The sequence below is a fragment of the Notolabrus celidotus genome, chromosome 8 (assembly GCF_009762535.1).
Source record: "Notolabrus celidotus isolate fNotCel1 chromosome 8, fNotCel1.pri, whole genome shotgun sequence".
Lineage (NCBI taxonomy): Eukaryota > Metazoa > Chordata > Actinopteri > Labriformes > Labridae > Notolabrus > Notolabrus celidotus.
The window spans coordinates 27,236,915-27,305,207 of NC_048279.1; the positions used below are offsets into that span (position 1 = coordinate 27,236,915).

The 68,293-nt window shown below is 38.3% G+C and overlaps 11 protein-coding genes and 2 long non-coding RNA genes across 13 annotated transcripts in view; 7 read left to right on the plus strand and 6 right to left on the minus strand.

The window, feature by feature from the left end:
- Positions 1-878: 878 nt before the first annotated feature.
- LOC117818040 lies at positions 879-4,250 on the minus strand. Its single transcript, XM_034690897.1, has 6 exons — positions 4,178-4,250; positions 3,723-4,043; positions 2,445-2,801; positions 2,233-2,355; positions 2,002-2,048; positions 879-1,923 (listed from the first exon to the last, which is right to left on the minus strand). The coding sequence occupies exons 1-6, from the start codon at positions 4,218-4,220 to the stop codon at positions 1,807-1,809; spliced, it is 1,008 nt and encodes a 335-aa protein (XP_034546788.1). The 5' UTR covers positions 4,221-4,250; the 3' UTR covers positions 879-1,806.
- Positions 4,251-5,646: 1,396 nt separating this feature from the next.
- Positions 5,647-7,090, minus strand: LOC117817658. Its single transcript, XM_034690411.1, has 4 exons — positions 6,961-7,090; positions 6,497-6,826; positions 5,903-6,259; positions 5,647-5,651 (listed from the first exon to the last, which is right to left on the minus strand). The coding sequence occupies exons 1-4, from the start codon at positions 7,001-7,003 to the stop codon at positions 5,647-5,649; spliced, it is 735 nt and encodes a 244-aa protein (XP_034546302.1). The 5' UTR covers positions 7,004-7,090.
- A 4,234-nt stretch (positions 7,091-11,324) lies between these two features.
- Positions 11,325-13,388, minus strand: LOC117817662 (the record flags this gene model as incomplete). The annotated part of the gene is made up of 5 exons (XM_034690413.1): positions 11,325-11,918; positions 12,016-12,074; positions 12,170-12,286; positions 12,745-13,101; positions 13,337-13,388. Coding segments are annotated over 5 exons (843 nt in total), but the record flags the coding sequence as incomplete, so codon positions are not given.
- A 5,929-nt stretch (positions 13,389-19,317) lies between these two features.
- Positions 19,318-26,251, minus strand: LOC117817663. Its single transcript, XM_034690414.1, has 5 exons — positions 26,152-26,251; positions 20,838-21,194; positions 20,263-20,379; positions 20,109-20,167; positions 19,318-20,010 (listed from the first exon to the last, which is right to left on the minus strand). Exons 1-5 carry the CDS (start codon positions 26,249-26,251, stop codon positions 19,876-19,878), a joined length of 768 nt encoding a protein of 255 aa, XP_034546305.1. The 3' UTR covers positions 19,318-19,875.
- Positions 26,252-26,470: 219 nt separating this feature from the next.
- Positions 26,471-28,438, minus strand: LOC117818038. Its single transcript, XM_034690896.1, has 6 exons — positions 28,340-28,438; positions 27,871-28,206; positions 27,277-27,633; positions 27,002-27,127; positions 26,721-26,764; positions 26,471-26,638 (listed from the first exon to the last, which is right to left on the minus strand). Exons 1-6 carry the CDS (start codon positions 28,380-28,382, stop codon positions 26,522-26,524), a joined length of 1,023 nt encoding a protein of 340 aa, XP_034546787.1. The 5' UTR covers positions 28,383-28,438; the 3' UTR covers positions 26,471-26,521.
- A 133-nt stretch (positions 28,439-28,571) lies between these two features.
- Positions 28,572-35,060, plus strand: LOC117818043. Its single transcript, XR_004632288.1, has 2 exons — positions 28,572-28,684; positions 34,770-35,060. It is a non-coding gene; the product is annotated as an uncharacterized LOC117818043 (long non-coding RNA).
- Positions 35,061-37,130: 2,070 nt separating this feature from the next.
- Positions 37,131-40,165, plus strand: LOC117818034. The gene is made up of 7 exons (XM_034690892.1): positions 37,131-37,383; positions 37,575-37,913; positions 38,019-38,363; positions 38,967-39,101; positions 39,239-39,303; positions 39,460-39,599; positions 39,743-40,165. The coding sequence occupies exons 1-7, from the start codon at positions 37,341-37,343 to the stop codon at positions 39,810-39,812; spliced, it is 1,137 nt and encodes a 378-aa protein (XP_034546783.1). The 5' UTR covers positions 37,131-37,340; the 3' UTR covers positions 39,813-40,165.
- A 2,125-nt stretch (positions 40,166-42,290) lies between these two features.
- LOC117818036 lies at positions 42,291-46,116 on the plus strand. The gene is made up of 8 exons (XM_034690894.1): positions 42,291-42,332; positions 42,416-42,478; positions 42,998-43,068; positions 43,262-43,600; positions 43,706-44,050; positions 44,657-44,791; positions 44,947-45,011; positions 45,158-46,116. The coding sequence occupies exons 3-8, from the start codon at positions 43,026-43,028 to the stop codon at positions 45,275-45,277; spliced, it is 1,047 nt and encodes a 348-aa protein (XP_034546785.1). The 5' UTR covers positions 42,291-42,332; positions 42,416-42,478; positions 42,998-43,025; the 3' UTR covers positions 45,278-46,116.
- A 2,531-nt stretch (positions 46,117-48,647) lies between these two features.
- LOC117817664 lies at positions 48,648-51,957 on the plus strand. Its single transcript, XM_034690415.1, has 5 exons — positions 48,648-48,717; positions 49,380-49,718; positions 49,808-50,155; positions 50,779-50,881; positions 51,564-51,957. The coding sequence occupies exons 1-4, from the start codon at positions 48,648-48,650 to the stop codon at positions 50,877-50,879; spliced, it is 858 nt and encodes a 285-aa protein (XP_034546306.1). The 3' UTR covers positions 50,880-50,881; positions 51,564-51,957.
- Positions 51,958-52,529: 572 nt separating this feature from the next.
- Positions 52,530-53,601, plus strand: LOC117818051. The gene is made up of 3 exons (XR_004632290.1): positions 52,530-52,581; positions 53,065-53,139; positions 53,495-53,601. It is a non-coding gene; the product is annotated as an uncharacterized LOC117818051 (long non-coding RNA).
- A 1,606-nt stretch (positions 53,602-55,207) lies between these two features.
- LOC117817666 lies at positions 55,208-56,233 on the plus strand. The gene is made up of 3 exons (XM_034690418.1): positions 55,208-55,277; positions 55,448-55,798; positions 55,886-56,233. The coding sequence occupies exons 1-3, from the start codon at positions 55,208-55,210 to the stop codon at positions 56,125-56,127; spliced, it is 663 nt and encodes a 220-aa protein (XP_034546309.1). The 3' UTR covers positions 56,128-56,233.
- A 4,921-nt stretch (positions 56,234-61,154) lies between these two features.
- Positions 61,155-68,293, plus strand: part of LOC117816975 — an 8,759-nt gene continuing 1,620 nt past the window's right edge. The window contains exons 1-6 of the mRNA XM_034689388.1: positions 61,155-61,241; positions 61,403-61,747; positions 61,847-62,191; positions 62,727-62,843; positions 63,599-63,666; positions 64,012-68,293. The exon at positions 64,012-68,293 is cut by the window's right edge and continues 1,620 nt beyond it. Coding sequence (XP_034545279.1) covers positions 61,199-61,241; positions 61,403-61,747; positions 61,847-62,191; positions 62,727-62,843; positions 63,599-63,666; positions 64,012-64,188 — 1,095 coding nt within the window. The 5' untranslated portion in view covers positions 61,155-61,198 and the 3' untranslated portion in view covers positions 64,189-68,293. The remainder of the gene's footprint in view (positions 61,242-61,402; positions 61,748-61,846; positions 62,192-62,726; positions 62,844-63,598; positions 63,667-64,011) is intronic.
- The window catches only part of LOC117816976, a 3,997-nt gene continuing 243 nt past the window's right edge, over positions 64,540-68,293 (minus strand). The window contains exons 1-6 of the mRNA XM_034689389.1: positions 68,048-68,293; positions 67,462-67,791; positions 66,900-67,268; positions 65,745-65,861; positions 65,544-65,587; positions 64,540-65,462 (exon numbers count right to left, since the gene is read on the minus strand). The exon at positions 68,048-68,293 is cut by the window's right edge and continues 243 nt beyond it. Coding sequence (XP_034545280.1) covers positions 65,358-65,462; positions 65,544-65,587; positions 65,745-65,861; positions 66,900-67,268; positions 67,462-67,791; positions 68,048-68,093 — 1,011 coding nt within the window. The 5' untranslated portion in view covers positions 68,094-68,293 and the 3' untranslated portion in view covers positions 64,540-65,357. The remainder of the gene's footprint in view (positions 65,463-65,543; positions 65,588-65,744; positions 65,862-66,899; positions 67,269-67,461; positions 67,792-68,047) is intronic.

The following is a 68,293-nucleotide window of genomic DNA, read 5'->3' on the forward strand; positions in this document are numbered from 1 at the left end:
AGTTTCACCTTGCTATCCTTCAGCTTAAATCTGCCCTGAATAATATTCAATACATTGTGTTTTGTGTGTTTTATAATGGTCAACATGATTCTGACCACAATCCCAAAACATTTTTGACCAATAATTTACTGTGAATGCTACAGATGTACACTTTTAGTCCTTTGGTGCACAGAGAAACACAAAGGGACATAAATAGACATGCATTCACAGCCAGCACTGACAAATAAATCGTGTATGGAAACTTTAAGCCGTGCTGTGGTTGGGCATTAAACTGAGGTGAGAACACAGTGGGGCCTTCTTGCTTCCTCTCTCAGCACAGGACTTACTGTATGTTAGTCAGTCTGTGCTGCAGTATCACTGTTAATAAAAGAGCAAATGGAATGCTACTTGTGTTTTGGATTTCTGCTTTTTTAAGATCACAAAACCTTGCATGTGTAGATAGTTATTGTGGTAGGTAAATTGTTATTTTTCTGCAATATTTGTTACAAGATGGAGGAGGTGCTTTTATTCATTTGTCCAACCCCCTTCTTCTGTTGACCAGAGCAGGATATGACACTGAAGTTTATTCTTAGTGTGGATTACTGGGGGAAGCGCTTAACTGACAGCCTATCCAATTGACAAGTTTCTCCCTGTTTTAATCCAAATTCAATAAAATATCACATATTTTAGAATTAATAAAACACATTTTTAAAGAATAATTTGTTGCAGTTTTGTGATATACTTAAAGCAGCTGTTATAGAAGTGATGAAGAGAAAATTATGCAACAAAGTTCCACTGACCAACTTTAACATGTGACAGTTCATGTTTGAATGAATTGAAGTCAATAGTAAACCCTCAAACACTCAGTGCAATAATGTAGTCAGTGAAGTCTCTGTAACTCTTTATTTTACAGTCCTTTAATATGAACAGGTTTTACAGTTATTTTGTTGTCAATAGAAAATTGTTGTGATATCACATCTTCTTATACATCGAAGACAAACACAGAAACTTTAGCTGAACATTTGATATGACTTATTTATTGCGATAAATTAAAGAACGAAGCAGCCATTACCAAAAAATTGATGTCTAAGGTGCACTTTAAATACTTTTGTCATTTAACAAGTGAGTGGCCTCCCAAGCGACTGCATCAAAGCACAAAGAATGCCAGATACATAGCGAGGCAGACCTGTATAGCAGTGCCACCGTTTCACTCTTTTCTCCCTCATTAGGTTATAATGATGCATGTAAAGAAAACTGTGGTACATGATGACTGAAATAAACCTTGAGGAGTGCTGGTTTGATTAAAAGACTTTTCAGTTCAAGACGACAGTGACTTTTGGAAGGGAGGTGGAACAAATCTCTGCAAATTGGATCTATCCATAACTCACAACTATCCATGACACTTAAGGCTGAGCTCAACTACTGTACAGGTAGCTGGTACTAGAAAGATCTTCACAAGCTGCATAGAAGCATGTTGCTGAACATAATGAAAGTCCTAATGTAGGATCACAATAGAAACCTTTTCCCTCTGGAAGCTCTCCAACAAACAGGCTGCGTCTTATAAACTGGTGTGACTTCTAGATTTGATGGTAACTGCAAAGTCATGACTCATACCAATGAACCTGAATACTGCACAGTTTAATACGTATATACATCCAATAGCAGGAGCCACTACCAGCTGTCATTGGGCATAAGTGATAGCCTCCATCAATGGTTTGTTGATATAAGGTTTTACTGTTTGTAATACAGCTAATATTCTTTAGCTCACACCAAAATTATCCAGATCATGTGACACTATCTGATGAAAAAAACAGACCTGTTGACTCATCAGTTTAACCCAAAAGCCTTTAAAGCAGAGCTGATCCTCTCTTCCTTCACTGCACCGCTGGTAGCTTTCCTCATGGTGAAGACAACCGCAGAGTATAATAGTGTGTCCTCATCGGTCTGTGAATATGAGTATGAAGAAAAGTTAAAAAATTATACATTTTTGTACAAGTTTGACCTGCTTTTAAAATACTTTACCTGTTGAACTATTTGACGTCCACTGTATATATGCAGGTCAGCAGCAGCTGGATCATGAAACAGACAAATACAAAGTTACTTATGATCAGGGATGAAGTAGTTTGATTATATTTCTGCTGAGTGAACAAGTGAGTCATATTACTTCTGGTAACAACACCAGCAGTTGTTTGATATCATTAATGAGAAACATTAGATTTAAACTTAATTGTGAGTTTGGTCAATAACTCTTACCTTTAAGTGGTTCACATTCTGCTCTTTGCTTTTGGAAGCAGCTGAAAATATTAACAATCACAGAAATGACCAAGCAGAGTATCGCTATCATCAGGCTGATTAACTCAGGACTTGCTGTTTGCTCTGGAAAACAAAGGAGAAAAAAACAAAGTAATGATGATGTTATTCACATATAAGGGATATACATTCCAGGTCTGTACAAATAATCATACCAATCTGCAGTTTTGTCCCATCTCCAAATAAGATCTGTCCACATGTTGCCACAGCACAGTAGTAAGTCCCAGCATCAGAGGAGCTGACGCTCTTAGAGAGGTGATAAACACAACTTTTCTGAGTGTCAGATCTCTGCTTACATTCACCACGTCTGTTTTCATTAGTATAGTTAATGTCTGGATGAGATTTATCTGATCCAGATTTGAACCAGTACACACTGTTGTCCCCTGGACATGTTATACTCTCAGAGTCAGAGAGGACTGAACACTGCAGAGTCACTGAGTCTCCTAGGCGGACTGGATCTGAGACTGATGGCCACTGAACAACAGTCAAGTTTGATGTTTTCTGAGTGTTTCCTGCAAAAAAGTACAGAGACGGAGGTTAAAACGGGTAGATTGCTCCCTCTGTGTGTGTGTGTGTGTGTGTGTGTGTGTGTGTGTGTGTGTGTGTGTGTGTGTGTGTGTGTGTGTGTGTGAATAACCACATCTGGTATAGTGTCTGTGTACGAGTGTGTGGGCGTGATGGCTGGGTGAGTGTTGCATTTCCTTGGGCCTCCTCAGGCCAGCCTACTTATAGTAAACGGTAGCTGATTGGTTAACCCCACTGCACCAATCAGAGAGCAGTGCTCTGTTTTAAGAAGCTGGCCAATGACAGCTTCACTCTGGACCTCTTCAGAGCTTTTTAGATTTTCGTGGAACTACTCAAGGCAGGGCGCACATTCAAAGACTTGGGAAACAATCAAAGACAGGAAGTAAAAATAAAGCCGACACACTGGGGTAAGAAGTACATAATAAAAAAAAGGGACACACTACATTTACAGTGAGCACAGGAACAGGAAGGGTAAGTAAGGACAATATACATGTAACATGAGAAATGGATAGCTAATAAAAAGCACAAGGAAGACAAAAGGATAACTCATAACTAATACAGACAGAAAGATAACAAGACATTAAAACAAGTAGCTTGACCTTACAAAATAAAACATGGAACACCGAGTACTAAACTGAAAAACACAATGGTAAAACTACACGAACAATGTGAACAAGAGCCAAAGAAACAACACATGGAAAACTAAACAAAGAAGAACTTTTAACCAGAAAAGACAAGAAGTAACCTAATACATTAAAACACAAGCCAAGAGCTAAAAAATAAAAGAGGGAATCAAAGCCAGATTACAACACTAAGACAACATAAAACTAAATAAAAGCAACTCACGTGGTAGCTTTGAAGGGTAAAAAAAAAGGAGAGAATAAGAGGAAATCTTCTCCCATCTTTACCTTTCAATAACAAATACGTTGCAGTCCAATTAATCTCAATCCAATCTGAGACCGCACAGTGATACGTCCCCTCATCGTCTTCCACGGTCCTCAAAATGGTCAGATTACTCATAGTCTCGTAAATGTTCACATCAAATCTGGAGGCAGAAAACTCTTCTCCAAACACAGGCTTAATGCGTTTCTGCAGCCTAACGATTAATGACAGAGTTTCCCCTGCACGCTGCTTGTACCAGAAGACTCTATAGCTCAACATATCAGGAGAATAACACGTCAAAGTCGCAGGTTCTCCCAGCTGGACTGTGATCACAAGAGGCTTTGCATCTGAAGAAAACAAACAATGCATGAAAAAATAAATCACAAGTATTATATCATCATTAAGACAATAACATGAACCATCACATTTCTAGAATTCATTCATATACTCTAACAGGAAAATAATGAGTTGTTACACTTACATCCCTCTCGGAGGAGAAGCAGTGTGAGCCAAACCACCAGCATCTTGACACTGTCCTCATTTGAGAACTTGACTTATTGTGTCATTCAGATGAAGAGCATTTCCTGCCACACTCATTCTTTGTCCTTGATTTAAAGACATGCGAAACCATTCAACCTCCCGGAAACATTTGGCCTCTACTGACAAAGCTTTGATTTGACTTTTTTTCTTGATCTCCCTCAGCTGTTATGCAATGACAGAAATCACCTCTTCATGACTTAAAAAAACACAAGATCATACAGCCATGTTGAAAGCTCTGATTTTATTTACAAGGCAAGTTTTTTCAGTAGTTATGTTCAAAATGAATAAATTACATTTTAAACATAAAATGATGTCATTAGAAAGGAAGAAGGTTAAAATAAGGTCAAAATGAAGTAAACAGGATCTCAGCTTTGTATAAATAAAGTGACATACTTTCTTACTAAGAATTTCTTTACAGTCTGCAGTTTGCCTTCAATGAAGCAAAGGAACAAAAATTCAAAAACAGCATTTTCATCAAATGTCATAATTTTTTTGCATTGCAGTAAAAGAAACTTGTAAAGCCTTAAACCTTCATTCAAGTCAAAACACAAAGAGGAAACCTTCCCTCTTTTCTAAAAAGCCTTATTAGACAAACCTGTTTCAACACATCAAGATGAAATGCTCAAAACTCAAGAAAAAGGTGATAGATATATGATGCACAGATCTTTAGAACATCCCTTCGAGGCATCACTAACATAAATGATGATATTTGTATGTCATGATGATTCACTCCACTTTGAAGACTTGAAACTAACCACTAACAGATTAGACAGCATATAACATCAAATACACAAAACATTTAAAGTTATTTCAAATGAAACACTGTTAATCGCTACCTGCTGATCACTAGTCAGAAAAAAAAAGTTTTCTGCAGTCTTGTGAACGAAAGTCCATTGTGTGTTTTGCTAGTTTGTCACAACATTTCTGACACCGCTGTACAACGTCTCTTCCTCTGCTCTTTTCATGTTTCTTCTCTCACCTTTGACAGCTTTCTTCTTAGAAAACGTTGGTGCAGCATAAACTAGTGATCTCTCATCTCTCTGAGGATGTACAGCAAAATTTGGCATGATGAGACTGATGTAAATATCGACAAGAAGAGAAAAAATCTTTCATCTTTTTGTTTCTTCATGTATCTTACCTGCCGTCTTTGCTGACCAGAGTTGGCTGTTGCAGAATTTCCGTGCTGATCAGCAGCAGCTGTTATGAAGTAAAACCAAAGATGAGTTGGTTAATCTACACAGAGCTGTAATACTAAATGTTTGAACGATTCATGATGGGGTAAGATTTATTACTTTTGCAAGAACACTGCAAATATATTTTTGGTAAATTGTACCCACATCAAACTGGTTCTAGTTGCTTTTTAGATTTGAAATGTTTTTGTTGAAGTTTGAATTGTTGTAGTAAATATTATCATTCTAAATCAATAGAATGTTAAAAATGGTGCCTAGTTTTTAATTTTCATGAGTTATATGTTCTTATCACCAACTCTCATAATGATTTGGCACACTAATTTCTGCAGATTCTGCATTTATTTAAATTACAGCAGACGTAGTTTGAAAATCCCAAACTTTGAACATATTTTTTTAATATTTACAAAAATGCAACTTGCATCATAATTTGGAATGCAGTACATATAACTGATTTATGTAAAATATCATGCAGTTACCTTCAATGTTAAGCTTTGTTCCATTTCCAAACAATATCTCCCCACATGCAGCCACAGCACAGTAATACGTCCCGTCATCAGAGGAGCTGAAGGTCTTAGAGAAGCTGTAGATACATTTCTGCAGAGAGGGAGCCTCAGAACTCTCCTCACATCCATCACTTCTGTTTCCATGACTGTAAATGACACTGGGACGGGATTCATCTGATCCAGCTCTGAACCAGAATACTCTGTGTTTTCCTGAACATGGTTTATTTTCAGGATCATAAAGGAATGAACACTGCAGAGTCTTTGAGTCCCATGGACGGGCTGGATCAGGTGAAATGTCTTGAATGACTGTGGTGATGTCAGGTCCTGGTTCTTATAAATTCAACAAACAAAGAGGAAAATTTTAATTTGTTCAAGGTAGTAAAATTAATTAAAGTGAGGTCTGAAGTTAAGATCCATCAATGGACAATTTCCTGGATTGATGAAAACAAAAGTTCTGTAATGATATCTATATTTATGTGAAACATTTTATCTGTTCCAATTTATGGGGTTGATTATATTTTAAAAAAATCTAGAAAAAAAGTGTATGTGAATGTGCATTTCACTTACCTTTAACTCTCAGAAACACTCCCTTTAAAAGTGTAACTTCAAGTTGAGTTTGTTTAACACAAAAGTAAAGTCCAGTATCACTGAGCTGTGTTTTACTGAGAATCAGGGCAAATGTTCCAGGCTCTTGTTTTGCTGTGTAGTGAGGAGTTTTGATAACATCCTCATTGTCAAAGAAAAAAGTTCCTCCCAAAATTTCAGGCAAATCTTCAGAAACAAGCCTGAACCAAAATACATGTGTTGACAGCCAAGAGTTATTGCGAGGACAAGATAAAGTCACATCATTTCCAACATTGACAGTCTTTGTCTCATAGTTCTCACCGACTGTGCACCCTGAAGAAAATAAAGAAATAATGTCAGTATTCAACAACACAGAAAGAAAGTGTTTGCTCTGTGCTGAACAACAACAATGTATCAACCTTGAAATATAAATCTGGTTTAGTTTAGAAAATTTTAAATATACTTACGACTCAGTTGGAGCAGCAAAAGTGATAAAAAGACAGTCAGCATTTTGTTGTAAGTCCACTTATGACAGCACTAAAATTAGCTCGGACAAGAAGCAGATTCTTCAAGATATAATCATATCAAGTGGGAGGAGACAATAGCAGATTAATCTGATTGGTCTTTCATTATGATGGTGTTCCACTGTTCTACCACAATGGAAAAAAAAACAACTTCAACTGTCTTTCAGGCTAAAGCACGTGAAACACTGCCAGCAGCAAGCTTCTGTTTCAAGTTTGATGGTTGGTTTCTATAATTGTCACTGAGAGGAAACACACGTAGTTCCCTTTTCTTCTGTGTTTATCATAGACTGTATGAAAGAAGTTCACATAAAATCAAGTAAGTTTAATCACTGGTTTTTGAAGTCCCTTTGCAAGCATCAAGTTTAGCATTCAGGTAATTCACATGTTGTTTGAAGCAACCATATTTAGACAATTACATAGATACACATTAGCTCCTTTCACATGTGCCACAATTCTGAACATTTGCGGACATTGTGTGGTTGGTCCAGATTATACTAGATGGTGTCCCTGATTGAGAAAAAAATGATACATTTTCTTTTTTAAAAATATGATGTAATGTAATATAATGTATCAAAAGGTGTAATTGAATTGGTTTATATTGCATTGCGGTTCTTAGACCCCACACGCCACTTTTTTTTAAAGTGAAAACGTATTCATATGAGGATTTAGTAATGCTATTGATCAATACAGCTCTTGATCTCAACAGTTGAGTATATAGTATTAAAACTCCTAAAAAAGCTTTAAAATGTGCGACTGTAGTGACTGTCCTCTACAGGTTGAAACCGCTACTGAAATTAAATTTTTGTACTGGCTGATCAGGTACGTGGTGACGTATTTCTTACATGCTTTCAACGACAAACCTTATAAAACACCCTTTCACCCGGCTTGGTTAACTGTGGGGAGTCAAGTGGACTCTGTGAATTATACAGACTGATATTAACTTTGACATTAATGGTCCTTTCAGAGTAGATTTTAGATTTGTGAGTTTACTGAATTTTAGGAAGTAAGCAGTATCTGGCAGTAGTTAGCTTGTAAGCGAGCTGGTAACTTTAATTGTAGGTTAGCTTTAGCTCGTTGTATAGCCATTATGGGTTGGCACTGCTATTTCCCCGGCTGCAATAGCACTTCCTCTCTTTGTGCAGCTATCGCCCTCTCGGAACTGTCAAAAAGTAGTCTGTGTAACTCTGCAAAAAGCTTAGTGGACATATGCTGCGGGCCAGCTAACAGCGGCTAGTATTAGCATGCTAATAAACAATCACTTCACCCACCCTCAGCTACAAGAACGTTTATTAACCTAAAACTAATGCCCCCAGTTCACAGGCTGCTGACAATGCTGATCCACTCTCTGCAAGTGGCTTGCTATCTGACATGCCCGCTGTGGTAATACGATGATATGAACAACAACAACTCGCCACGGGACTTTTCCTCTGGCAGTTTTGACAGAACAAAAGATGGCGGTATTTCCTCATTAAAAAAACGATCTCCTTGATTTGTCTGTCAAGTCAGAGAGACTGAGGGGATTGACACATAGGGTATATTTGATAGTCATAAAGATTAAGGGCTGTGGCACCGGTGGCTTAGGCCTTAAGTGCGTGTCACATATACAGAGGCTGTGGTCCTCATTGAGGATTTGACCCCATTTGCTGCATAGTTACATGTTCTGTCACTGCCAAATAAAATGCTAAGTTTACCCCAACTTATAGTTTTAAGTACTGCTAATACCATCAACCTCTAAATATAAATTACCAACACGTAATGTGTCTAGCTTGTAAATAAACAGCTCTTTGCCCTTTCGTCTGAAAAAAATGATAACATCATTACCATTGAGTTTAATAAAACATTGATTGGTTTCATATCGTACATTTATAAAAACAACAGAGAAAAGCTTATCAACACAGAGGAGCCACCTTTGACATTTTGCAAGTCAGCCAGTGTGGATTCATCGGTGAAGACCCGCCCACTCAGCCTGTCAGTTACATCAGCAGACCCCACTTCCTTACAAGCTTCACTTCCTTGAGTAGTGGACTTAAAGTCTCAGTTACTATTTTTTTCTTGTGCTTTGAAAGATGAAACCACATTTTGCAGATAAATATTAGCTCATGCTTTATTTTCATTCAAATGCAGATTCATCGACAGAGTGTCTCCCTATGCAAGAAAAGACTAATAAAGGTGTCAAACCTCTTTAGCAGGGAATCAGAAAAACTTATCTTGTGAAACAGACACTCACATTTCAATCTTTTAACAGCATTGGCTGTGTGCAAAAATCCAAACGTAAATATATAACATTTGTATGTACACCTCAGTGTAAAGCCAAACCACAACAACACTGAAGTTTCCATGCACCATTTGGTTTTCTGCTATGACTCTAAATGCATGTTTATCTTTGTGTGGGTGTGTGTGTGTGGTCAAATAGTTGACCACGAGCAAAAACAAAGTTTGATGATAGAGTTGTTCTAAAGATTAAAAAACACACAACACATAGACGAAGTGGACTCAGGAGATGAAGAGGTGCTACATGTCATTTAAAACAAAAAATGTTGGCTAAAGTTTCTTTTACTGATCTACTGTTGACGTGTGTTTTCTCTCTCTCTCTCTCTCTCTCCCTCTCACTCTCTCCCTCTCTCTCTCTCTCTCTCTCTCACACTAACACACACACAGAAAGACACACACACACACACAGGCACACACACACACACACACACTCACACACACACACACACACACACACACACACACACACACACACACACACACACGCACACACGCACACACACCACACACACACACACACACACACACACCACCACACACACACTCACTTCACATACATTCGCACTCACCCCAGACAACCAAACAATGCATGGAAGCGGCAGCATTTTTTTGCTTTAGCTTTACATTTAGGTGTGAATACAAAGGTTTTATTTTACTAAGACACACTCTGTTTTAATCTCTTGTAGCTTTGTTTAACTTTTGGTTTAAAATGACAAGTAAAAAACACTATTTAGTTTTTGTTATTTAGTGAAACCACAACATCCAACAAATGTAGGTCAAAGAGAGCAATGTGAGGACTGTTATGACCACACTTGTCTGTAGTTTGCATTCCTCAGTGGTTGATGCTGTCAGAGAGGGGAGGTGTTTAACATTCACTGGCTGGTACCTGCTCGTTTTCTCCTGCAGCACAGTTTGCAATGTGAGTTTGTGTGGTAATCAAGCGGCAAACTCCGGTCTCAAACGATGAAGCCAATGCGGAAGTGATATAAACTGCAATACATCGAAAATCCGCTTGAGGCTTGCTGCAGAAACACCGGAAACCATATAGATATTTATTTATTAACTCTAGTAATGTAGCTCCTCCACTGAAACTTGGCTAACAGAGCCAGTTAAAAAGGTCGGCTCTGGACTGGACTCATGTGCAAAGTTTGCTTTATTTTAATGGATGTGAATGCAAATCTCCTGTTAGCAATAAGAAGATGAATCTACACACAACAAAAACAAGAGCAACCAGTCGTTAGCTGCTCATTAGCGGAGATATTTTTGGAAATCAAAACTGTAGAGTGAACAATGTAGAAATACATAAAAAACTTGAGTTTAATGTTTGTACAAAAATCAATCCAACAAACTGCTTTGAAACACACATAATCAGAGATGATAACATTGATATTCTGGGGCACCGTTGGCCTAGCAGTTAAATCGCGTTCCCAATATGAAGAGACTATAGTTCTCATTGCAGCAGTTGTTGATTCGACTCCTGGCCTCGACCATGTGCTGCATGTCTTCCCCACTCTTAACCCCCACATTTCCTCTCTCTCTTCAGCTGTCCTCTCCATAGAGGCGAAAATGCATACAATTTAAACTTAAACCAAATGCATCTGATTGGTTATTGTGTCATTCAGTTGAAGAGCATTTCCTGCCACACTCATGTCTTTGTCCTTGATTTAAAGACATGCGAAACCATTCAACCTCCCGGAAACATTTGGCCTCTACTGACAAAGCTTTGATTTGACTTTTTTTCTTGATCTCCCTCAGCTGTTATGCATGACAGAAATCACCTCTTCATGACTTAAAAAAACACAAGATCATACAGCATGTTGAAAGCTCTGATTTTATTTACAAGGCAAGTTTTTCAGTAGTTATGTTCAAAATGAATAAATTACATTTTAAACATAAAATGATGTCATTAGAAAGGAAGAAGGTTAAAATAAGGTCAAAATGAAGTAAACAGGATCTCAGCTTTGTATAAATAAAGTGACATACTTCTTACTAAGAATTTCTTTACAGTCTGCAGTTTGCCTTCAATGAAGCAAAGGAACAAAAATTCAAAAACAGCATTTTCATCAAATGTCATAATTTTTTTGAATTGCAGTAAAAGAAACTTGTAAAGCCTTAAACCTTCATTCAAGTCAAAACACAAAGAGGAAACCTTCCCTCTTTTCTAAAAAGCCTTATTAGACAAACCTGTTTCAACACATCAAGATGAAATGCTCAAAACTCAAGAAAAAGGTGATAGATATATGATGCACAGATCTTTAGAACATCCCTTCGAGGCATCACTAACATAAAATGATGATATTTGTATGTCATGATGATTCACTCCACTTTGAAGACTTGAAACTAACCACTAACAGATTAGACAGCATATAACATCAAATACACAAAACATTTAAAGTTATTTCAAATGAAACACTGTTAATCGCTACCTGCTGATCACTAGTCAGAAAAAAAAGTTTTCTGCAGTCTTGTGAACAAAAGTCCATTGTGTGTTTTGCTAGTTTGTCACAAACATTTCTGACACCGCTGTACAACGTCTCTTCCTCTGCTCTTTTCATGTTTCTTCTCTCACCTTTGACAGCTTTCTTCTTAGAAAACGTTGGTGCAGCATAAACTAGTGATCTCTCATCTCTCTGAGGATGTACAGCAAATTTGGCATGATGAGACTGATGTAAATATCGACAAGAAGAGAAAAACTCTTTCATCTTTTTGTATCTTCATGTATCTTACCTGCCGTCTTTGCTGACCAGAGTTGGCTGTTGCAGAATTTCCGTGCTGATCAGCAGCAGCTGTTATGAAGTAAAACCAAAGATGAGTTGGTTAATCTACACAGAGCTGTAATACTAAATGTTTGAACGATTCATGATGGGGTAAGATTTATTACTTTTGCAAGAAGATTTTGTCTTGATGGTATAAATCAGGAGGGCTATAACAACCAGACAGATAGCCAAAGCAGCTGAGAGCAGAAACAGAGGTATGTTCATCATCAGCATGTTGTTTCCTGACACAAAGCAAAAATAACAATTCACAGTTATTTTAATAATATATTTTTGGATGATTAAAGAAAAGAACAACTTAATTAATATTTAAGAACACTGCAAATATATTTTTGGTAAATTGTACCCACATCAAACTGGTTCTAGTTGCTTTTTAGATTTGAAATGTTTTTGTTGAAGTTTGAATAGTTGTAGTAAATATTATCATTCTAAATCAATAGAATGTTAAAAATGGTGCCTAGTTTTTAATTTTCATGAGTTATATGTTCTTATCACCAACTCTCATAATGATTTGGCACACTCATTTCTGCAGATTCTGCATTTATTTTAAATTACAGCAGACGTAGTTTGAAAATCCCAAAACTTTGAACATATTTTTTTAAATATTTACAAAAATGCAACTTGCATCATAATTTGGAATGCAGTACATATAACTGATTTATGTAAAATATCATGCAGTTACCTTCAATGTTAAGCTTTGTTCCATTTCCAAACAATATCTCCCCACATGCAGCCACAGCACAGTAATACGTCCCGTCATCAGAGGAGCTGAAGGTCTTAGAGAAGCTGTAGATACATTTCTGCAGAGAGGGAGCCTCAGAGCTCTCCTCACATCCATCACTTCTGTTTCCATGAGTGTAAATGAAGCTGGGACGGGATTCATCTGATCCAGCTCTGAACCAGAATACTCTGTGTTTTCCTGAACATGGTTTATTTTCAGGATCATAAAGGAATGAACACAGCAGAGTCTTTGAGTCCCATGGACGGGCTGGATCAGGTGAAATGTCTTGAATGACTGTGGTGATGTCAGGTCCTGGTTCTTATAAGTTCAACAAACAAAGAGGAAAATTTTAATTTGTTCAAGGTAGTAAAATTAATTAAAGTGAGGTCTGAAGTTAAGATCCATCAATGAACACTTTCCTGGATTGATGAAAACAAAAGTTCTGTAATGATATCTATATTTATGTGAAACATTTTATCTGTTCCAATTTATGGGTTGATTATATTTTTAAAAAATCTAGAAAAAAGTGTATGTGAATGTGCATTTCACTTACCTTTAACTCTCAGAAACACTCCCTTTAAAAGTGTAACTTCAAGTTGAGTTTGTTTAACACAAAGTAAAGTCCAGTATCACTGAGCTGTGTTTTACTGAGAATCAGGGCAAATGTTCCAGGCTCTTGTTTTGCTGTGTAGTGAGGAGTTTTGATAACATTCTCATTGTCATTGTCAAAGCTAAAAGTTCCTCCCAAAAATTCAGGCAAATCTTCAGAAACAAGCCTGAACCAAAATACATGTGTTGACAGCCAAGATTTATTGCGAGGACAAGACAAAGTCACATCTTCTCCAACATTGACAGTCTTTGTCTCATAGTTCTCACCGACTGTGCACCCTGAAGAAAATAAAGAAATAATGTCAGTATTCAACAACACAGAAAGAAAGTGTTTGCTCTGTGCTGAACAACAACAATGTATCAACCTTCAAATATAAATCTGGTTTAGTTTAGTAAATTTAAAAATATACTTACGACTCAGTTGGAGCAGCAAAAGTGATAAAAAGACAGTCAGCATTTTCTTGTAAGTCCACTTATGACAGTACTAAAATCAGCTCGGACAAGAAGCAGATTCTTCAAGATATAATCATATCAAGTGGGAGGAGACAATAGCAGATTAATCTGATTGGTCTTTCATTATGATGTTGTTCCACTGTTCTACCACAATGGAAAAAAAACCAACTTCAACTGTCTTTCAGGCTAAAGCACGTGAAACACTGCCAGCAGCAAGCTTCTGTTTCAAGTTTGATGGTTGGTTTCTATAATTGTCACTGAGAGGAAACACACGTAGTATACTTTTCTTCTGTGTTTATCATAGACTCTATGAAAGAAGTTCACATAAGATCAAGTAAGTTTAATCACTGGTTTTTGAAGTCCCTTTGCAAGCATCAAGTTTAGCATTCAGGTAATTCACATGTTGTTTGAAGCAACCATATTTAGACAATTACATAGATACACATTAGCTCCTTTCACACATGTGCCACAATTCTGAAAATTTGCAGACGTGTGGTTGGTCCAGATTATTCTAGATGGTGTCCCTGATTGAGAAAAAAAAATTATACATTTTCTTTTTTAAAACTATGATGTAATGTAATATAATGTATCAAAAGGTGTAATTGAATTGATTTATATTGCATTGCGGTGTGGCGCAGTTGTTGCTGAGTTAATGTGAGTTCTTAAAGAGTTCTTAGACCCCACACACCACTTTTTTTTAAGTGAAAACTTATGTATGAGAATTTAGTAATGTTATTGATCAATACAGCTCTTGATCTCAACAGTTGAGTATTAAGTATTAAAATTCCTAAAATTGTCATTCAAATGTGCGACTGTAGTGACTGTCCTCTACAGGTTGAAAACTGGCTACTGAAATTAAATTTTTCTACTGGCTGATCAGGTACGTGGTGACGTATTTCTTACATGCTTTCAACGACAAACCTTACAAAACACCCTTTCACCCGGCTTGGTTAACTGTGGGGAGTCAAGTGGACTCTGTGAATTATACAGACTGATATTAACTTTGACATTAATGGTCCTTTCAGAGTAGATTTTAGATTTGTGAGTTTACTGAATTTAGGAAGTAAGTAAGCAGTATCTGGCAGTAGTTAGCTTGTTAAGCGAACTGGTAACTTTAATTGTAGGTTAGCTTTAGCTCTTTGTATATCCATTATGGGTTGGCACTGCTACTCCCCCGGCTGCAATAGCACTTCCTCTCTGTGTGCAGCTATCTCCATCTTGGAACTGTCAAAAAGTAGTCTGTGTAACTCTGCAAAAAAGCTTAGTGAACATATTTTAATTACACATATTTTATTTTTTCACATTTTATTTTGGTGTGCATTAGTCTCTATTCTATTTTATGTTGTTCTTATTTTTAATTTGTATTCTTATTATTTTTATTATTATCATTATTATTATCTTCCCTAATATGTCTTGCCATTGTTTCATTTCTGCTTCTTTCTTGTTTTCAATCGCTGTAAAGCACTTTGGGTTGTATTTTATTTGTATGAAAGGTGCTATATAAATAAAGCTTGATTGAATGATTGATTGATATGCTGCGGGCAAGCTAACAGCGGCTAGCATTAGCCTGCTAATAAACAATCACTTCACCCACCCTCAGCTACAAGAACGTTTACTAACCTGAAACTAATGCCCACAGTTCACAGGCTGCTGACAATGCTGATCTACTCTCTGCAAGTAGCTTGCTATCTGACATGCCCGCTGTGGTAATACAATGATATGAACAACAACAACTCGCCACGGGACTTTTCCTCTGGGAGTTTTGACAGAACAAAAGATGGCGGTATTTCTTCATTAAAAAACGTTCTCCTTGATTTGTCTGTCAAGTCAGAGAGACCGAGGGGATTGACACATAGGGTTATATTGATAGTCATAAAGATTAATGGCTGTGGCACCGGTGGCTTAGGCCTTAAGTGCGTGTCACATATACAGAGGCTGTGGTCCTCATTGTGGATTTGACTCCATTTGCTGCATAGTTACATGTTCTGTCACTGCCAAATAAAATGCTAAGTTTACCCCAACTTATAGTTTGAAGTACTGCTAATACCATCAACCTCTAAATATAAATGATCAACATGTAATGTGTCTAGCTTGTAAATAAACAGCTCTTTGCCCTTGGGTCAAAAAAAAAAGTGATAACACAATTATCACTGAGTTTAATAAAACATTGATTGGTTTCATATCGTACATTTATAAAAACAACAGAAAAAAGCTTATCAAGACAGAGGAGCCACCTTTGACATTTTGCAAGTCAGCCAGTGTGGATTCATCAGTGAAGACCCGCCCACTCAGCCTGTCAGTTACATCAGCAGACCACACTTCCTTACAAGCTTCACTTCCTTGAGTAGTGGACTTAAAGTCTCAGTTACTATTTTTTTCTTGTGCTTTGAAAGATGAAACCACATTTTGCAGATTAACATTAGCTCATGCTTTATTTTCATTCAAATGCAGATTCATCGACAGAGTGTCTCTCTATGCAAGAAAAGACTAATAAAGGTGTCAAACCTCTTTAGCGGGAAATCAGAAAAACTTATCTTGTGAAACAGAGACTCACATTTCAATCTTTTAACAGCATTGGCTGTGTGCAAAAATCCAAACCTAAATATATAACATTTGTATTTACACCTCAGTGTAAAGCCAAACCACAACAACACTGAAGTTTCCATGCACCATTTGGTTTTCTGCTATGACTCTGAATGCATGTTTATCTTTGTGTGGGTGTGTGTGTGTGGTCAAATAGTTGACCACGAGCAAAAACAAAGTTTGATGATAGAGTTGTTCTCAAGATTAAAAAACACACGACACATAGACGAAGTGGACTCAGGAGATGAAGAGGTGCTACATGTCATTTAAAACAAAAGCAATGTTGGATAAACTTTATTTTCCTGATCTACTGTTGACGTGTGTTTTCTCTCTCTCTCTCTCTCTCTCTCTCTCCCTGTCTCTCTCTCTGTCTCTAACACACACGCACACGCACACACACACTCACACTCACACTCACACTCACACTCACACTCACACTCACACTCACACTCACACTCACACTCACACTCAGTTAAACATACATTCACACTCACCCCAGACAACCAAACAATGCATGGAAGCTTCAGCATTTTTTTGCTTTAGCTTTACATTTAGGTGTGAATACAAAGGTTTTTATCTCACTAAGACATACTCTGTTTTAATCTCTGGTAGTTTGGTGTAACTTTTGGTTTAACATCTTAAAATGACAAGTAAAATAACACTATTTTGTATTTTTTTATTTAGTAAAACCACAACATTTAACAAATGTAGGTCAAAGCGAGCAATGTGAGGACTGTGTTATGACCACACTTGTCTGTAGTTTTCACTCCTCTGTGATGCTGTCAGAGAGGGGAGGTGTTTAACATTCACTGGCTGGTACCTGCTCGTTTTGTCCTGAAGCACAGTTTGCAATGTGAGTTTGTGTGGTAATCAAGCGGCAAACTCCGGTCTCAAACGATGAAGCCAATGCGGAAGTGATATAAACTGCAATACATCGAAAATCCGCTTGAGGCTTGCTGCAGAAACACCGGAAACCACATAGATATGAATGGGAAAAAGACGATCTTTGCAGCATTAATAAACATGTTTACAGCCTGGTTCAAAAAACGGCTTGGCCCTACAACGCTAATCCCTCTAATGGCACACACTGTACGGGGGGTGAATTTTTTTCTAACGTGACGGTTCAGAAGATATTAAGATTATGAGTTTTGCCCAAATAAGGACATGACTGACGTGACTCCCGGTCGGGAACACACAGCCATTGGCTAAGAGACTCACACTACGTCACACTCTGCCTAGTTGAGTTCCGCATTACCAATATGGCTGCCGCCGTCGATTTGCTTCAAAACAGCTCTCAGGAACAGATGGGTGACGTCACGTATACTACGTCCATATTTTATACAGTCTATGGTGGTAATAACATTAAGTTTGCCTGATTGTCTAAAACAAAGTGTCAAATCCTTGCTGAAGTCGGTTTTAACATGCATCACTTTTGAGCAATCATGGACGTCCACCTTGTCAATGAATCTTTGTGAAATAAAACCAAACATGAACTTGTATTGATCTCCTGTTTGCTTTTCAAAGCGTGGCCTAAAACAAGGCCGGCTCTGGCAGTTTTGTTGCCCTGTGTGAGATTAGCATTTGGCACCCAACCTCTACCAGTACTACCCCACAACCACTGAGATATGTCACAACATGACTTATTAGTGATGGATAGACAGTTTCACATGCCTCCATTGTTGTTGTAAATCATAAAATGACTCAAAATCATACCATACCATACCATACATGTAACATAACTGAGAACATTTTTTTAATTTAACAAGATAGATTTATTGAACTAGTATTTTCCTTCTGGTTATAGTATAGTAAATATCAAATCATTACAACACAATTTTTGATTTTTAAAAAATCTGTTTGGATTAATTGTGGAGGAAAATCTTGACATCATGTGTAACAAGTTTGATAACAATGGAATAATAGCAGAGAGGCTTAATCTGTCCAGTTTATCAGTCACAAAGATATAGCATGTATAACTAATTTGGTATGATTTTTTTATTTATTTATTAACTCTAGTAATGTAGCTCCTTCACTGAAACTTGGCTAACAGAGCCAGTTAAAAAGGTCGGCTCTGGATTGGACTCATGAGCAAAGTTTGCTTTATTTTAATGGATGTGAATGCAAATCTTCTGTTAGCAATACAAAGATGAATCTAAACACAACAAAAACAAGAGCAACCAGTTGTTAGCTGCTCATTAGCAGAGATATTTTTTGGAAATCAAAACTGTAGAGTGAATAATGTAGAAATACACAAGAAACTTGAATTTAATGTTTGTACAAAAATCAATCCAACAAACTGCTTTGAAACACAGATAATCAGAGATGATAACATTGATATTCTGGGGCACCGTTGGCCTAGCAGTTAAATCGCGTTCCCAATATGAAGAGACTATAGTTCTCATTGCAGCAGTTGTTGATTCGACTCCTGGCCTCGACCATGTGCTGCATGTCTTTCCCCACTCTTAACCCCCACATTTCCTCTCTCTCTTCAGCTGTCCTCTCCATAGAGGCGAAAATGCATACAATTTAAACTTAAACCAAATGCATCTGATTGGTTATTGTGTCATTCAGTTGAAGAGCATTTCCTGCCACACTCATTCTTTGTCCTTGATTTAAAGACATGCTAAACCATTCAGCGTCCCGGAAACATTTGGCCTCTACTGACAAAGCTTTGATTTGACTTTTTTTCTTGATCTCCCTCAGCTGTTATGCAATGACAGAAATCACCTCTTCATGACTTAAAAAAACACAAGATCATACAGCCATGTTGAAAGCTCTAATTTTATTTACAAGGCAAGTTTTTCCATTAGTTATGTTCAAAATGAATAAATTACATTTTAAACATAAAATTATTTCATTAGAAAGGAAGAAAGTTAAAATAAGGTCAAAATGAAGTAAACAGGATCTCAGCTTTGTATAAATAAAGTGACATACTTTCTTACTAAGAATTTCTTTACAGTCTGCAGTTTGCCTTCAATGAAGCAAAGGAACAAAAATTCAAAAACAGCATTTTCATCAAATGTTATAATTTTTTTCCATTGCAGTAAAAGAAACTTGTAAAGCCTTAAACCTTCATTCAAGTCAAAACACAAAGAGGAAACCTTCCCTCTTTTCTAAAAAGCCTTATTAGACAAACCTGTTTCAACACATCAAGATGAAATGCTCAAAACTCAAGAAAAAGGTGATAGATATATGATGCACAGATCTTTAGAACATCCCTTCGAGGCATCACTAACATAAAATGATGATATTTGTATGTCATGATGATTCACTCCACTTTGAAGACTTGAAACTAACCACTAACAGATTAGACAGCATATAACATCAAATACACAAAACATTTAAAGTTATTTCAAATGAAACACTGTTAATCGCTACCTGCTGATCACTAGTCAGAAAAAAAAAGTTTTCTGCAGTCTTGTGAACAAAAGTCCATTGTGTGTTTTGCTAGTTTGTCACAACATTTCTGACACCGCTGTACAACGTCTCTTCCTCTGCTCTTTTCATGTTTCTTCTCTCACCTTTGACAGCTTTCTTCTTAGAAAACGTTGGTGCAGCATAAACTAGTGATCTCTCATCTCTCTGAGGATGTACAGCAAAATTTGGCATGATGAGACTGATGTAAATATCGACAAGAAGAGAAAAACTCTTTCATCTTTTTGTATCTTCATGTATCTTACCTGCCGTCTTTGCTGACCAGAGTTGGCTGTTGCAGAATTTCCGTGCTGATCAGCAGCAGCTGTTATGAAGTAAAACCAAAGATGAGTTGGTTAATCTACACAGAGCTGTAATACTAAATGTTTGAACGATTCATGATGGGGTAAGATTTATTACTTTTGCAAGAAGATTTTGTCTTGATGGTATAAATCAGGAGGGCTATAACAACCAGACAGATAGCCAAAGCAGCTGAGAGCAGAAACAGAGGTATGTTCATCATCAGCATGTTGTTTCCTGATACAAAGCAAAAATAGCAATTCACAGTTATTTTAATAATATATTTTTGGATGATTAAAGAAAAGAACAACTTAATTAATATTTAAGAACACTGCAAATATATTTTTGGTAAATTGTACCCACATCAAACTGGTTCTAGTTGCTTTTTAGATTTGAAATGTTTTTGTTGAAGTTTGAATAGTTGTAGTAAATATTATCATTCTAAATCAATAGAATGTTAAAAATGGTGCCTAGTTTTTAATTTTCATGAGTTATATGTTCTTATCACCAACTCTCATAATGATTTGGCACACTCATTTCTGCAGATTCTGCATTTATTTTAAATTACAGCAGACGTAGTTTGAAAATCCCAAAACTTTGAACATTTTTTTTTAAATATTTACAAAAATGCAACTTGCATCATAATTTGGAATGCAGTACATATAACTGATTTATGTAAAATATCATGCAGTTACCTTCAATGTTGAGCTTTGTTCCATTTCCAAACAATATCTCCCCACATGCAGCCACAGCACAGTAATACGTCCCGACATCAGAGGAGCTGAAGGTCTTAGAGAAGCTGTAGATACATTTCTGCATGGAGGGAGCCTCAGAACTCTCCTCACATCCATCACTTCTGTTTCCATGAGTGTAAATGAAGCTGGGACGGGATTCACCTGATCCAGCTCTGAACCAGAACACTCTGTGTTTTCCTGAACATGGTTTATTTTCAGGATCATAAAGGAATGAACACAGCAGAGTCTTTGAGTCCCATGGACGGGCTGGATCAGGTGAAATGTCTTGAATGACTGTGGTGATGTCAGGTCCTGGTTCTTATAAATTCAACAAACAAAGAGGAAAATTAAAATTTGTTGAAGGTAGTAAAATTAATTAAAGTGAGGTCTGAAGTTAAGATCCATCAATGGACACTTTCCTGGATTGATGAAAACAAAAGTTCTGTAATGATATCTATATTTATGTGAAACATTTTATCTGTTCCAATTTATGGGGTTGATTATATTTTTAAAAAATCTAGAAAAAAAGTGTATGTGAATGTGCATTTCACTTACCTTTAACTCTCAGAAACACTCCCTTTAAAAGTTTAACTTCAAGTTGAGTTTGTTTAACACAAAAGTAAAGTCCAGTATCACTGAGCTGTGTTTTACTGAGAATCAGGACAAATGTTTCAGGCTCTTGTTTTGCTGTGCAGCAAGGAGTTTTGATAACATTCTCATTCTCATTGTCAAAGCTAAAAGTTCCTCCCAAAATTTCAGGCAAATCTTCAGAAACAAGCCTGAACCAAAATACATGTGTTGACAGCCAAGAGTTATTGCGAGGACAAAATAAAGTCACATCATCTCCAACACTGACAGTCTTTGTCTCATAGTTCTCACCGACTGTGCACCCTGAAGAAAATAAAGAAATAATGTCAGTATTCAACAACACAGAAAGAAAGTGTTGGCTCTGTGCTGAACAACTGAATGTATCAACCTTGAAATATAAATCTGGTTTAGTTTAGAAATTTAAAAATATACTTACGACTCAGTCGGAGCAGCAAAAGTGATAAAAAGACAGTCAGCATTTTGTTGTAAGTCCACTTATGACAGCACTAAAATTAGCTCGGACAAGAAGCAGATTCTTCAAGATATAATCATATCAAGTGGGAGGAGACAATAGCAGATTAATCTGATTGGTCTTTCATTATGATGTTGTTCCACTGTTCTACCACAATGGAAAAAAAAACAACTTCAACTGTCTTTCAGGCTAAAGCACGTGAAACACTGCCAGCAGCAAGCTTCTGTTTCAAGTTTGATGGTTGGTTTCTATAATTGTCCCTGAGAGGAAACACACGTAGTTCCCTTTTCTTCTGTGTTTATCATAGACTATATGAAAGAAGTTCACATAAGATCAAGTAAGTTTAATCACTGGTTTTTGAAGCCCCTTTGCAAGCATTAAGTTTAGCATTCAGGTAATCCACATGTTGTTTGAAGCAACCATATTTAGACAATTACATAGATACACATTAGCTCCTTTCACACATGTGCCACAATTCTGAAAATTTGCAGACATTGTGTGGTTGGTCCAAATTATTCTAGATGGTGTCCCTGATAGAGAGAAAAAAATGATACATTTTCTTTTTAAAAAATATGATGTAATGTAATATAATGTATCAAAAGGTGTAATTGAATTGATTTATATTGCATTGCGGTGTGGCGCAGTTGTTGCTCAGTTGACGTGTGTTCTTAAAGAGTTCTTAGACCCCACAAGTTTTTAAGTGAAAACTTATTTATATGAGGATTTAGTAATGTTATTGATCAATACAGCTCTTGATCTCAACAGTTGAGTATATAGTATTAAAATGCTTTAAAATGTGCTTGGTGACATATTTCTTACATGCTTTCAACGACAAACCTTATAAAACACCCTTTCACCCGGCTTGGTTAACTGTGGGGAGTCAAGTGGACTCTGTGAATTACACAGACTGATATTAAGTTTGACATTAATGGTCCTTTCAGCGTAGATTTTAGATTTGCGAGTCTACTGAATTTAGGAAGTAAGTAAGCAGTATCTGGCAGTAGTTAGCTTGTTAAGCGAGCTGGTAACTTTAATTGTAGGTTAGCTTTAGCTCGTTGTATGGCCATTATGGGTTGGCACTGCTATTTCCCCGGCTGCAATAGCAATTTTTCTTTGGGTGCAGCTATCGCCCTCTCGGAACTGTCAAAAAGTAGTCTGTGTCACTCTGCAAAAAAGCTTAGTGGACATATGCTGCGGGAAAGCTAACAGCGGCTAGCATTAGCGTGCTAATAAACAATCACTTCACCCACCCTCAGCTACAAGAACGTTTATTAACCTAAAACTAATGCCCCCAGTTCACAGGCTGCTGACAATGCTGATCTACTCTCTGCAAGTGGCTTGCTATCTGACATGCCCGCTGTGGTAATACGATGATATGAACAACAACAACTTGCCACAGGACTTTTCCTCTGGCAGTTTTGACAGAACAAAAGATGGCGGTATTTCCTCATTAAAAAACGATCTCCTTGATTTGTCTGTCAAGTCAGAGAGACTGAGGGGATTGACACATAGGGTTATATTGATAGTCATAAAGATTAATGGCTGTGGCACCGGTGGCTTAGGCCTTAAGTGCGTGTCACATATACAGAGGCTGTGGTCCTCATTGAGGATTGGACTCCATTTGCTGCATAGTTACATGTTCTGTCACTGCCAAATAAAATGCTAAGTTTACCCCAACTTATAGTTTTAAGTACTGCTAATACCATCAACCTCTAAATATAAATTACCAACACGTAATGTGTCTAGCTTGTAAATAAACAGCTCTTTGCCCTTGGGTCTAAAAAAAAGTGATAACATCATTACCATTGAGTTTAATAAAACATTGATTGGTTTCATATCGTACATTTATAAAAACACCAGAACAAAAGGTTATAGAGACAGAGGAGCCACCTTTGACATTTTGCAAGTCAGCCAGTGTGGATTCATCAGTGAAGACCCGCCCACTCAGCCTGTCAGTTACATCAGCAGACCCCACTTCCTTACAAGCTTCACTTCCATGAGTAGTGGACTTAAAGTCTCAGTTACTATTTTTTTCTTGTGCTTTGAAAGATGAAACCCCATTTTGCAGATAAATATTAGCTCATGCTTTATTTTCATTCAAATGCAGATTCATCGACAGAGTGTCTCTCTATGCAAGAAAAGACTAGTAAAGGTGTCAAACCTCTTTAGCGGGGAATCAGAAAAACTTATCTTGTGAAACAGAGACTCACATTTCAATCTTTTAACAGCATTGGCTGTGTGCAAAAATCCAAACCTAAATATATAACATTTGTATTTACACCTCAGTGTAAAGCCAAACCACAACAACACTGAAGTTTCCATGCACCATTTGGTTTTCTGCTATGACTCTGAATGCATGTTTATCTTTGTGTCGGTGTGTGTGTGTGGTCAAATAGTTGACCACGAGCAAAAACAAAGTTTGATGATAGAGTTGTTCTCAAGATTAAAAAACACACGACACATAGACGAAGTGGACTCAGGAGATGAAGAGGTGCTACATGTCATTTAAAACAAAAGCAATGTTGGATAAACTTTATTTTCCTGATCTACTGTTGACGTGTGTTTTCTCTCTCTCTCTCTCTCTCTCTCCCTGTCTCTCTCTCTGTCTCTAACACACACGCACACGCACACACACACACACACACACACACACACACACACACACTCACACTCACACTCACACTCACACTCACACTCACACTCACACTCACACTCACACTCAGTTAAACATACATTCACACTCACCCCAGACAACCAAACAATGCATGGAAGCTTCAGCATTTTTTTGCTTTAGCTTTACATTTAGGTGTGAATACAAAGGTTTTTATCTCACTAAGACATACTCTGTTTTAATCTCTGGTAGTTTGGTGTAACTTTTGGTTTAACATCTTAAAATGACAAGTAAAATAACACTATTTTGTATTTTTTTATTTAGTAAAACCACAACATTTAACAAATGTAGGTCAAAGCGAGCAATGTGAGGACTGTGTTATGACCACACTTGTCTGTAGTTTTCACTCCTCTGTGATGCTGTCAGAGAGGGGAGGTGTTTAACATTCACTGGCTGGTACCTGCTCGTTTTCTCCTGAAGCACAGTTTGCAATGTGAGTTTGTGTGGTAATAACATTAAGTTTTTCTGATTGTCTAAAACATAGTGTCAAATCCTTGCTGAAGTTTGTTTTAACATGCATCACTTTTGAGCAATCATGAATGTCCACCTTGTCAATGAATCTTTGTGAAATAAAATCAAACATGAACTTGTATTGATCTCCTGTTCGCTTTTCAAAGCGTGGCCTAAAACAAGGCCGGCTCTGGCAGTTTTGTTGCCCTGTGTGAGATTAGCATTTGGCACCCAACCTCTACCAGTACTACCCCACAACCACTGAGATATGTCACAACATAACTTTTTAGTGATGGATAGACAGTTTCACATGCCTCCATTGTTGGTGTAAATCATAAAATGACTCAAAATCAAACCATACCATAGCATAGCATAGCATAGCATAGCATAGCATAGCATAGCATAGCATAGCATATACAAAAACATGGCTGGGAACTTTTTTTTGTTCATGAAGATAGATTTATTGAACTAGTATTTTCAGTCTGTTTATAGTATTATGAATATCAAATAATAACATTTTTTTTGATGAATTAAAATATCTGTTTGGAGTACTTGTGGAGAAAAATCTTGACATCAAGTGTATCAAGTATGATACCACTGGGGGAGCAGAGAGGCTTAATCTGTACAGTGTTTTGAGAAAAACAGATGTTCTCAGAGTCTGGGTACACATAAATAATCTACCCAGTTTGGTAATGTTTTGGTATAAGTTGCAAAGATTAAGCATGTATAACTAATTTGGTATGATTTATTTATTTCTAGTAATGTAGCTCCTCCACTAAAACCTGGCTAACAAAGCCAGTTACAAAGGTCGGCTCTGGATTTGACTCATGTGCGAAGTTTGCTTTATTTTGATAGATGTGAATGCAAATCTTTTGTTAGCATTAAAAAGATTGACATAAACACAACAAAACCAAGAGCAACCAGTGGTTAGCGGCTCATTAGCAGAGATATTTTTTGGAAATCAAAACTGCAGAGTGCATAATGTAGAAATACACAAGAAACTTGAGTTTAATGTTTGTACAAAAATCAATCAAACAAACTGCTGTGAAACACAGATAATCAGAGATAACAAAAACAAAGATATTCTGGGGCACCGTTGGCCGAGCAGTTTAATCGCGTTCCCAATATACAGGGACTATAGTTCTCGTTGCAGCAGTTGTTGATTCGACTCCTGGTCTCAACCATGTGCTGCATGTCTTCCCCCACTCTCTGCTCCCCACATTTCCTGTCTCTCTTCAGCTGTCCTCTCCATAGAAGCGAAAAATTTCTAAAAATATAGCTTAAACCATGAAAAAAACAACCCCCCCCCCCCCTCCCCACTATATTATTTACAACAAAAGGCGTACAGTACCAGCACATATAAACAAACTGTAAAACATACCTTTAGTTACATACATTTTAGTTCTACACAGATAAACGTCTGATTCATACAATCAGCTGATAAAAAATTGATCTGCGAACTCTCTACTCTAACCCAAAAGCCTTCACCGCAGCACAGATCCGCTTTCTCTCCACTATATCTCCGGCGGCTCCGCTCATGGTGAAGACAACAGCAGAATACACTTTAGTTTCCACATCAGTCTGAGAAAATACAGAAAACTATGTTAAAGCATATGTGAAAATTTCATTGAGTGAAAGTTAAAGCTAATGTTTTATGATATACCTGTTGAATTTTCTGACCACCGCTGTTTTTCTGCAGGGCTACAGCTGAATATTGAAATACAAAATACATCAATAAGGATAAAGTAGTGTTCATTTAATTATGTTGAAGAGGTTATCAATGAGTCCTAATACTTGTTGACAGAAATATTTTTAGGTGATTAAAAAGACAGATTATAACATTTATGTTTCAGATAAGCGAAGCAATGACAAAAGTAACAACTGTTCCCTTCTTCAGAGAACACGGTTTATTTAAACATTTTATATGACATCATCAACACTTACATGTGAATTGGTCACTCTGTGCTCTTGCAGTGTGGGAACAGATGAAAGCAATATTTACAATCACAGAAATGACCAAGCAGATCCCTGCTATTACCAGCCCAGTTAATTCAGAAGTTGCAGTTATCCCTAAAAAACATAGAAAAAAAGTATCAATTTTTATGTTATGAATATAACAAGCATTTATAACAAGTCATCACACCCATTTTAGTTTTGTTCCAGAAATAAAATCTCCCCTCATGTATATAACTGATTTATGTAAAATATCATGCAGTTACCTTCAATGTTGAGCTTTGTTCCATTTCCAAACAATATCTCCCCACATGCAGCCACAGCACAGTAATACGTCCCGACATCAGAGGAGCTGAAGGTCTTAGAGAAGCTGTAGATACATTTCTGCAGGGAGGGAGCCTCAGAACTCTCCTCACATCCATCACTTCTGTTTCCATGAGTGTAAATGAAGCTGGGACGGGATTCACCTGATCCAGCTCTGAACCAGAATACTCTGTGTTTTCCTGAACATGGTTTATTTTCAGGATCATAAAGGACTGAACACTGCAGAGTCTTTGAGTCCCATGGACGGGCTGGATCAGGTGAAATGTCTTGAATGACTGTGGTGATGTCAGGTCCTGGTTCTTATAAATTCAACAAACAAAGAGGAAAATTAAAATTTTTTGAAGGTAGTAAAATTAATTAAAGTGAGGTCTGAAGTTAAGATCCATCAATGGACACTTTCCTGGATTGATGAAAACAAAAGTTCTGTAATGATATCTATATTTATGTGAAACATTTTATCTGTTCCAATTTATGGGGTTGATTATATTTTTAAAAAATCTAGAAAAAAAGTGTATGTGAATGTGCATTTCACTTACCTTTAACTCTCAGAAACACTCCCTTTAAAAGTGTAACTTCAAGTTGAGTTTGTTTAACACAAAAGTAAAGTCCAGTATCACTGAGCTGTGTTTTACTGAGAATCAGGACAAATGTTTCAGGCTCTTGTTTTGCTGTGCAGCAAGGAGTTTTGATAACATTCTCATTCTCATCGTCAAAGCTAAAAGTTCCTCCCAAAATTTCAGGCAAATCTTCAGAAACAAGCCTGAACCAAAATACATGTGTTGACAGCCAAGAGTTATTGCGAGGACAAAATAAAGTCACATCATCTCCAACACTGACAGTCTTTGTCTCATAGTTCTCACCGACTGTGCACCCTGAAGAAAATAAAGAAATAATGTCAGTATTCAACAACACAGAAAGAAAGTGTTTGCTCTGTGCTGAACAACTAAATGTATCAACCTTGAAATATAAATCTGGTTTAGTTTAGAAAATTTAAAATATACTTACGACTCAGTTGGAGCAGCAAAAGTGATAAAAAGACAGTCAGCATTTTGTTGTAAGTCCACTTATGACAGCACTAAAATCAGCTCGGACAAGAAGCAGCTTCTTTTACATATAATCATATCAAGTGGGAGGAGACAATAGCAGATCAATCTGATTGGTCTTTCATTGTGATGGTGTTCCACTGTTTTACCACATCAAAAAAAAATACTTCATTCCTCTTTCAGGCTAAAGCACGTGAAACACTGCCAGCAGCAAGCTTCTGTTTCAAGTTTAACGGTTGGTTTCTATAATTGTCGGTGAGAGGAAACACACGTAGTACATTTTTCTTCTGTGTTCACATAAGATCAGGTAAGATGAATCACTGTTTTTTGAAGCCCCTTTGTAAAGCATCAAGTTTAGCTTTCAGGCCATCATCATGTTATTTAAAGCAACCATATTTAGACAACTAAATAGATACACATTAGATCCTTTCACACATACACCACAATTCTGAAAATCTCTCATTGTGTGGTTGGGCTGCACGTTCTGACACAAATCTCTGGACCTGTTTGTTTGGACTTTTGTCTTACTACTCTCAAATGATAAAGGAATGAGTGCAAAAAGCTATGGTTTCCTCTGACAGGGAAAACTGTGTGTTAGAGCTAACTTCTGAATTCATGCAGGTAACTGAATACTCTGTTCATTTAGGGCAGAATTGTTCTGCCTTTGTCTCTTCACTTCTTGCCTCAGTTTCCTGGTTTATGATTTCTACATTTGCGTTCATATTGTGGAAACATCCTTCTACATGTCGTAGTGATATTAATCCAGAAACAGTCACCATTACTGAGAGTCCTCTCTTCTCCAGCATGTTCTACCCCCACACCCTCTTACTACACTGACTGTTTCACTTAATGAGAATGCATCCAACACTGTCAAACCCCAGCTGTGTGAGACATGTGCTGAAGTGCAAGTCCTGAAAATGTCCGGTCCTTAAAGGCCTGATACTGTCTAAAAATTACCTAGATATGTTGTGTGAAAGCATCTCGAATTACACTCCTATCCAAGTTTCCATGACTGATACTTTTCAATCTCATGTGCCATGCCCTAAAACATATTGTGCTTATTATGGGAATGGTGGAGTTGATGGATAGGTTGATCTCCTTGCTTGTTTATAAGTTGAACAAAAGTTAGGTTGAGTCAGCATTTCCAATATGGGGACCACGATATTTAGGTTTCAGGATGCCTCCTCAGAAACCAATGGGTGACCACACTGAGACTACTGTGTCCCTGTTTTATACAGTCTATGCATGGATAACTCCGGGGCTCATATTGCAGATATTATGGTATTCTATTTTGTCCCAGTAAACAAAGTTGAAACTATGAATATATTAGACTACCAAATGGTCAAATGTTTCATGGACGTTGGGTGACTTATTCAAAGGCACCTTTTCAGTTGTCATGATGTTAACTTGCAACTCTGTCACTACCTGTCCAAAGTCTCAAGTTCCGAATACTGACTGCTTTCATGATTTTGGTTGGACTGGAGGGTGGACCTTGAAAGGAGCAAGGCATTGGCAAACTCAAACATATCAAAGCAAAACAGTTGTGACTTACAATATATTTGTTGTGTTTGCAGTGATAAGAGCTGATTATTTATCAAAACCAAGACAGCCTATTAAGTGGACTGGCTGCCTGCTCGCATCCATTTCAAGTAAGAGAGCAGCAGGTGAACAGCACTCACCAGATAACTAAAAATAACTGGTCTTATCACATCAACTCTTCATTTCACTGCGAGGAAGAAGCAAAAACTATCCTGACCCCCACTGCACAGGTTGACAAGTAAATTCCTAAATATAAATACAATTCAGTCAGACAACTCACGTTTACTTAATAAGTTTATTGCAGCATACAGTATTGTGTTTGGCGCGTGGGCTCCGAACTTCATTACTCCTCGTAGATTATTTAAATGCAGACATTAGGAGCAATGAGAAGGACTAACCCCCTCGGAGCCCGCAGGTGGAAGCCGGGGAGGAGGTGGGGACGAACTTCACACAGAACTGAGCAGAACAGCAGGAGCGCTGCAAGCAGAGGCAGAGACAGGGAGACTTGCCGTTTAAATAGACCGCCGAATGAGGATGTTGAGATCAGCTGATGGAGAGGTGGTGACGTGTCAGTATGATGAGCGCGGCTCGAGTTGTCTGCCTGAACTAGCTTGCAGGCGGCGCTCCATTTATATTTGAATTTACGTGTCAGAAAAAGCTGGATCACAGATTCTTTCCAAGCTGACTTACTGCCCTGAAACATGACTGGTGCTTTCCCTTAAGTAATCTGATCAGTCCTTATTGAATAAGCAATTGAAAGTGCACCCATACATATCCATTAGAAAAAGATACTGATACCACTAATTTCATCACATAAATGAACAACACACTATGTATCTATCCAAACTGTCAAACAGTAGAGCCCTTTGTGTCTGAGTGGAAATTACCACTGTTGAGTTAAACACCATTAAAGGTGACATATCACGCTTTTTTCATCAATATATATTGGTCTAAGACAGGGGTGTCAAACTCAAATACACAGAGGGCCAAAATAAAAAAATCGGTGCAAGTCAGGGGCCGGACTGGTTTAATGTTTATTGCAAAACTTATTGAAATGAACTTATTGCACATATTGAACATTGAACTAGCAAAGCTTAAGTTATTGCCTATAAACATTTAAAAAATGAAAAATATGTTGCATTCATTTCTTATTGCTCAATCTGCAGCTTATCTAATGAACGAGCTTTACTAATTTCTTTTGAAAATATTTTTTCAAAACAACATTAGCAAAAAAAGTTCTGCAAAGAAAACAAAAAATGCCCTGTGGTAGCAAGAAAAAGTGCAAAAAGGAAACATTAAAGCTCAGTCTGCTGCTTTGTGATGCACACTAGTCTAAGATACTCAGCATCTCATCTTGGATGCAAGTTTATCAATGTTTGGGGTCAGGCTCTGAGCTGAGGAAATCCTCAGGATTGAGTGAAGGTGTTCATCAGTAAGACGACTCCTGTGAGATGTTTTGTTTAACCTAATCAAAGAGAACAGTTGTTCACACAGGTAGTTTGGCAGCACGGAGAATGGCTCAAGTTTTCTTGCAACATCTGCGTATCCCACACGGGGGGTGTGGTTTTAAAAGCCTTCACTGCAGCGTCTGTGATCACACGGCCCCGCCCCTGAAGCTGCAGGTTGTGATGTCACACAGAAACTTTGTATCACGGAGCTCTGTTGTGTCTTTCCCTTTGCTCTCCATGAACTGACAGATCTCCTCACGCAACTCAATACACCGTTTCAGCACTTTTTCTTGGCTTAGCCATCGCACCTCTGTGTGATGGGGCAAGTCACCATATTCTGAACCCAACTCCTCCAGAAAAGACTGGAAATGGCGCTGATTTAAACACATGGCTCTTATGAAGTTAACTGCTCATGTTACGGTGCTCATCACATGGTCCATTTTCAAGGCTTTGCCACACAGTGATTCCTGATGTATGATGCAGTGATAAACTGTAAGCTCACCTGCGCTGTTTTCCTCCCGCATCTTCTCCCGGATCCTGCCCACTAATCCACTCTTTTGCCCGCACTTCGCGGACGCTCATCCGTCGTCAGTCCCACACGCTTATCCAAAGGCAGCCTCATTTCATTTACACATCTGGATACCTCTTCAAAGAGATCTTTCCCCGTAGTTGTGCCATGCATTGATTGATCTTAATCCCAAAAGTTCCTCTGTTGCGCACATGCACATACTCTGCCTCCCACCTATCTTGAACCCCCCTGTTTTCAAAGTCCACCTTTCGTTTAGCCGTTTTTGGGGGAGAGGGAAAGCTGAAAGTTGACTGCAGGTGACTCGCTTCATAAGGCTGATGACGAGCGGAGTCGGGTAACGGCTCTCGCGTGCGGGCCCTCGATTGACATGCAGTGCATTGTGGGACTTGTAGTTTTAGTGGTGCGTGCAAAATACCGTCGGGCCAGCTCTATAAATAATTTGATATTATCTCGCGGGCCAAAGATAATGCCACCGCGGGCCGGACTTGGCCCGCGGGCCTCGAGTTTGACATACCTCTGGGAACGGATGCCAACTTTTCCTTAAAGGGGACATATCACGCTTTTTTCATCAATATATATTGGTCTAAGAGGTCCCCAAAACATGTCTTTAAAGTTTATGCTCAAAAAAACACTTTGAAATCATATTTTGGCATGCCTGAAAATCCCTCTTCTTCAGTCCTCCTCAGAACACTCTGTTTTCCCTCTGACCAAGCCCCCTCCGGAAGTGGATGTGCCTCGGCTCTCCAGCACATTGATCTAATGTTTACATGTTGGCTGAATATACACGGCTGCTCAGAGATCGCGTTACTTCAACCCTCTGAATCTGATCCAGAATCTGATCCTGACGGAGAGGCGCCTGTAGCAGGACCTTTCTGAAGGATTGGTCATAGATTTAGTGTTTCTTGTTGTTTTAATTATCAGTATGTCGACATGTGTCTTGGGACACAGCTACGAACATGTAGCTATGTGGCTACGCTAACTAGCGCTAGCACTTATCCATGATAAATAAAAATCATCCACTAGATCTTCAAATCTGCAGACGTGGGGAGTAAAACCAACCTCTGCCAGAAAGGCAGCAGGACATTTATGAAGGATTGGTCACAGATTCTGTGTTTCTTGTTGTTTTATTTGTCAGTATGTCGACGTGTGACTTGGTATATAGCTACAGCTACAGCTACAGCTATGAACATGTAGCTATGTGGCTATGCTAATTAGCGCTAGCACTTATCCATGACAAATAAAAATCATCCACTAGATCTTCAAATCTGCAGACATGGGGGGTAAAACCGACCTTTGTGTTTATTAAGACAGCCTACAACTAGCATGCCTCCCTCCTAAGCTCCTTGTTAGCACACATTTGTGCAGGTAGTGAAAAACGGAGGAGGGGATTCAGTATTATTTTGTACAGTCTATGGGCTGAACAAGCTCTGAGCTCTGACTCCGTGACAGACCGGATATTGTTGTTACGTAACAAAAACATGGAAGTCTGAAACGGCTCGTTTCACACACATTTACAGAAAGATGTAGAAATCAAAACAGGGGCAGAATGGATTTTTTTCATTCTCGGGGGGTTTGTAGACATGCCAGGGAAACATATTTCAGGTAGAGAACCATTAAAAAGTCAATTTTGCATGATATGTCACCTTTAAACTCATTGGTGTCATTTCTGTGATTAAAAAAAAGTTTTCGCCACATTTTTTGAGACAGAACAGCCATCTTTGTTATTTTGAGAGTCAATGTGAATGCTTCATATCATCAGTGAAGACCCGCCCCCTCAGCCTGTAAGTTTCATCAGCAGGAAGAGCACAGCCTGGGAGGTCTGTTCAACCATACTTCCACACAAGCTTCACCAACTTGAATAGTGTGAATATTATGTGGAAGGAAGGCTTATTTTGTTGAGCTTTGAAAGATGAAGATAAATATTAGTTCATATCGTTTTCATAAAATGCAGAATCAAGAGGATGTCAGGTGGCTGCCCCTGACTGCTCAAAGTGATGCACATAACATAAGACTAAAAGGTTGTGAAACCTTTTTCTGAATGTGACAGAAAATGGGATCTTGTTGTACTAAATAAACTCTTTAAACACTCCTGTGTAAGACAAAAGCAGAATCTGAATGTTTACTTCCCCTCTCTGACAGCATCAGCTGGTGCATCACTTGTATTTGCAAAGAGCCCAAAATGCAAGTGTGATGAAAAAAACAGCTACATAAACCCCTTTACCTACATCTTTAAGCTGCTGTATGGCTATTTAAAAATCATTTGAATCAAAAGTTAGGTTAAACTTCTTGACAATAAAATGGAGTACGCCGATTGAAGAAAATTAAGAACTGTGTTCACACCTTGGTGTAAAGCCAAACCACAACAGCACTGAAGTTTCCATGCACCATTTGGTTTTCTGGTGTGACTCTGAATGCATGTTTATTTGTGTGTGGGTGTGTGTGGTCAAATAGTTGACCACAAGTAAAAACACAGTTTGATGATAAAGTTGTTCTACAAGCTAGAACAACACACAACATGGGCGTAGTGTCATTTGAAACAAAAGCCACACTGGATATACAATACATATAAACTCATCTGCTTAGTACTTTTATTCTTTCCAAGCCACTTACTCTCTGATTTTATCTTGCACACACATACACACACAATTAAACATGCATTCACAGTCACCCCAGACAGCTAAATCATGCATAGAAACATTAACATAGTTGTGGTTTGGCTTCAGAGTCCTCTTTTGTTATTCTTATTTGTTGTTTTGAGCAGCTCTCACCGGCCTGTCATGCCTCCAGATTAACTAAGTTGTTTTATTTCAATCCCTTATTTTTCTTGTCTTGTGTTTCCTCTTTTATCTTGTCACTTACTCTTGTCTCTTTTTCAGGTTCATTGACTTCCTGGTCCTCTGTGTTTCCCGCTCTCCTGATTACCCCAATGTGTTGCACCTGTGTGTCGTTAACTCACTCTCCCAGAGTGTACTTAAGCTCACTGTCCCCATGTGCCAGTTTGTCTTTTACCCTTGTGTCAGTGTCCCTGCATTGTTTTCCTCTTGTTTGCCCCAGAGTTTTGACCTGCTTTTTATTTTGCACTTTGCCTTTTGCTTTGTGATTTGGATACCTTTGCTTGAACTGTGTATCTGCTAACCTTTGACCTGATTAAACACATTTGAATGTTAGAACTGCCTGTTGAGTTTTCAATTGGGTCGAATTCTTGGTTCAGTATCAGTTGCCTCACTCTGCTATCTGCACAATTTGTACTTCTTTTGTAATAAATAGCTTTTTCTAACTAGAAAAAACTAAAAAACAAAAATTTTTTTTTTTTGCTACTTCCCTTTCCCTTTGACGAGTTGGGTTGTAACGGTATCCCAACAACTTACAGCGGGAAAGGGTGCTATGAGATGACTGTTTTTATCACACTTTTTTTTTTTTTAAGTTTGTGCCTCTCAGTGGTTGTTGCTGTCAGGGAGGGGCCTCGCACTCACTGGTCTGAACCTGCTCTTTTTGGGCTGAACAAAAGTAGTTTGATGTGCCTTTGTGATTTTGCAATGCAAATTTGAAAAATGGATGCAAAACATTAAATCTAAATTGAGCACTAAGGCTTCCATTGTGAATGTAGTCTTTCAGCAGTAAAGGTTCATCCACTTAGTTTGTTTGAATCTGCATTCAAGTAAACATTAAACATAAACTAAGATTCATCTAGATAGTTTGTTTGCATCTTTAAATACTTTAACAGCATTTGAAACTGGAATATATTTAATTTTGCTCAACTTCATTTACATGGCCAGCCCTATAGTGGCTCTTTTCCTGACTTCATATCCTGTTGAAGGTTGTGGTGAGCCCTGCTCTGTACAAACAGTCATATAGTTTGGTCAAAGAGCTGAGAAACAGCCCACTGCAGCTTACGTGTTAGAGTGAAGCTGTTGCATGTGGCTTTGCTCACGACAGAAGCACAGAGGACCTTTTAAAAGTGTTGTTATACCAGTCAACAGGGGTGTTTGTTTAAAGAACAGATATCCTGTAACATATTTTAATGCAGTTTATCTGATACAAAACAATGAATAGCTTCTACCAGTTCTCTCTTTTTGTTCTCTGTGCTTTACTCTAAAGTTTTTAAAAGCTGTGGTGGACTGATACACGGCAGTACAAGACCCAAACCACTGATCATCCTCTCTCTCTGTGTCTCTCTCTCTCCCTGTCTCTCTCTTTCTCTCTCTCTCTCTCTTTCTCTCTCTCTCTCTCTCTCTCTCTCCCCTCCTCTTCCCTTTTCTCTTTCTTTCTCCCATTCCCTTTCCCTCTCGTCTCTGTCTATATCCCTTCTCTTTCTCTGTCTTCCCTTTTCTCTTTCCTCTCTCTTTATCTCTTTTGCTATTTCCTCTCTCTCTTTCTCTCCCCCCCTCTCTCAAAAAAGACACATTTGGAACAATGGCCACTGTATGGGGCGTGTTCAAAGGGGTTTGCCAGCCCCAAACAACAAGTTATGATTGGCTTTTTGCTGTGTCAGAGGCGGGACTTGTTTTTAAATAATTAATTTAAGCTATGTACCAACAGGCTGCTAGTAGGCTTTTTTTTGTCAAAATTGTCAATTTTCCTTTGTCTGGTACTGAAAAGTGTGTCTTTGCATATGGATACACAACGGTGACTTAAAACGCTGGACAATGTATATCAGGCCAGTAGCTGGAGGTTTAACTTCGTAATGAAACACCACTGAAGAACACCATGCGCCTGCGGCTAAAGGTGTTCTGCCACAGTGTGATGGGTACAACAGATGTATTACGTATGTGCGAAAGAGACTGTGACATGCTTCACTGCTTTGACTTTGAATTGTTTATGTATATGTTATGGGTTTCCTGTTACTATTTTAAAAGTGAAGAAAGGGCTTCGCACATCTATATCAGGGGACAGGTGCGTAGGAGAGGAGGGAAAAGTATATATTACAAAACACTGTTTGCCTGATGAAGGTCTAAGACCAAAACATTGCTAATACATATTTTTGCAGGGCAGAAAGTGTGCTGGATTATTGGAATTGTATGAGCTGTTGCAGTTTATCCCAAATGTTTAAACACATTTCCAGAAACTGTGGCTCAATTTCTCAAAACTGTAAACACAAATTAAAAAGAGTTAACCTCGTCAAAATTAAACACATACAAGTGTGTGGAAGTAAATTCCTTTTTGTCATTGTAGGGTTTTGTTGTCCTCACATAGTATTTACAGTAGCCTACTACATGTAAATGCAATCCAAATGTACGCTGCATGTAGCAGAACACAGTAAATTCACCTGTATAAGTTCAGCGAGGAATCTTATAGGGTCACATGTTAGCTGAATGTAGGGGGCGGGTCACTTTGTAGATTTCAACCAATCTCTTTGATTCCTACTTTACAAATGTGATAACTTTCCAACCAAACCTTCATTTGGGTGGGTGGATATCAGCGCTGCAAGAGAAAGAGACTCTACCACAATGATCTTACAACTGGCTGCTTTGATTCTACTGCGCACTGTGTGTAAGTGCAACTTTTGGCTAGTAAGAGGAAAACACTGCTTTAGACTACAGTTTTTAAGACTTTATGTGAGAGGTCATGATTGTGTATCAAATAATGTTATGTGATTATATCTCAGTGGACATTGTTGAATGTTTATGTTCCTTATTTCACATGTGTTGTAGTTCTGTAATATTTTTGGTCTCTTTTTCCAGCTCTGGTTCAAACTGGAGAGAATCCTCACCTCATCTCTATGAGGATGGTTCATGTTGGGGAGAGTTTTACTATGAGATGTCAGATCTCTGAGAAGGAAAAGTCATTTTACTGCCACAAGCAGTCCCTTGGATATGTGGTCCAAACCATTGCTGTATTATCACTTGACAAACCAACATTTTCTGAATCAGTTAAAGACTCCCGATTCCAAATAACAAAAGAGAACAACCAGTTTGTGCTTTCCATTAGTAATGTCAGCAAAGAAGATGAGGCAACATACTTTTGTCAAGAAGTATCAACATTTTCATCAAGTTTTGTCGGCACCTTCTTGGCTGTAAAGGGTAAATATCTGTTACTGTATTTGTGCTGATCTCATTGATCACTTATGCTTATCAATCATTCTGATCATAAGATATTGAGACATATTTTTTTCCTGATTCATGCAGATCGTTGTCAGAATAAAACTGTCGGTGTGACGCAAAGACCTGAGACTGCTGCAGTCCAGCTGGGCGGCTCAGTTAGTCTTCAATGTTCACTTCCCTGTAGGAACAAGGAAACCAGCATCCAGTGTCCAGGTGAACACAGTGTGTACTGGTTCAGAGCTGGATCAGAAGGATTCCATCCAGGCATCGTTTACACTCACAAAAACAGAAGTTTTAAACACGAGGACAGAAGTTGTGTCTACAGTCTGTCCAAAACTATCCAGGACTCCTCTGATGCTGGGATTTACTACTGCGCTGTGGTCACATGTGGAGGAATCCTGTTTGGTGAAGGAACTACAGTGGAGACAAGTATGTTCAGACAAATATGTCTGTTATGAAATCAATGTAGGCATTTTGCATCAACTGCTTTATCCTCATTAAGAATAGATACAAATATTTGGCTGTCACCATTAATGTGTTAACTGCGATGTGATTAAGGTCCAAAATTAACATGTTCTTATTTTTTATTGCATGCTATTTAGTCTCTTTTGCCACACCACTTTCATGCTGCTGCAGCTTTTTTCCTTCTTCCTGGTGCTGTTGTGATGGAAAGTAACAACTTAACTGCACATTTGAAGGGCATGTTTCTCTCTAAAAAACTTCAGGATGGATCAGATGACAGTAAAAAAGTACTTAGTCTCATATTGAGTTAAAAAATCACCAAAGTATTTCAAGTTGGTGCTGTTATCCAGGAGCTCAGCATACAGATGCAGCTAATCACACTGATCCCAGCGTACTTTCCCACTGTCTTTTTTGTTTTATGTTCAAACACACACAAGTATATTATGCGTATACATCCATGTATATTAATATGCATAATCCTGCGTATTGACATAATTAACTTTGTTAGTTGCAGTAAAAACAGTTTATATAGAATTGTATATGAATAACTTGATGTCTAATATCTTTCAGGACTGCCTCCTCATTCAGGATCAGAACTAGGCCCTCTTGTCCTTACGCTGGGAGTATTGTTGGCCTGCTGTGTCACAGTGATTGCCGTCCTTATTTACTACAATAAACAAAGGGAAGACTGTGAACACTGCAAAGGTACGTTCATCTTTAGATTTTCAGCCTGTGAGAGCCACAGCAGCAGAATGAAGAATGAAAAAGTGCATGTGTTTACATAATATGGCAAAATCTGATTTAAGACTTAAGGTCATATTTCATTATTTATTTCTTAACAGGACAGATGAGTCCATCCCATCATCATGGACGTGACCAGCTAAATCTGGATCAATCCAAGGTCATGGTAAATTCTGTTCAGTGAACTTGGTAAAGATGTACTTGCTGTGAAATATTCTGAGTCTTCTTCCTCATTTTACTCATCTGCCCTAAATTCACTAATATTTGTACAGTACTTAACATAATATTTTTGTTTTATTCTTTGCATAATGGTGAATCACAGGCGATGACCTATGCATCGTTGTATTTCCCAGAAAGGAGCGTCAAAAGAAGGACTAACAAGAACAGAGACACACTACAAGTGTGTGTATACTCGGCTCTTCGCACAGGACCTGTGTCTGTAGACCCAAACTCCAACCCAAAGTGAACAGAAGATGTGTTTGAATTTCCTGCAAAGTAAACATTTGACAACTTTCTGATGTGACATAAATTGCCATTTCTGAAAAAGCAATTGTTACGGTCTCAGGGTCCTGTTTGTTCTCGTTTTTCTGCTCTTATTGTTTTAGATGTGTGCCTGGGGATTTGGTCAGAGTGAGGCGCCATATCGTCGATGGGACGGTGGATCTCTGCACATGATGTCGTCATCTGTTAATTGGGGTTCCCCTTTTCTTGGTATAGATGAGTCAGGGGGTTGTAGGTTAGGCAACAAAGCTGTTCTCTTTTGTTTGTGTTATTGATTAGGCGCCATCCGCAGCCCTGACCTTTGTTTCCTGCCTCCTGTCTCCTCCCTGGATTAGACATTGGTGGGATTGTGTTGATCTATTTCTGTTATTGTTGTTTTTGGTTATTTCTGGTTGTAAATAATACACAGCTTGCTTTTGCCTGAGAAAATTGATGCTTATGTTGCTTCCCTTACTGTACCTAGACACCAACTGGGTTGTAACACAATGTATTTCCATCACAGTTCAATAAACATATGTTAATATCAATTTCCAGATCTTGTATTACTTATTGGTTACGAACTTTTTTCATGAGTGGGGTCTGAAACTCATAAATAATAACTGACTGAAACCAGACACTTAAAAAAAGATCTTAATTGATGTATTAAGGTATCTGAGATGCAGGCTTACTTTTTCATCTGGAACCAGCAGAGTCTCCTTTTACTGGATATTACAAAGAATGCAAGTATCGGCACTTTCACATTGGCTTTATTTTGGAACCGAAACATTTAAGTCGGGGTCATCCTGTCAGGATTCTACTTCCCATAACCACCAGCTAACCATACATTATCCTTCTTATTACCAGTATACTAACTTAAGATACAGACACGTCATCAAAAAATTATAATTGAAATATTACTTTATTGATTTAAATCAATTTATGTATACAATACTTCAAAATAGTCCATGTGATTTCACAATAGTTAGCGTTCCATGGCTTCTATGGATATGTTTCTGCTTGTTGCTGTTGAGTTAACATTAAACTATCCTTATTCAGCTTGCCTTCTTCTCTGAGGTGGATCTCTGCATGTGATGTCGTCATCTGTTAATTGAGGTTCCCCAATTAGTGGCGTCACTGCATCTGCCACCCTCCATCCCCCTCAAACCTGTCTCTCCTCCTCCTCCAGTCGACATCCACCAATCATTCACCGTCTGTCTTCCCTCAAGTCATTTTTAATAGTTCCATTTAGTTCATCTGTAGGGGGGAGGCTGCTTTTGTAATAAAATATGCTCTATGTCTCTCGTGCAAACTTAATTGTTCTTTATATTTGCCAGTTTGTACTACACGTCCATTTCAAACACGAAACATAAAACATGATTACTTCAGCGGCCGCTAAGTGAGCTTCAGTAACACTAAGCTGCTTATAGCGCCTTTGTTTATGTTGTTTTGTGTGTGACCAGTTCACATGGGAATATGATACAGGGCAAATTTGAAAAAGTGATGCAAACATCCAAACATTAAATCGGAATTGAGCACTTAGACTTCCATTGTGAATTTAGTCTTTTAGCAGTAATAGACAGCCAACCTCTCAATGAATCTGCATTCAAGTAAACACAAAATACAAACTAATATTCATCTGCTTAGTTTGTTTCAGATTTAAATACGCAAAATACATTTTTGCAGCAACAATTCAAACAGTAAGAAGCAAAAACTTGAAGTGAAGCTGGATTATATTTAATTTTGCTCAACTTCATTTACATGGCCAGCCCTATAGTGGCTCTTTTCCTGACTTCATATCCTGTTGAAGGTTGTGGTGAGCCCTGCTCTGTACAAACAGTCATATAGTTTGGTCAAAGAGCTGAGAAACAGCCCACTGCAGCTTACGTGTTAGAGTGAAGCTGTTGCATGTGGCTTTGCTCACGACAGAAGCACAGAGGACCTTTTAAAAGTGTTGTTATACCAGTCAACAGGGGTGTTTGTTTAAAGAATAGATATCCTGTAACATATTTTAATGCAGTTTATCTGATACAAAACAATGAATAGCTTCTACCAGTTCTCTCTTTTTGTTCTCTGTGCTTTACTCTAAAGTTTTTAAAAGCTGTGGTGGACTGATACACGGCAGTACAAGACCCAAACCACTGATCATCCTCTCTCTCTGTGTCTCTCTCTCTCCCTGTCTCTCTCTTTCTCTCTCTCTCTCTCTCTCTCCCCTCCTCTTCCCTTTTCTCTTTCTTTCTCCCATTCCCTTTCCCTCTCGTCTCTGTCTATATCCCTTCTCTGTCTCTGTCTTCCCTTTTCTCTTTCCTCTCTCTTTATCTCTTTTGCTATTTCCTCTCTCTCTTTCTCTCCCCCCCTCTCTCAAAAAGGACACATTTGGAACAACGGCCACTGTATGGGGCGTGTTCAAAGGGGTTTGCCAGCCCCAAACAACAAGTTATGATTGGCTTTTTGCTGTGTCAGAGGCGGGACTTGTTTTTAAATAATTAATTTAAGCTATGTACCAACAGGCTGCTAGTAGGCTTTTTTTTGTCAAAATTGTCAATTTTCCTTTGTCTGGTACTGAAAAGTGTGTCTTTGCATATGGATACGCAAAGGCAACTTAAAACGCTGGACAATGTATATCAGGCCAGTAGCTGGAGGTTTAACTTCGTAATGAAACACCACTGAAGAACACCATGCACCTGCGCTTAAAGGCGTTCTGCCACAGTGTGATGGGTACAACAGATGTATTACGTATGTGCGAAAGAGACTGTGACATGCTTCACTGCTTTGACTTTGAATTGTTTATGTATTTGCAGTGGGTTTCCTGTTACTATTTTAAAAGTGAAGAAAGGGCTTCGCACATCTATATCAGGGGACAGGTGCGTAGGAGAGGAGTGAAAAGCATATATTACAAAACACTGTTTGCCTGATGAAGGTCTAAGACCAAAACATTGCTAATACATATTTTTGCAGGGCAGAAAGTGTGCTGGATTATTGGAATTGTATGAGCTGTTGCAGTTTATCCCAAATGTTTAAACACATTTCCAGAAACTGTGGCTCAATTTCTCAAAACTGTAAACACAAATTAAAAAGAGTTAACCTCGTCAAAATCAAACTTGAGTGGAAATAGATTTCTTTTTTGTCATTGTAGGGTTTTGTTGTCCTCACATAGTATTTACAGTAGCCTACTACATGTAAATGCAATGCAAATGTACGCTGCATGTAGCAGAACACAGTAAATTCACCTGTATAAGTTCAGCGAGGAATCTTATAGGGTCACATGTTAGCTGAATGTAGGGGGCGGGTCACTTTGTAGATTTCAACCAATCTCTTTGATTCCTACTTTACAAATGTGATAACTTTCCAACCAAACCTTCATTTGGGTGGGTGGATATCAGCGCTGCAAGAGAAAGAGACTCTACCACAATGATCTTACAACTGGCTGCTTTGATTCTACTGCGCACTGTGTGTAAGTGCAACTTTTGGCTAGTAAGAGGAAAACACTGCTTTAGACTACAGTTTTTAAGACTTCATGTGAGAGAGTTCATGATTGTATATCAAGTAATGTTGTGTGATTATTTCTCAGTGGACATTGTTGAATGTTTATGTTCCTTATTTCGGAAGTGTTGTAGTTCTGTAATATTTTTGGTCTCTTTTTCCAGCTCTGGTTCAAACTGGAGAGAATCCTCACCTCATCTCTATGAGGATGGTTCATGTTGGGGAGAGTTTTACTATGAGATGTCAGATCTCTGAGAAGGAAAAGTCATTTTACTGCCACAAGCAGTCCCTTGGATATGTGGTCCAAACCATTGCTGTACTATCACTTGACAAACCAACCTTTTCTGAATCAGTTAAAGACTCCCGATTCCAAATAACAAAAGAGAACAACCAGTTTGTGCTTTCCATTAGTAATGTCAGCAAAGAAGATGAGGCAACATACTTTTGTCAAGACGTATCAACATTTTCATCAAGTTTTGTCGGCACCTTCTTGGCTGTAAAGGGTAAATATCTGTTACTGTATTTGTGCTGATCTCATTGATCACTTATGCTTATCAATCATTCTGATCATAAGATATTGAGACATATTTTTTTCCTGATTCATGCAGATCGTTGTCAGAATAAAACTGTCGGTGTGACACAAAGACCTGAGACTTCAGCAGTCCAGCCGGGCGGCTCAGTTAGTCTTCAATGTTCACTTCCCTGTAGGAACAAGGAAACCAGCATCCAGTGTCCAGGTGAACACAGAGTGTACTGGTTCAGAGCTGGATCAGAAGGATTCCATCCAGGCATCGTTTACACTCACAAAAACAGAAGTTTTAAACACGAGGACAGAAGTTGTGTCTACAGTCTGTCCAAAACTATCCAGGACTCCTCTGATGCTGGGATTTACTACTGCGCTGTGGTCACATGTGGAGGAATCCTGTTTGGTGAAGGAACTACAGTGGAGACAAGTATGTTCAAACAAATATGTCTGTTATGAAATCAATGTAGGCATTTTGCATCAACTGCTTTATCCTCATTAAGAATAGATACAAACATTTGGCTGATGTTGCTATGCTATGTTGCTACGATGCGATTAAGGTCCAAAATTAACATATTTTTTATTTTTTATTGCATGCTATTTAGTCCCTTTTTCCACACCATAGTTATGCTGCTGCAACTTTTTTTCTGCTTCCCTGGTGCTTTTGTGATGGAAAGTAACAACTTAACTGCACTTTTGAAGGGCATGTTTCTCTCTAAAAAACTTCAGGATGTTTCAGATGACAATGAAAAAGTACTTAGTCTCATATTTTGTTAAAAAATCACCAAAGTATTTCAAGTTGGTGCTTTTATCCAGGAGCTCAGCATACAGATGCAGTTAATCACACTGATCCCAGCCTGCATGCCCAATTTCTCTCTTGCTTTATGTTCAAACACACAGAAGCACATTATGCATATACATCCATGTATATTAACATGCATAATCCTGCGTATTGACATAATTAACTTTGTTAGTTGCAATAAAAAACGTTTACATAGAATCGTATATGAATAACTTAATGTCTAATATCTTTCAGGACTGCCTCCTCATTCAGGATCAGAACCAGGCCCTCTCGTCCTTACGCTGGGAGTATTGTTGGCCGGCTGTGTCATTGTAATTGCCATCCTTATTTTCTACATTAAACAAAGGGGAGACTGTGAACACTGTGAAGGTACGTTCATATTTAGATTTTCAGCCTGTGAGACGTAAGTCAGACTCTCTGCTCACAACAGCAGAATGAAGAATGAAAAAGTGTCAGTGTTTATGTAAAATGTCAAAGTGTGAGTAAATACTTTTGGTCATATTTCATTATTTATTTCTTAACAGGACAGATGAGTCAATCCCATCATCATGGACGTGACCAGCCAAATCTGGATCAATCTAACGTCATGGTAAATTCTGTTCAGTGTACTTGGTAAAGATGTACTTGCTGTGAAATATTCTGAGTCTCCTTCCTCATTTTACTCATCTGCCTCTCAATATTTTTGGTCATTTACTTAAAAGCATTCTTTATTCTTTCCATAATGTTGAATCATAGGCGATGACCTATGCATCCTTGGATTTCCAAGAAAGGAGAGTCAAAAGAGGGACGAAGAAGAAGAGAGACACGCCACAAGACTGTGTATACTCTGATGTTCACAGAGGACCTGTGTCTTAATCCCCAACTCTAACCCAAAGTGAACAGGAGAAGAAGTTTTGAATATCCTAAGAAGGAAACATTTTAGTACACGGGGTCCTGTCTCTTTTCTTGTTGTTTTGTCCTTAATCTTTTACATGTGTGCCAGGGGATTTGCGCAGAGTGAGGCCCAAATCACCTTCACCGTCGGTCACCGCTGGTAGTTGATCTCTGCGTGAGACGACGTCTGTTAATTGGGGTTCCCCTATTGGTGGCGTCACTGTGTCTGCATGCCTTCATCTCCGTCATACTTGTCTCTCCTCCTCCTCCAGTCAACATCCAACAATCATTCACCGCCTGTCTTCCCTCAAGTCATCTTTAACTGTTCCATTCAGTCTATCTGTAGGGGGGAGGCAGCTTTTGTAATGAAACCTGTTTTTTCAATAAAATCCTTTCTTCGTGTAACTATAAGGTTAACTGGTATTCCTAGGTATTTGTTGGTGTTTTGGGAACTAGGTTTAGTTATACTTTCGTTGCTGTGTTTTTTTTATTTTGGGTTAAGGCGATCTTCTTTTTTGCCTCTTTAATGTCTTATGGGTGGCTGCTACCTATATATTTATGTTGGACCAGGTGAGTTTAGTTGAGGTAGGAAGTGTTTTATTTCATTGTTTTCTTGGTAGCAATGAGTCAGGGGGTTGTACGCTAGGCAAAGAAGCTACTCTCTTTTGTTTGTTTCATTGATTTGGCGCCACCCGCAGCCCTTACCTTTGTTTCCTGCCTCCTGTCCCCTCCCTGAATTCTAAATAGGCGGGGTTGTGTTGATCTTCCTCTGTTATTGTTGTTTTTGGTTATTCTAGTTGTAAATCAATAAACGGCTTGCTTTGCCGGAAAACATCGGTTCTTGTGTTGCTTCCTTTATCGTACTAATACACCAATCGTTTTGTAACACAATGTTTTTCCATCACAGTACAGTGAATGTTTGTTAATATCAATTTCCAGAGCTTGTATTACTTATTGGTTAGAAACATCTTTTATGAGGGAGGCCTGAAACCTCATAAATAATTACTGACTGAGACCAGACACTTCATTGATGTATTCAGGTAACTGAGATGCAGGCTTACTTTTTCATCTGGATTCAGCAGATGGGTATTACAAAAAAATGCAAGTATGGGAACTTCAACATTGGCTTCATTAATGGGCCCAAACATATATCTCCTCCTCTTCTATACATGTGTGAAACTAACCCAGCTCTTTGTCACAGTGAAACACTGACACATCATTTCAAGTGCCCCTCACAATTACTGTTGACCCACCCTCTCTCCTTTTGTTGTGAAACACATCAGCAGGGAGAGCACCGCAGAAAACCAGCACAGAGTTACTCAGTTGATCAGATTGCTATTGTAGCATGCAAAGGACAGAGGGCAGTAGTACTGTATCACTCTTTAGTAGGGCTTTAATAGCAAGTCATTCACCTGCATATGTAGAATTTCTCAGTTATTTCAAAATGAAATGCAGTAAATAAAAGCACAAACGCTTGGTCGGTATAAATATATCGTGTGAGTACATTCTTAGGTGTACAGCCTTTCAGCTGACGATCTAATGACGCATGGAAAGTTTTGCAATGTTGTGGTTGCGATGTCAAACTAAGGTGTGATATAGAGAGTTTTTTCTTCTTGTCTTGTCTTATCTTTTCTTGCAGGCTTGCTGCTTTTGTACAAGGGTAGTTTCATTATTGTTGCTTTTCAATAACACCTCAGAACCTCGCAGGAACAGTAGCAATGTTGAAGGAGGTATAACCCTTAAAAGTCAACACAGGTAAAAGCTCTGTAAACATATTCATATCGAAACTCAAATGTTTCAACGGAGTATATCATAAAGACTTTTTCTTATTACCAGGAAATTGATAAAGATAAATAGTGATCATATAAATTACTTATAAACTTTAACAGGTTATCAGGTTATAGACTTCCACTGGCTTCCTGAGTCCTCTAGTACCATTTCCTTTCTTGCACCTTTAACCACACAGCAACATCCTGTAGAAGCAGGTCTGTTCTGAGTAAACAGCCTTGATGGTTGGTCAAAGAGACAACAAAATAGCCTGCCAATGCCTACATCTGTTTGTGAGGTTGTTGCATGTGGCTTTGATTGAAGCCAGTGTTGTGCAGGAGGCCTTCACAAAGAGTAGAAGTACATCGAAAGAGGAACTTTATTAATTTAGCTCATTGATTAGTTTATCACGAGTATTTTAATGTACCTGCGATATGCATGGATACCCAAACTAAACTTAATGTGCAAGACCAGATTGCTTCAATACTTGCACAAGAGAACAGGCTCGGAGAAACTAAAATAAAAAAAAACAGGTCAACTCAAACCTCACACCATTTCCTGTTAAGCCCATATGCAGGTCACTTCTGAGCAAAAATCTTCAGTGGTTGGTTAAAGAAAGAAAAGACCACAGGCCCTTTGTCAGTGTAGCTCTTGCATGTGGCTTTGCTTCTTGTTAGTAATGCACAATGCATTCACAAAGTGCTGCAAAACTAGACAGAAAGACGTGTTGCAGCTAAAAATAAAATATTATATTTCTCAGCGTACAAAGCTCTGTGCATTTGTTATCTTCTATGATGATCTGCTCTACAAGTTAATTATCCTGGTGACCACCCAACATTCAGTAGTGAGCACAGAAAGCCCCGAGGGTGGAAACGTGTATTCATCTGCAAGCAATCATTTGGCCTCCCCTTGCTTACAAGTTAGATGGCTCACCAAATACTTCCGTCATGCCTAGGTTTTGCATTCAGGTGATATGACAACTTTTACTATTTAACTCAGGGGATGGTAAATTTGTCTATATTACTTTGATGACAGGGTACATGGTGTAATGTTTCAAGTATTTGTGTCCAAACCAAGCAGCTCGATAATTCTAGTCCCAGCTGACTTCTTTTGTGCTTGAGTTCTCCCCAGAAGTGTTACTCTCTGGGACTCCAGGCTGCAAAAAAAAAATTCTAGATTATGTTTTGTACTTATGCACTGAATTCATAGCGTGCAGCTGTTGGACCTTTGAGCTCAGTCCTGGAAAGGATTATGTTAAGGGTTTAATAGTTTGCCTGGGGGATTTCAACACCCAAATTGGCAAGGATACCCAGAGGGGGTCAATTGGGAGGAACTGATCATAAGCTGAGTGCTGTTTTGAGTTTGGGCTTCTTTGCTAATCATTAATTGGCCATAAAAAACACCATTTTGGGCAAAAGGTGATTTGAAAGTATACTTGTCACTAGAACACTTGCCAAAGATCAATATTTGACTTTGTTGTAGCATCATAATTTTTGCTGATGTATGGCTTGGTTACCCATGTACAGAGAGCATGAGAGCTGTCAGGTGATCACCATGTAATAGTCAATTGGTCAGATAAAGAAAGATGCCTGACAGACCTTTCCCTAGACATCAAGTGGAGGTGAGTTGTGAGTATCTGGTGAAGGCTCATGTCGGTAAGGTCTTCAAGTCCCACCTCCAGAAAAACTCTTTGTGCATCCCAGGGGGAGCTAGAGTGAATCCAAGCGATCCATGTTCAAAGCCGCAAAGCATTCAGAATATATCTTTTTGATTTCAACGTGCAATGTCCTCTAAGCATGTCAATACTTCTGAGCATATTGTAATTTTTTTAATAAAACAACTAACAAGTAACATTTCCATTGTACTGTTTTTAGTCTTTCAAAAAACAAAACAAAAAACCCGGAACCTCACTGTAAATGAGACATGATCATTGGTTTAGTGAATCTGGGCCATTTGCATTGTTTGTGTTTGAGCCAATCATCATCACGTCTACTTTCTGAGCCTTGATCACATTGTGGTGAAATCTTATACCTTGGCGGGGGACTTCAGTTGTGCAAGAGAAGGGTGCTGTACCACAATGATCGAAAGACTGGCTGTTTTGATCCTTCTTGGTTCAGTGTGTAAGAACACCTTTTGTGTACTTTTACAATTTAGAATACAATTTGATTTCAATTAACTTAATCAAGACTGTAAAAAAAACATATCAGGAATGCTGATATTTACACAAATTACATTGACTGTAGATAAACTATATGGCACTCATATTCAATTCTATCTTCTTGTTGTATCCTAACTATTCTGTTTTTTCTCTCTTTAGGTCAAACCAAAGACACGCCTCATAGGTTATCTTCAACTGTGGTCAAACCTGGAGATAATGTTACTTTGTCATGTTCTATCTCTGGAGATGGCGCCGGCTTGTTTAACTGGTACATGATGAAGTCTGGATACATGGTGCTGACAGTTGCAGCAGGAAGTTTTGACAAAGTCACCCTTGACAAGAAATTTGACAACTCAAGGTTTACGATCAAAAGAGGGGATAATCTGTTCTTTCTCACCATCAATAATGTAAGCATAGAAGATGAGGCAACGTACTTCTGTCAAGCTGGAACTCCGTACACAATGAAGGTTGTTTCTAGCACAGTTTTGACTGTGAATGGTAAAGTATGCTAATGTTTGTGTTTATTTTTTCTTCACCAGTACCACAGAATTCCTAATCTAACTCTATCTTAACTGTGTGTCATCCAGATCATAAAAATCACCAGAAATCTATCTACCTGAAACAAATACCGAAGACAGCATCCGTCCAGGCAGGCGACTCAGTGACTCTCCAGTGTTCATATCTCTTTAAGTACAAAGAAACCACAGCCCAGTGTCCAGGTGAACACAGTGTGTACTGGTTCAGAGCTGGATCAGGAGAATCTAATCCAAGTGTTATTTACAGTCAAAGCCATAAAAGTGATGAAGAAGAGACGAGAAGCTGTGTCTACAGTCTGTCCAAAACTATCCAGAGCTCCTCTGATGCTGGGACTTACTACTGCGCTGTGGCCACATGTGGAGAAATCCTGTTTGGTGAAGGAACTACAGTGGAGACAAGTATGCCTTTATGATTGTATTTTGATGTATTAGTATAGTATTATTGTGATGTTATTGTTTTTCAAAACTAAGTAATCTAGTAGATAGTCTCCAATAACTGCAATTTCATTAATCAATATATCAGCAGTACTTACCACTGTAACTGCTCAGAGTTTGGGATGTTGAGTCATTATTTTGCGTAGGCAAAAAGTGCAACAAACAGAAAAAAAGAAAACTACTTTTTTCAGTGAAGCAGTCACTGCATGTAGAGAGGCTTCAGACGCTACAATGCTGGTGGGATGAATTCCCTGTACGACATTATTTGGTCCATGTCATCCCCCATTATCTCATCTCATTTTCGGTCTGTCTTTAAAGCTGTCTTTTAACAATATGAGGCTAAAAGCCTCATATTGTTAAAAAACAAGGGACTGAAATACATGATAGGTCAATGCATCACAAGTGCATGTTATTTCTGCCCTCCCCGTAAAAGTAGAAGAACATCTAGATAAACATTATGCTCCTCTGCATCTATCTGCTAGCTCGTGTATCTTGGACTTTTACCCTTATTTTCCTCTCAAAGTCACGGATATGAAAAACTTCAGGAAAAGCAGAGACTTATTTGTTCTGCTGACATGTTTTAGCAGAAATTTCAAGAGAAGAATGGACACCAGTTGTGATTGTCCTCGGGTCACTGTTGGCTCTCTGTGTAATTGTGATTGCCATCCTCATCTTCTCAAGAGACTAAAGGTAAGCTAATTAATATTATTAAAAGAGTTCTGCTTTTAGTGTTTTAGGTTGAAATCCTAATTCTATTGTCACTCCTCACCAAGTTTTTCATCATCAGTTTCTGGCGGGCCATAGCCTGGTGCCCCCAGACACATTCACCTTAGTAGATACGCCTGGATCTGTTGAATTAATCTCCTTTTTCCAGGGTGCATTGCAACGGCTGCATGCAAAATTGCTTCTGGAGATCATTTAACCAAGCAGCAACCTCTGGTTTTAAAATGTGAAGCCAATGTGGAAGTGTTAAAAAGTGCAGTTCATTAAGTGTCTGCAGCATGTGATACTGTTTCAATGAAAACCATCATCCAGTTTGTGTAAAACTGCTGCAATAGCAGATTCAACAGATGTCCTTACAGTGGAAGCTGTCATCTTGGTTGTTAATGAAAAGGCTGAAGCAATGCTGCCATGTTATCCTCTTATAAAACCCGCCCCATATTTAAAGAAAGGACTGCGATTGGTCTGTTATATCTGGTGTTGGTGGGACATTGTTTAGAATGACAGCTACTCCAGATCCATGTGCCAGAGAAATGAATATGAGTTGGCTGATGAGTCTGGTTATGATTGCAATCAGCTTTTAAAAGTCATTAGCTATTAACTCCCTTGGTCTTGATGTCACTGTACTGATAACAAATATATTTCTCTCCAGGAAGGTGAAATAGAGGCGTTGAACAACTCTACAGCTGGTCTTATCTACGATGAAATCGAGAAGGGGAAAGAGACTGTTATACATATGTCTGACAAACACATTGTTCTATGTAGGAATTAAGCTGTCTAAATTTTGTTCATTTAAAAAAAGGTGTGCTTAGTTAATTTACCTTAAAGCTGAATCATATATTTTTCATTTTATAAAGAGACCTGGCACAAAACAAGGTGATTGGTTGCTCAAATGTCTGTCAGAGCCGATGAGCTCCAAAGAGAAAAGAAAAACTACAGAGGCAACATACTCCAGACATGAGACTACAAAAGATACATACACATGTCTCCGTATGATAAACTGCATGTTTTTGATGTACACAGAGACCTTCTATGAGACATCAGTGAAACAGAAGGAACATTGAATAATGTTCCTTTTTTGAAATAAAAAGATTGGGTATTTAATTTGTATCTTGATTCTTTCCTCTGAGTTTCTGTAAAACATGTCAGACTTGAGAATATCCATTTTGGTTTGGCTGTGAGATCAAGTGGGCCTCCACTGTCTGTCTGCCTAACTTCTCCTGCTGCACTGACCCAGTGTTCATCATTCACCTGCCTCTGCATTGACTTCTAACATAATTGAACAGCATTGTGAATTGTGCTTTTAAAGAACTAGGTGTTGCATTGAACCCTTTTTTCTCTCTTCTCATTCCTGCCATTTTGAACACTACTTCTTTACAAGGTAAATGAGGATGGTGGGATACTGATAACTGCTTAATTAAGCAACACATTTGTAAAGGAGTTCTTGCAGTGCAGGTTCAGAAAGAGTTTAGGCACTGTTTTACACAGCGAAGCTATCCTGATATCAAAGTTAAGGACTGAGTGTCTTCAACAAACTTCTGTGGTTAGCTTTTCTTTAGATACTATTGGTCAGGGAGGTGGAGTGCTTCTCAGAAATTAGTGCAACCCACGTGTTTGTGGCCAGAGCTGCACGTGTAGCTGTGGTTTACTTGCTTGAGAACATCATTATGGTAAACGTCCAGATCACAAACCATTACTCCACCATACTTCAGGCATTAAACAACCGTGGCATAAAACTCAAGTTAGACTTATAATTATATTTTGGATGTGTATGTTTCTTTATAATTAATTCAAAGTGCAAATAAATCATTGCATGTTCTATGACTTTGCCTCATAATCTGCTGAATAGTTATATAAAGGAAAAGTTTGAAATTGTTGGATTTATGCTTACACATCAACTTAAAGGGATTCTTAAAAAGGAGCCGAGAACAGCTGTGATATGTTTAACACCAATACTGGAGCTCATTTTTTAAATTTACACTTGTTCTCTCATTTCTTTTACCCTCACACAAATGTTAATGTAAAGATAGTCATCTGAGGTTTTAAGAGTTCATCCCCATAGAGGTTATGTAGTCATCCATTTCCATTGTTTTCATCCATTTTTTGTGCTTTTCCCTGATTTAGTTTGGTGTCCCCTGTGTTTTTTCTTTCAGAGGCTGGGCGTGGCTTCCAATTGCTGGAGCTTCCTACAGACACACCTGGTTCTTATCAATGAATCACCTGCTGCAGTACTTAAACCCTAGCTCTTCTCTTCCTGGCTGCCAGATGATTTCTGCCTATAGAGTTGGCCTCTAGTTGTAGCCTTTCAAGTTACTCTAGTGTTTTTTTAATCATACTCATCATCAAGAAATTCATAAAGTGTACACTGTTGATATCCACTGTTGATGCAATATCATGCCCATTTATGTTTTTCTGAAAAAAAGGGTTCCCTAAATATTTTAGAGGGTCTGTGCTGGCAGATTTGTTTGCTAGTGTGAGAAATCCCCAACTATTCCCTCTATCCTATGATAATACCTCAGCCATGTGCTCCATCCTGCCACCATGTGTATCATACTTACCTTTTGTGTTACTCCCGGCTTTCAGTACCACCATCCTCCGAGCTCCATCACCTCAGCTTTCCCTCCTGGATGCCTCGGCCCCAAGCCTCTCCTACCAGCCTCAACCTTCCACCTAATACCAGCCTCAACCTGCCGGTGTCAATTTTCAGTTTTGTGAATAAAACCCTCTTATTCCCCTTCCTACTTTGTCTGTTTGCTTTTGGGTCAAGTTGAGGAGAGTTTAAACAAGTTAGCTTTTGCGTATTACATTCCATTTCTTCCACGTCTGTTCTGCTAAATGCTGCTTTTTAGGCTACTACACACTGTACGTTTACATATAAGGTTGAAATTATATGCAAATCCTCAAAATCTGTTTTCTTTTTAACATTTTACACAGTGTCCTTACTTTTTGGGAATTGTGGTTGTTAATTCTCACCCTGGTTATTGGCTAATTCAATAGCTAATGAATAATCCAAAGACGTAGACTGATCAGTTCTGATAACTGGACTCATCTCTTGCCAGCCCAACCTCCTCGCCACATTTTGATAACTTCTGGCTCAGGGAAAAAACAATATGGCACATTAAATCTCAAACACCAGGTTTCAAAACGGCAGCCTACAAACCAATGGGTCAAATAGTCTATGGTATCCGTCAAAAACTCCCTAACAAAGTACTCCCTCATTCTCCAATGTCGAGGCGAGTTCCTAGACCAATAAGCTGACACCAGAGTAAGGGTTTTGGACATGGGGAGTAATAATTGTAAAGTAATTTAATCTGTAGCTGTTAGATCCGTCACGGCACCGGATCTGATAGGTTTCTATTTTGGTTAATGTTTTAACTTCCACCGGATCCGATTGCATTCCGGCTGCATCTCTGATGATCCGGAGCCCTCTGGATCAGATACGCAAGACTTGTATTTTTGGCGGATGTTGGAGCATGATGCATAAATCTCAATAGAGAGGATCAAGCGGGACAGGAAGTCAGGCACCAAAACAAAATTCAACCATCCAGTTACTTTTCAGAATAAAACACATTGTGCAATCACCAGATTGTATTTCACTTAACTACAACAACAAACCGTCATAATGAGCGGAGCCAGGCCTGGAGTCAACAGGTCAGAGGTTTTTAGAGGCCAATAAAGGCAACATGGATTAGGTGAGGAGTCGGATAATCGTTGATTCAGGAATTACTCCGGGAAAACCTTTGTCACGTGATTCCAGCTGTCCAGCTTTCCTGCTTTGTGCACTGTTCTGAAAACGCAGCCAGTGGTTGTTGACGGACGAGAGAGCACGGAGCTGGACCGCAGCGGATCGGAGACGGACTGGACACAGATCTGGTGGAAGTCCGATGAAACTCTGATGAAACTCTGATGAAACTAACTCACCAAGAAAAAAGCTTCAAAGAAACACATTTCTGAAGAACATTCATGGAAAGGGTTAAATACAGTTTTTAGACCTTTAATATTACACCATTTAATGCTTGACTACTTCATCTTCTGTGATCGATTCTTAAAGTCTGTCTCTTGGATATCGATATAGCTTTACAATCTAGATCAAAAAGTAATCATTCACTTCTTATGCAGTGATGCTAGTCTGATCATCAAAGAGAAAATGATACATCTAGGTTTGCCTTTGGTAAGAAGTGATCATAAATGCAGTATATTTGCGTCCTGCATGCTTTCAGCCAATCACAGCCAATCACAGTGCAACAAACCTTCATCACACAGTGGTGACACCTTTTATTTTGTTCAGGACCTCGAATGAGTGAGAGAAGTGTGCTGACCACAATGAGCTGTCGACTGGCTGCTTTGATCCTTCTCAGTGCGTTGTGTAAGTACACCGTATGTCTACTTTAAGATGAGTAGTCCTACAAACGTTATATCGACAAAGATAACCAAGCAACATTTTAAATCAACATTATATAGAAAACATAAATAATTTGTGATACATATTGTAGGTTTCTCTTCTGCTGGATTGTAACTCTGATGTCTTTCCTTCAGATCAGACTATGTCTCACCAGATCTCTTCGACTGTGGTTGAACCTGGTGATGATGTTAACATGGTGTGTTTAGTCACGGAGAATAAAGCCGGGTTGTTTTACTGGTACAAGCTGAAGTTTGGAAACATGGTCGAAAAAGTTTCAGACGGAAGTTTTCAAAGCCTGAAACTTGAGGAACAATTTAGAAACTCTAGATTTGAAGTCACACGGGAGGAGACAGTCACAGGCACGGATACTCTGTTTTCTCTCAACATCAGAAATGTAAGCAAAGAGGATGAAGCCACGTACTTCTGTCAAGCTGGAACAGCATATGAAATGAAAGTTATCAATACGACTCTCTTGAATGTGAATGGTAAGGTATGCTCATTTCATTGTTTGATTTTTCTCTGTTAGTAACCAAAAACCACGAGCTAATCCTTCTTTGCTGTGTATGACCCAGATCATAAAAATCACCAGAGATCAGTCTACGTGAGCCAGAGACCAGAGACCCAGTCGGTCCAGGAGGGCGCCTCAGTGGATCTCCAGTGTTCACTTCTCTACAAGTACAAAGAAACCAGAGTCCAGTGTCCAGATGAACACAGTGTGTACTGGTTCAGAGCTGGATTCGAAGAATCTCATCCAGGTGTTATTTACACTCACAATAACATGAGATTTAAACAAGGGGAGAGAAGCTGTGTCTAAAGTCTGTCCAAAACTATCCAGGACTCCTCTGATGAAGGGACTTACTACTGTGCTGTGGCCACATGTGGAGAAATCCTGTTTGGTGAAGGAACTACAGTGGAGACAAGTATGCTTTTTCACATTTCTATGAATATAATTACATTTTTAATGTGTTTTTTAAAATGAATATATTATAAATATTCACAATGACATGGTTGCAACGTTCATTAGAGCATTTAGACTATAGCAGTTCCTTCAGATAAAAGGATATTGTACTCAGTGCAGATTCTGGGATATAATGGCTTTATAAAAAGTAAATCAAAAACAGCAAGAAGCTTGGTTGTTAAAGTCGCCGAGCATCTATTTATTAAAGCCTTAGTTTGGTCAAACCTATCTGGAAGAGACTGAATCATTTTTTTCATGAGGAGTCAAAAAATAAATACAATATAGGCGTATTTAATTTCTGCTTTCCTTTTAAAAATCAGTTGGAACATTGGGTTGATTTTAAACGTCTCTACATCCTGTCTAGCAGCTCTAAAAATGAAACTTGTGAAAATGGTAGAAATGAAGGAAAAACAACAACTCAAATGTGTTGTTGTTTTCAGGAAGTTCAAAAGAAGGCTGGACCCCAGTTGTCATTTTCCTCGGTACATTGTTGGCTCTATGTGTACTTGTGATTGTCGTTCTGATCTTCTCAAGAAAATGAAGGTAAGTTCATTCACATTGAGAAGATTGAGTACTTAACTTGTATTCTTCCATTGTAAGATCATGATGGCACACAGCTTAGCTTATACCAAGTTAGATGATGAATCTATGGATCACTGTTGCTATTTCTAGAGCTTTGTAAAAATGGCCATAATCCAGAAAGTTAGAAAATAGACTTCAAAAAGATATTGCAGCTTTACTTTTTGGGGTCAGGCTTGTCTTTGGGGCTGAGCTAGTTTACCTGCAGACTCCAGAACACACTTTGTCCTGGTGACCCCTGGATTTTCTCATCATTTCCCTTCTTATAGTGTTTCATATGTAATACTTAGCTCCACAAAAATAGTTTGACTCCTTAACTGAAACTTTAGGTATGATTTCAATCATTTAAAAAAACAGTAATTTGGTGCTATCCCTTATTTAATAACTTATAAAATAGCCTTGATTTCAGATATCTCTAACTTTAGGAAGTGGACACAGAGGCTTTGGCTGTTGGCTTATAGCACTCTAAGCTGGCGCCTCATTGCCTACAGAGGCTACAGTCCTTGTTGCAGCGGTCGAAGGTTCAACTCCTGGCCTCTACCATTTGCTGCATGTCTTCTCCAACTCTCTGCTGCCCACATTGCCTGTCTCTCTCCTGCTTTCCTATCCAATAAGAAAAGGCAAAAAATGCCCAAAATACACAACTTAAAAAAATAAATGATAGAAAGCAAGAAAGAGAAGGGGAAAAAAGAAAAAAAGGGACAATAAAATTTGCTGGAATTGTATAAATATGTAGCTCAAGCAAAAGTTCAGTCATGAAGACTACTGTATATATGCTATGCTTTCACAGTAGCAGGCAGCTGTGGCTCAGTGTTAGAGTAGGTGGCCTCTCAATGGAAAGATCGGGGGGGTTCAGTCTAAGGTCCCACTGTCCACATGTCCAAGTGTCCTATCACTTCTCTGCTCTCTTTTTAAATCTGATTCTTTTTCTGCCTCTAGTCCCTGACTAACGCTGACCATCCATGTGTGCCGCTCCACCTTCCCATCTGTCCAAACTCTACTGAATCATTAGTCTTCATTTATCATCCAACCTAGCAAGTCATCACCCAACACCTCCACCACCAGTGTTTGGACTCCATAGGGGATTTTCCGGATGCTGCTGTAAAGAGTCCGTACGTCAAAGACCTTCTGTCAATTCCATCCCTTTGATCGTTTTTTATGTAATAAATAACCTTTCATTCTTTAACTTGTCTCTGCTGATTAGAATGGACAACATGATGGCTATTGTATTGATTAAGTGTGTGATGTTTATATTTCTTTAAGATCTATATGCTGTGCTTTTTTTCTTCCCTAAAGGCTGAAGGTTATGTTCTTTCAAAATATAGACTAACCAAGGATTCCATTTCAAATCTAGATGCTATGTTCTATTAAACTTTAAGCGGAACAAGCTAAAGAAGCATCTTCCAGCCTTTACTCGTGATTCCAATGTTGCATTGGTGGAATAGAAATGGATATTTCTGCTGGTGCATCATTGATTTATTGTGATTTTTTTTTTTCAAAGTTCATTTAAAACAAAAAAAAATTAGAAAGTCCATTTTGATTAAAAAAATAAAATCGCAAATAAAGTATGGCTGTCGTGATTTTATGTTCTGTAAGCATGAAATGTAATGCTTTGGTGCTTTATGGGCCCCTGGCCAAAGTGAGGCCCTAAGCAGAATTTGCTGAATCCCCACACTGACTCACCAGATACTCTGAATGTGACGCAGGGATGTTAACTACATGATGTATTAAAACGGTCATAAGGTTATTGCGTTACTTTATACAGTTGTACGTACTAAATAAAGGTTAAAACTGACACTTTGATCACAGTTTGTGTGTCACAGTGTGCGTGTGTTATAGTGAATGTGCCTGTCACAGTGTGTGTCTGTGAGTACAAAGTAAACAAGAACAGGAGAAGCAGAGTGTGCAGACAGCATGCATTAATTATTTGATTATGGACTGTTTCATATCTCTTAAAGTAAATAAACATATTCAATTAAAATCCCAAATATACTGAGGCGACCTGAGTGTAACGCAAAGGTAAAGTCTGTGTGAAGTTTGTGTGGATGTTCATTACTTTAGTGAGATTAACAGGTAGCAGACACAAGCCTGATCAGTATGAAGCTTTTTGTGACAGCTTGTACAAATATGACGCCCCCTACAGGTGATGATGCTTCACTACTTCAGTGAACCAGTGTTTACACACTTCATCTTCCTCTGCATTGACCTTTGCCTTATTTGCACCATCATTTGTTTTTAGCAAAATTGAAAAAACAAGATGTTACTACAAGCATATTTTCTCTGACGATGCAGGTTCTGCAAGAGTTTCACCACCATACCGTGCTTCACATTGTGATTATTGGTCATGTCAAAGTGAAGGACTGTGTGTTCAGATGTCTGTGGGTAGCAGCTCATCCTCAGAAGTTGTTTGTGAGAGAGGTGCAGTGCTCCTCAGACATTAAGCCCACACAACTGTTTGTGGGCAGAGCAGAGCATGAAGTGGTGTTCTTTGTACCCATGAGTCCTCTAACCTACTTCTTTTACTTGGTGGTCTGTGCAAGTGAGTGTGCTGTCAATCTTCATCCAGAAGACAGCAGATGGGCAAACTTTCAAACATGGTACACAGAGAATGCAACACAGCTGAACCTTACAGCAGCAGAAGAGTGAAGCAACCTCTCAAGACCTGGAGAGGAGTGTTGACTTTTTTTCAATGGATGCAGAGATGCTGTTGGAGCCAGATTTAAACTTAGTATTTAGGACAGAAATGTGTCAGAATATTATTTGAGATAAATGTTATTTGTTTCAAATGATGAAGTGTTGATGTTAAATAAGTTAACTTTAGTTGTTTACTCTGGGTTGAAAATGAGAAGATTTGTACTGTGATTTCTTCCGTTCATTGAGGTCAGATGGCAGAGTGTGACGACCCCTCCACACCACTAGGTGTGTCTGTGTGTCTGTGTGTGTGTCTTTGCAGGTCTGGGTCAAGGGGATGGGCTGCACCTGGGGCAGGCGGTATAAAGAGCTCTCCCAGCCGGCGTGGGTCTCTCTGGTCGGGCACCCCTCTGCTCTCACCCCGTGGCGACACCGCGGCGCGGCGCTCCTGTTGTGTTTTCGTTGTGCACTATTATCTTACTTTTGTAATAAATTTGTAATCACTTTCGTATACTTCGTCTCCTCTCCCGTTTTTGTTGCGTCCTATGAGCCGGGACGTAACAGAGAGGAACAGTTTTCCGATCATATCTTAAATCATTTAGTTTGAATATTTTTTTCTGAGCTTGAAAAGTCAACCGGAGTTTGTTGCAAAAGTGTGTTACTCTTAAACTAACCTCAAGTGGCTAAATGATGTAGATTGGATTAGCCATATCAGATGCTGTAGGCTCTCTGTGTGACAATAGATGGGTTGTGAGTAAATTAGAATACTTAGTTTTTACACAAGAGCCAGATAAAAACATATTTTTAGACATAATTTCTTATTATTCTTATTTCAAATCATGGACACTCTTATTTTAACTTAGCAAAGGATACCACCATAACTCAAAAATGAAATTAAAAGTAGTTAGTGTAAACCACACAATATGGATCCTTTTTTTGTTTAACAATGAAGCATAATTCAGTCTTCTATTACAGTTTATCGACACATACAAAAACACCTTATTGTTTGATGATTCTGAGACTCTGAATTATGATTAATGATGAATTTGTTCTGTTGTGCCTCCAAAATTTTGGAGATGTATATACTGAAACACAGGGGTTATGTGTTTGGAAACCAAAAAAGCCTCTTAGGTAAAACATCAACAACATGTATGCATTGCCAGAGTAGCACCATCATATGTTCTAAGCTGTCCGAGTCATATATGTCATATATATCAGGTGAAAAGCATTTCTACCAGCAACAGACCTCACATATTCACTTTTAAGATATGACTTCATCCAATGCCAGTTAAACTTTTTGTTTATTGGACTGCAACCCATGTGGTTTTGGCACATTCAATTGTATGACCTAGAAAAGTTTTGAAAAAATCTACTCAGTTTAAAAACCCCTTCAGATACCACCACATCATTTCTACAACTCTGCAGTACAGTGGCCTCATTTTAGGAAGGTTAAAAAACTTAGTTGCACACCGATTCTCTCTGGGATGCCTTTAGTACTCATCATAAAGCTCACACAATAACAACCACAAACAACATCTAAACATCTGAGAATTGGTGAAAGGTGATCGAAGACTTGAAGTTTCTGATGAAATGCATTTCCTGTATATAGCAGCCAATCAGAAATGTTTCCGCTTGGTAGACTTTGATGACCTTTTGAGTAAACTTCCATTCAAGTAGGAGGACATCAGTTGTGCATGAGAGACGTTTTTTTAGCACAATGATCGGAAGACTGGCAGCTTTGATTCTTCTTAGTTCATTGAGTAAGTGCAGCTTAAAACAATATGATTCTTTAACTGAACTGAATCAAAGTGGTGTTAAAAGACAAGAGGATGTAATGATGTTTTCGATTGCTGGTATACTGTACGCTTTTCAGTGATTTTGACTTTTCATGCTGTAATCTGGTTTGTCTCTGCATCATCAGTTCTGACTCTAACTGCAGAGGTTCCTCAGAAGATCTCTTTGACTGTGATTGAAGCTGGTGGAAATGTAGCTTTCAAGTGTCCGGTCTCTGAGAAGGAAGGAAAATTCTTCCACTGGTATAAGCAGCCTCTTGGATATATGGTGCAAACAGTTGCTACGGGAAGTTATACCAAACAAACACTGACTGCACAATTTAAAAACCAGCGCTTCCAAGTCACAGAGGGGGGAGCTCATCAGATACTCTCTATTAGAAATGTCAGCAAAGACGATGAGGCAACATACTTCTGTCAAAATGGAACAGCATATTCTCAGAATTTTGTAAACGGGATCTTCTTGGCCGTGAAAGGTAAAATTTGCAACCTTTTATCCTTCTGTCCTGAAAGTCATAACTACACTTTTCTAACACAAACAAACCTTTTGATGTGTTTCGAATTATTTTATGCAGATTTTAATCACGAGAAATCCATCATCGTGGAACAAACTCCAGAGACATCATCAGTCCAGGAAGGACACGCTGCGATTTTCAAATGTTCACTTCCCCTCTCGAACAGTGAAAACAGGCTCCAATGTCCAGGTGAAGACAGCGTGTACTGGTTCAGAGCTGGATCAGGAGAATCCCACCCAGGTTTTATTTACACTCACAATAACAGGAGTTTTACACAAGGGGCGAGAAGCTGTGTCTACAGTCTGTCTAAAACTATCCAGAACTCCTCTGATGCTGGGACCTACTACTGCGCTGTGGTCACATGTGGAGAAATCCTGTTAGGTGGAGGAACTACGGTGGAAACAAGTAGGTTTTTAAGTCTTTTCTCTGATTTTATTACAAGTTGTGGTATGTCATATGCTACTGACAGACCTACTATTATATAGCAGCATAGTGTAGTACGACACCTGATGGCTGCTTTCCACTTAGTTATGCCTGTTCCCAGCTCCCTTGCATGACTTTAATTGTTCGAGTTTAAGAATCATGATTTTGTTCATAATTCAAATATCAAACATCTTACATTTAAATTATTTTGTTGTTTTTATTGTATCTGAATCTGAATTGATAGATTAATGAACACATTTTTTTAAATTATATGCTAGAATCTCTTTCAAGTTGAACCTTGAAGTCTAACAAGTACATTGAATATTACTAACTGGTTAAAACTCCTCTTTTTTTTGTCATAACCCTCAAAAAGAAAAGGACAATTTTCACCCAAACAGTTACATAACATGGAATTTGTTTGTTTGTTTCTTAACATTGCTCTAAGTTGTTGGTGCATGTTACACAAACAAAAATAAATGGTGTTAAGTGTTATTTCTTTTCCTGTTTCTGATACCAGGATCAGAGCTGTATCCAGTAGTCATTGTACTCGTAGTGCTGTTGGCCTGCTGCGCGATTCTGAATGTCGTCCTTCTTTGCCATGCAAAACGTAGCAGAGCTTGTGAACATTGCAAAGGTAGGTTCCTTAAATATGCATTGTTTTTTTATGCATTGATTTATCCTTATGTTCCAACATTTAAAAAGTTATCACATTTATTTTGCATTGCATGCGGCATGGTCTTTTCTTGGGAAACAATAATTAGAGTCTGAAACTTATCAACAGCTAAAAAAAAAATCCAAAAGTGATATTTGTTCAATAATGTCATTGTTTGATTGTCTTGTCACTTTTTTTTTTGTCTCTTTCGAGCTATTTAAGGTATTAATTGATCTGTATTTGCCGGGATCACATGAAATGGTTGACAGTTTAAGATCTAGAAAGCACAACTCTTGGATATAACACCATGTGTTCTTGGGTCAGTCATTTGTGTTAGTTCATATCAACATTTGAATCATTGTTGGTTAGAGATTACTTCATTTACAAGTCCGCCCTTTTTCATCAAGTATTTCTCATTTTAAAAAACACATTAAAATGCGCTCAAATAACTTATAGTTTCATTAGCTAACCGTACTGTACATTTGCATGTAAAACTATATTCTAAAAACATACCAAATAAGTTTAATAGCATGTGTGGAGTAGAAGTTTGCCATTGTCATCAGCAAACACTGACTAGATGAAAGCACTTGAGCAGTAGATTTCAAAGTAACTTTGATGCATATATTTTTCAACAGTTCAGACCCATGTTAGGTCAGATAAGGGACTGAACTGAAGTCCTGTTAATGCTAAGTCTTGTAAGTTTAATAAAAGACACATAGGTTTTCTTTCCTTCACAGGGGGTAAAAGGAGCACATCTCATTATCTTGGACATGACGAATCAACAGTGGAGCACTCAACTAACCTGGTAAATAATTCTAACCCTTCATGTCATACCTTATGAAAATGATATGCTCATTTGAAATGTGATACCAGCATGTTTCAGTAAAGTTGGGACCGTTTACTATGTTGTTGCATCACCTCTTCTTTTAAATGAATGATCTTAAGGGTATCATACAGACTACGGCTGCTATGTCAGATCTCACTTGTAGAAGCAAATGTCTCAAAGACCTTCCTAGAGAAAAACCCCACAAGAGCACTGTTATTATTCAGTGGTTCAGGCTCCGATACAGTGCCACTAGATGTTACTGTCTATTTAAAACTTTTGATTTTTATCGAATCTGAACTAATGATAAACAACTACTCTTTGCAGGATGGGGACACAGAGGCAGAAAACTATGCAGCACTGAATTTCTCCGCAAGAAAAGTCAGGAGTGGGAAGGAAAAAAAAGTGTCTCCACAAGAATGTGTGTACTCGGCTGTGAGGGCGGACTACCAGCCCTCATCACCCATCTCTATAGCAGGAGCTGTCCCTAACTATGGCAACTGAGTAGGTCAATAAAAATATCATTATTATATAGTTTTAATACATTGTGATTCTGAGTAATGAAGTAATAATATTCTACTAATATATGCTTATGCACTTACCCTGCAACAGTGTTTACAAGCATTAAATGTTTCTGCATGGGAATGGTCAATGCTGTCCCTGATGGTTTTGCTTGCATTTGTAGGCTATCAAAATGCATCAATGATAATTTCAGCCTGTTTCATAACTGGTTAAATACTCCTTGTATGAGCTTTAAGAATTTAAAAGTGATAAATATCTGCTGACCTCCATGGAAGGAGACCCGCCTTAAGTGCATATAAAAGTGAACAAGTAAACAAAAACCACCAACATAAATTAAACACAACACATTGTTTTATTTTCATCTGAAAAGTGTATAACCTAACAGCAAAATATCAATTCAACATGTACAATTAAGATTGTGCACCAGCCACTTGCATTGACAACCTTAAGCTTCATACGAACAATGCAAGCTATAACATGTGTTACTTAAAGAGGTGGTATTATTGCTTTTTCATATTTTACAAACAAATATTGGGGTGCCAGTGGCCTAGCGGTCTAAGCACGCCCCATATACAGAGGCTAAAATCCTTGTCGCAGAGGTTGCTGGCTCGACTCCCGGCAATGACTTCTTGCTGCATGTCTTCCCCCACTCTCTACTCCCTACATTTCCTTTTTCTCTTCAGATGTTCCATCAATAAAAAGGCGAAAACGCCCCAAAAAATTCAAATTGTGAGGCGAGCATGTTTTGAAGCATACTGCATACTGCTCTGAAAGGCTTGTTCGGTAAGTCACATGAGAATTCAGTGATATCAACAAGAGATTTGCTCAAATCGTGACATCACCAGCTGGTGAATGTCCTTGAAAGGGAACATTTTTTATTTTCAAATGAGAGACCATACTTTGTTGCTTGGCAATATGGGAGGAGGCTTCAGGAGTGCTGGATTCTGGAGTGTTGGGGGGGACCTCAAAGAGCTAAAATGAAGCATTTCAGTCAGAGGCTTAATTTGGGGTTTCCAAAGACACCAACTTTAGATATGAAAATCATTTTCTAGCCGTAAATTATTTCAGCTCAATGCAAAGCTATCTGAAGGAAATATACCCAGCATCATATGCCCTCGTTGAGGATGTCTGACAGAAGACTTGACAGCAGCTCAGATTCTCTTTCCATCTGCTGAGTATTCATCCCTTGTTCCACCACTGCTGGTTTTAACCATGGTAAAGATGACAGCAGAATAAAACCCTGGATCTTCATCTCTCTGCAGAAATGTTAATAAATTATGAGGGATGACAAATACCAAAAAGAATGCATCATAACCATTCTAATAAGGTGGTCTTACCTTTGAAGTCCTTTCTGCAACATTTTCTTGCAGGGCAACAGCCGCTGCAACAGATAATAATAACAGGAAAAAGATATAAAGATCAAATCAAAAGATAAAGATATATGGATACAATAGGTTTAAAATCAAAGATATTCTCTAACAATAACAGAATAATTGCCAGCTACAGGTTGTGTGATATATTGAGGTTACCAGTATTACCTTTATCATTGCAATAATCACATTTGTGAATGGCCAATAAAACCATGCTTGTAACCAAGACCACAAATGACACAAGCAGAATTATACTGATTTGGGAAGAAGGCGAAGAGCCGGTTACTAGAAAATAAAAAGAAACACAAACACAATTAGTAAAAGCTCAAAACACTTTTCTAACCCAATGGGTTTATTTATTTACCTTCATGTTTTCCTAGACAGATAATTGTTTGTTCATTTTTGCCATCAAGACTAGTGATAGTAAATTCTTTCACATTGCCATGTCGCTTCAGAGTGTTCTCGCGCATCTCAAGTCATGGGGGAGAAAAACAGATGATGCTTAATCCGCAAACAGAATACAATCGGAATGAGTGTATACATGGATGTTTAATCAGAAAACAAAATGAATGTACTGCACCCTGATTAAATTCCAATCCTGCATAAATACTTATCAAGTTGGATCGGTGCATCTCTAGCCTAAAACAGCCACTGCTGTGTCAGTGTCATTGAGGTGATTGATTGCATGCTGCAGAAACAGACATATTTTGGTATTTTCCTAAAAAAAATATTCTTACTGAGTGATATATTTGACTGTTAAAACAAAGAGGGTGGTTAACTTTTGTCAGGAAATACTACTCATGCATTTTAACGTAAAAAACAGCAGATATATGCTTGGTACTGCTTTGTCCAAAGGGGCACCTAACTTGATAAAAATCTAAATTTTGGTTGCTGTCAAAGCTTGGGAAAATAAGATATAATGATTACGATCAGTGTGAGTCTATTTATATCTGGCAGCTATTTAGATCAATTCTAGTCTTTGGTATTAGAGACAAATGTTTGAGTTTCAGTCGTATTTTAGTCAATTTGGCCCTTTAAAGTTCTTGTCCAGTTTTTGTCAATAAAAAGTTATTCCGTTCTAGTAATTACTTTTAGTCAAAATGTTTCTCTCTTTAAATTAATGCAGCTAACCTGCGATGAAATGGTGTCAAGGTTGAACCAAGTGTTTTCTATTTTGTAAGAAGTTGACTCAACACTTTCGCGATATCCGGATTACTAATATCAAAGTCCCATCAGTCAGTTTGTATCACGGTTCTTCTTAAGAAATTAACCCTGTTGTACCGAATGTGAAAAACGTGTTCAACAGATTAATGATTTGCTTACCTTCAATGTCCAGCTTGGTTCCTTTTTCAAATAAAATCTCCCCACATGTAGCCACAGCACAGTAGTAAGTTCCATCATCAGAAGAGCTGACGTTCTTAGAGAAGTGATAAACACAGCTCTTTGGAGTCGAATGCAGATCAGATTTCTTGTCACAATCATCATATTTGTTTCTGTCAGTGTAGATGATGTTTCCATCTGATTTATCTGGTCCGACCCCAAACAAGTGCACACTGTGATCACTTGGACAAGTTGTCCTCTGGGAGTCAATCAGAAGTGAACACTTGAGTCTTATCAAGTCTGCTGGGTGCACTGGGTGAGAAACTCTCGGCCGCTGAAATACAGTAAAATTTGATGTCCTCTGAATCTTTTCTGCAAGTACAGAAAACAGTTAACGGTGAAAAGTTGTCTGAACTGTGAAGTTCAAGGAGCAGAGATGAAACATCAAAATAAAAATGTCAAAGGTCACTATAGATGTTAAGATTGGAAAGGAACAAAGTGTGACACCAAAAGAGAATATCACTTGGGATCTTGACACTACTAGAAACATAGAGACATGCCTTACCTTCTATAGACAAAATCGTGGCACTCCAATGATCCTCACTCCAGGTAGTGATAGCACAGTGATACATTGCCTCATCCTCTGGGATTGTCTTCAGAATAGTCAGAGTGCTAGTGGTTCCAGTACAGTTCACATTGAATCGTGAGGACCGAAACCTTTCTTCAAATGTAGTACTTTTGGTACCTTTTATCTGAGTGTTCATTAACACAAGAGTATCACCAGTGCTCTGTTTGTACCACTTGATTCGTGCATTGCTGTATTCAAAATCAGGCAAGAGACATGTTAAGGTGCCAGGTTCACCAAGTTGAACTGTCATCACTGTGACCAGTGCATCTGAATGAAAGACAGTTAAGAAGACATTTAAAGTTGGTTCTACAAACCGGTCCGGATTTATCATTAAAAAACAATCACAGTGAAAGAACTATCTATAGAATACCCACATCAGTAAAAGTACAAAATAATTTGAGTAAAATTTAAAACAAACCATTTAGAAAAGTGATCAATCATTCCTGACCTACTTATCAAAAAACAAGGATATTTTCTCTAAACTGCTAGAAAATAAATAGACAAATGGACAAATATTACTTACATTCTTTGTGGATAAGAAGCAGTATAATACCAAAAAAGCTCAACATGATGTTGTCTCTGATTAGGATCTTTGCCGAAGAGAAATGAGATGATATCTGGAGGTGACTGGCTTAAAAAAAAGCGTATTTCCTGTCATGCTGTTCTCATGAAAATTGCCTTTTGAGGTTTTGTGGTCGGTCGGAGTAGAAGTAGAAGAGAGCCAGACCAAGCTTTTTATGTGTTGTCAACATTGTTGAGCAGTCGAGTG

Coding starts and splice junctions, on each gene's coding strand:
- LOC117818036 (XM_034690894.1), top strand. CDS start 43,026: ATGATCTTACAACTGGCTGCTTTGATTCTACTGCGCACTGTGT. Junction 43,601..43,705: donor CACCTTCTTGGCTGTAAAGG/GTAAATATCTGT, acceptor TGATTCATGCAG/ATCGTTGTCAGAATAAAACT. Junction 45,012..45,157: donor TGGATCAATCTAACGTCATG/GTAAATTCTGTT, acceptor GTTGAATCATAG/GCGATGACCTATGCATCCTT.
- LOC117817664 (XM_034690415.1), top strand. CDS start 48,648: ATGCCTGACAGACCTTTCCCTAGACATCAAGTGGAGGTGAGTTGTGAG. Junction 48,718..49,379: donor TCTGGTGAAGGCTCATGTCG/GTAAGGTCTTCA, acceptor TTCTCTCTTTAG/GTCAAACCAAAGACACGCCT. Junction 49,719..49,807: donor CACAGTTTTGACTGTGAATG/GTAAAGTATGCT, acceptor TGTGTCATCCAG/ATCATAAAAATCACCAGAAA.
- LOC117817666 (XM_034690418.1), top strand. CDS start 55,208: ATGAGTGAGAGAAGTGTGCTGACCACAATGAGCTGTCGACTGGCTGCT. Junction 55,278..55,447: donor GATCCTTCTCAGTGCGTTGT/GTAAGTACACCG, acceptor TCTTTCCTTCAG/ATCAGACTATGTCTCACCAG. Junction 55,799..55,885: donor GACTCTCTTGAATGTGAATG/GTAAGGTATGCT, acceptor TGTATGACCCAG/ATCATAAAAATCACCAGAGA.
- LOC117818034 (XM_034690892.1), top strand. CDS start 37,341: ATGATCTTACAACTGGCTGCTTTGATTCTACTGCGCACTGTGT. Junction 37,914..38,018: donor CACCTTCTTGGCTGTAAAGG/GTAAATATCTGT, acceptor TGATTCATGCAG/ATCGTTGTCAGAATAAAACT. Junction 39,600..39,742: donor GACCCAAACTCCAACCCAAA/GTGAACAGAAGA, acceptor TTATTGTTTTAG/ATGTGTGCCTGGGGATTTGG.
- LOC117818038 (XM_034690896.1), bottom strand. CDS start 28,382: ATGCTGACTGTCTTTTTATCACTTTTGCTGCTCCAACTGAGTC. Junction 28,207..28,339: donor TTTGCTGCTCCAACTGAGTC/GTAAGTATATTT, acceptor TATTTTCTTCAG/GGTGCACAGTCGGTGAGAAC. Junction 27,634..27,870: donor AGTGTTTCTGAGAGTTAAAG/GTAAGTGAAATG, acceptor TGAATTTATAAG/AACCAGGACCTGACATCACC.
- LOC117817663 (XM_034690414.1), bottom strand. CDS start 26,251: ATGCAGCACATGGTTGAGACCAGGAGTCGAATCAACAACTGCTGCAAC. Junction 20,380..20,837: donor AACAAAGCTCAACATTGAAG/GTAACTGCATGA, acceptor GCTTTGTATCAG/GAAACAACATGCTGATGATG. Junction 20,168..20,262: donor GACAAAATCTTCTTGCAAAA/GTAATAAATCTT, acceptor ACTTCATAACAG/CTGCTGCTGATCAGCACGGA.
- LOC117817658 (XM_034690411.1), bottom strand. CDS start 7,003: ATGCTGACTGTCTTTTTATCACTTTTGCTGCTCCAACTGAGTC. Junction 6,827..6,960: donor TTTGCTGCTCCAACTGAGTC/GTAAGTATATTT, acceptor TATTTTCTTCAG/GGTGCACAGTCGGTGAGAAC. Junction 6,260..6,496: donor AGTGTTTCTGAGAGTTAAAG/GTAAGTGAAATG, acceptor TGAATTTATAAG/AACCAGGACCTGACATCACC.
- LOC117818040 (XM_034690897.1), bottom strand. CDS start 4,220: ATGCTGGTGGTTTGGCTCACACTGCTTCTCCTCCGAGAGGGAT. Junction 2,802..3,722: donor AACGTATTTGTTATTGAAAG/GTAAAGATGGGA, acceptor ACTTTTTTGCAG/GAAACACTCAGAAAACATCA. Junction 1,924..2,001: donor GACGTCAAATAGTTCAACAG/GTAAAGTATTTT, acceptor TCATATTCACAG/ACCGATGAGGACACACTATT.